The sequence below is a fragment of the Mustela nigripes genome, chromosome 5 (assembly GCF_022355385.1).
Source record: "Mustela nigripes isolate SB6536 chromosome 5, MUSNIG.SB6536, whole genome shotgun sequence".
NCBI classification, from domain to species: Eukaryota; Metazoa; Chordata; class Mammalia; order Carnivora; family Mustelidae; genus Mustela; species Mustela nigripes.
The window spans coordinates 106,168,162-106,240,250 of record NC_081561.1 but is presented as its reverse complement, the minus strand read 5'-3'; the positions used below and the strand labels follow the sequence as shown (position 1 = coordinate 106,240,250).

The following is a 72,089-nucleotide window of genomic DNA, read 5'->3' as shown; positions in this document are numbered from 1 at the left end:
AATAATTAGAAGTACAGATCACAATTTATACATCCTTTCTGGAGGAGGTGGAAGAAAGAGTACTGAGAATAATCATTTAATAAAGAGTATCATGAATATTAGAACTGAAAATGGATCTTGAAAATAATCTGGTTGGAAGCTATCATTGTTATGGACTGAATGTCTGTGACCCCTCAAAATCCATATGTTGAAGTCTGAACTCTCAATGTGATGGTATTAGGAACTGTCGTCTTTGGAGGTACTTAGGTTTAGATGAGGTCATGAGAGTAGAACCCCCATGATGCGACTAGTGCCTTTATAAGAAAGAAAGAGACAATAGAGCTTTCCTCTCCAAAAGCTAAGAATATAGAGAAAGTAGACATCTGCTAGCCAGAAAAAGAGTCCTCATTAAGGACTGGATCTACCAGCAACTTGATCTTGAAATTCCCAGCCACCAGAACTGTGAGAATTAAATGTCTATTGTTTAAGCCATTCAAGCTATCGTATTTTGTTATAGCAGCCTAAGCCAACTAAGGCAATCCTAATGTCTCTCTTTTTTTTAATGTTTTATTTATTTATTTGAGAGAAGCGAGAGTTTTTTTATTTATTTGTGTTAGCATGAGCAGGCATGGGGGAGGGGACAGGGAGAAGCAGACTTCCCACAGAGCAGGTAGCCCTATGTGGGGCTAAATCCCAGGATCCCGAGATCATGACCTGAGCTGAAGGCAGACACTTAACCAACTAAGCCACCTAGGTACTGTAATTCTAATGTCCTTTAATAGAAGACTGGTTAAATAAATAAATTATGGTCAAACAAATAACCATATGATCAAGTACCATGTAACTGTTAAATAATGAAGAAGCTATATGGTGTTCTAGAAAGATCTCAAGATATACTATTAATAGAAAAAAGCAGAGTACAGAACAATAATACAAGTACTGCTTTATAAAAAGGGAGCACAGACAAGAATGTATATTTGTATATGCTTGTAAAAACATAAAGAAATGTTTGAGTATACATAAGAATCTAAGAGAGGAGAAAGTAATGTGGGAACTAGACAGACAGACAGACACAGGACAAGAAAGAAAGAAAGAATTTGTACTTCATAACATTTTACACTTAGATTTTTGAACTATGTGAACAAACTGGCTTTTCAAAAAAAAAAAAATTTTTTTTTAATTTAAACCCCGGACCTCTCTCTGAAACTCAAGACTCCTTACCCAACATCTCTGAAATTCTAACAGGCTTCTCAGATATGATACATTCACAACAATGTCTGATTTTCCCCCATGAAATCTGCTCCTCTCCTACTCTTCTCTAACTCAGTAAATAATACTACCATCCACCCTCTTAATCAAGCTCCAAATCTGAGAGTTATTCTGCATTCCTCTTTCTCCCACTCCAATAAAACTGATCAAGTTCCAACATTTCTGCCACCATGACAGAGCCCTAATGCACCCCCTTCTTACCATCTCTACCATTATCATTCTAGTCCCAGCAATTGTTATCTCTAACCTGGCCTACTGCAATAGCCTTGAAGATATGACTCAAAGTGAGACCCACAGAGAAGAAATGCTTGTTTCTAACTGACAATAACATAAGAAAACTTGCACCAGCGTGAAAGTCAACTACTTCACTAAGCATATGTTTAGTGCAGCTAACAATTATTTTTTCCATAGCAAGAATTTCTTGATAGAAGGGATTCTTAGATGCATGCTCTTTATCTCTTTGCCGACTAGCACTTTGAGTAGCACTGTTGCTGGTCTCACTGCTGCCACTCTTGCCCGTTTGTACATATATCCAGTCTTTCATAGCCAATTGTTACTTTTAAAACATGAATTATATCATGTTGCCCCCCAGCTTAAAACTTTGCAAAGCCTTCCCATGCCAACTAGAACAAAATCTAAAATCCCTCACCAAATTTTCCTGACCTGGTCCATCTTTCCTTCATTATACTCAAGCCAAATTCTTTCCCATCTCTGGGCCTTTGGGCCCTCTGCCTGGAATTCTCAGCCCATGTTATCAGTGTCATCATTAGGTCTTAGGTCAAATGAATGGTGATAAGGTGAAGATTATAAGTGATTTTATCCCCCCAGCTTTTTATTTCTTTTTGCTTTTAGGATAATAGAACCAAATGTGTATCTCTCTTCTCACAACTGGACAGAATCTTATGCTATAGAGAACTGTGTGTTATGGGCTGAATGTGTCTCCACAAAATTCATCTATTAAAGTCCTAATCCCAATACCTCAGAATGTTAACATATTTGAGACAGGATCTCTCAATAGATAATTAAGTTAAAATGAGGTCATCAAGGGGTCTTAATCTAATCTAATCTGACTGGTCTCCTTAAAAGAAGAAAAGATTAAGACACATACATACAGAGAGAACATGTGAAGACACAAAATGGTGACCCTATACAAGACAAGGAAAGAGGTCTCAGGAGAAACCAACCCTGCTGGCATCTTGATCTCAGATTTCTAGTCTATAAGAAATCTATAAGAAGGGGCACCTGGGTGGCTCAGTGGGTTGAAGCCTCTGCCTTCGGCTCAGGTCATGATTCCAGGGTCCTGGGATCAAGCCCCACATTGAGCTCTCTGCTCGGCAGGGAGCCTGCTTCCCCCTTTCTCTGCCTGCCTCTCTGCCTATTTGTGATCTCTATCTGTCAAATGGATAAATAAAATGTTAAAAAAGAAAAAAGAAATCTATAAGAAAATAGATTACTGTTGTTTAAACCACCCAGTCAGTGATATGTTGGAATATGTAGGAAGCCCTAGCAACTAATACATCATGTATTAACTAACATCTCCCCTTACTTCGAGTATTCCATCCTAATTTTTCTTTCCCTCTGATATTTTATTCTTTTCTGTGTGTGTTTAAATAACTACCTCAAATCCTTTTGGAATCTATCAATCTCCTAAGGTGTGAGTCCAATAATCCTCTCCAAAAAAGTAGAATTAAGATTAATTTGCCATCACTAGATCTTAATGAATCTTCCTCAGTCTTGATTAGCACTGCTTCCTTTTCTAAGTGATTGTATGCCAAATGAGTAATGATCCACTCAAGAACGTTGCCAGGGATCAACATCAGGTTGGTGGGGAGAAGTGGGTAAGAAGCATCTAAAGAGTCCAGAACAAGGAATCTGGAGTTGGCATTAATACCAAGGACTTGAATGACTTCTGGACTCTGGGCACTGCTTTTAATAAAACTGATCAAAGAAAATATTTGATATTGCCAGCTGTATACTTAAATGAGTATATACTATGTGATAAACACATATGGTTATTTCATTTCTCACTGCAATCCTATTAGTAAATACTAATATCTCTAGTTTAGACATAAAGAAATGGAGGCACTGAAGAGATTCAGTAGCTTCTCCAAGTTCAAACAACTAATAAGTGATAGAGCACACCTTAATAACTACCAGTCTGATTGCAAAGCCCATGCCTTTGTCTGCTGGATTATACTATAGACGACAAATAGAGCCAAAGTCAGTTGAACTGAACATTCATCGAGCAACTACTATGTCTGAAACACTGCCCTGGAGATACTGAATAAGACATAATTCTGCCCTCAAAATGTTCTTAGTTTTTCTGGGCAAAGCCAATAGGTATGCAAATAAATGAATTACAAAATTGTAAGATTGAATGGTGAAAAAAAAGAAGTTCACATTTCAAAGTGTTAGAGTAGGAGTAATGATGTGGTTCTAGGGACAGACTTTCAGAGAAGTTAACCTGTAGTCTGGGTTTTGAGGGAAGAGTCGGCACTCACTATAAAACTAAAATAAATGAAGATGTCCTTAGCAGAAAGCATGGCATGTAAAAATAGTATAATCTAATATCGCTGGAGTTAAAGTGAGAGGAAAGAGACAGGAAAGGCAGCTGGTTATATTGATGTTATGCTCCCCCCTGGGTGTCTTTCACATTTCACCTACACCCAATTTTCATAACTTCTTTCCACTTTTTTAATCATCTCATTTGGGCAGATGGTATGCTTTTCCCCACCTGGGGCTACAGCTGATCTCCTCCATTCGTTGACTGGACTCAATGAATCGCCTTAATGCCTGACCAAATTCTGTATTTTTTTATATTTTCTTTGCCTGGCATCAATTCTATAACTACTTAGCTGACAGGCTAGGAGAGACAGATATGAACAGGTAATTATTATTCAGTGAAATAGGGTGATGTAGAGCTATATACCTGACACTGCAATAGCAAGAATCAAAGTGTGTTCTACTCCATTTGAGTAGGAGGCAAGAAAACGGAGTTTTAAAGGATAAGCAGGTATTCCAAGCAAAGGAAATAGCATGTAGAAAGGCATGACAAACAGCTCATATGAGAAACATGAACTACAGTAACCAGAGGGAAGTGATGAAAAGTGAGCGTGGCCAAATAAGCAAATACCCAAAAAGTAGGGTTAGAGTTTCCATACCAAGGAGTTTGGGTTTTTCTGGTAAGTAACTGGGAATCAATAATGACTTTTAAGAAGCACAGGAATATGGGGCACCTGAGTGGCTCAGTGGGTTAAGCCTCTGCCTTCAGCTCAGGTCGTGATCTCAGGATCCTAAGATCGAGTCCCACACTGGGCTGTCTGCTCAGCAGGGAGCCTGCTCCCCCTCCCTCTCTGCCTGCCTCTCTGCCTACTTGTGATCTCTCTGTCAAATAAATAAATAAAATCTTAAAAAAAAAAAAAAAGAAGCAGCACAGGAACACAACTAGAGTTTCATTTTAGCAATTGCCTCTGGCAACATCACAGAAGGTGAATTCAAAGCAGAGAGATTAGTCAAAAGGACAACTACAAAAGACAAATTGAAGAGCAATTTGACAACATTGGTCAGCATTTAAAATCTACCTACATTTGACTCAGCAATTCCACTTGGAGGAATTTATCCTATGGGTACATTTGCACATGTGTAGAAGGTTATATACAAGGTTATTCTTGGCACCTACATGTTCAATAGTCATCCAGAAAATAAAATAACTTAAAGCTATAAAAAATATTTTATGTACTGATATAAAATGATCTCCAAAAGTTATTATTAAACTACAAAAAAAAATTACAAAACAACATATAGTGTGTGCCATCACTTAAGTAAAAAAGGCAAAAGTATTTTATGATTTTAATATATACTCAGTACATGAAAAAAACCACATATGCATAAAATATCTTTGGAAAGAAACCCTAGAAACCAATAACATTAATTGCTTCTGGAGAAGTGAATCAGGTGGATAAGAAATAGGGGTGGGAACAGATATTTCACTAGAACTTTTGAATCTCAAACCATTTGAGTTTATTGCCATTTCCTAAATGAATAAATTCAAAGTTAATTTAAAGAGGAGGTGATTCTAGTAAGAGATAAAGAGGGGCTCTCAATCAAGACATTGGTCATCACAGGTGGAGCTAAAGAGATAGATAAGAAAAATGTTAAGGAAATAGAAACTAAAGAATTTCATGACTTTGGGGGCACCTGGGTGGCTCAGTCTGTTAAGTGGCAACTGGTTCTTGATTTCGGCTCAGGTCATGATCTCAGGGTCCTGGGATGGAGCCCCACATCAGGTCCATGGGGAGTTTGTTTCAGGATTCTCTCTCTCCCTCTGCCCCCCACCCTGCTTGCTCTCTCTCTCAAATAAATAAATAAATCTTTAAAAAATTCATGACTCTTTAAAGATAGCTTGTAAGAAAGAAAAATTTATAGTAACCCCAGATTTCTGAACTGGGAAACTAAGTGACCGTACTGATGTCACTTATCAAGATAATGAAGGCAAAAGTAATAATAAGTTGAAGGAAAAGAAAATGAGTAAAATTGTAGACAGGTTATGTCTAAAGTGTTGCAGGACCACATAACCAACTGCCTAGTAGGTGAGTTATTCATCCAATCAGATATGCTAAACACTGAGAGCATACACAGTGGACCTGTCCAAGAGGTATTGGGCTATACAGTCTGAAGACCAAAACAAGGAGTCTAGACAAGAGAAATGGTTACAGATCTTTGAGTCATTAAGATATACATAATTGGCATAGACAAATTGTGTTCCCAAAAATTTATACATTGAAATCCTAACGTCTAATACCTCAGAATGTGATTGCATTTGGAGATAAAGTTTTCTAAGAGGTATTAAGTTTAAATAAGGTCATTAGAGTGGGTCATAATCCATTATGATTGGTGTCCTTGTAAGAGGAGGAAATTGGAAGGGGAGGTGAACCATGAGAGACTATGGACTCTGAAAAACAATCTGAGGGTTTTGAACAGGCGGGGGGGGAGGTTGGGGGAACCAGGTGGTGGGTATTAGAAAGGGCACGGATTGCATGGAGCACTGGGTGTGGTGCAAAAACAATGAATACTGTTACACTGAAAAGAAATAAAAAATTAAAAAAAAAAAGAGGAGGAAATTTGGACACAGACACAAATGAACAGGAGCCAAAACATAGACATAGGGAGAAGATAGCCATCCATACCTAGAACAGAATCCTCTTTCACACCCCCACATAAGATGTCAATGCTGCAAACACCTTGATGTTGGACTTCTCACAATGAGAAAATAAATTTCTGTTGTTTAAGCCATCCAGTCTGTGGTACTTTGTGATAGAAGCTCTAACAAACTAGTATAATAACTGTAGGCAATAAAAGCCATAAGCATGGCTTTTATTATTTTTCTTTAATACAAATCATAGAGGATTCTGGGAAATGCCAACAGAAGCAATATAGTTTTAGGATCTTCCTAAATCTCAACATAAAAACAGATAAAGTGGGGTGCCTGGATTGCTCAGTTGGTTAATCAACTGCCTTCAGCTCAGGTCATGATCCTGCAGTCCCAGAATTGAGTCCCACATCAAGTTCCCAGCTCTGCAGGAAGCCTGCTTCTCCCTCTGAACTTCTCTCCTCTCATGCTCTTGCTCTCTCGTGTGCTCCCTCTCTCTCAAATAAGTAAATAATGTCTTTTTTTTAAAAAAAGATAAAGCAATTAATAAATTAATTAAAATTTTAAAAAAGATAAGCAATTAAGATAGCAATATAAAAATTAAAATTAAATTAAAATTTTAAAAAAGATAAGCAATTAAGATAGCAATACAAAAAGCCCACAAACAAAACTAGCCCTACAAAACATAAAATGTGGGCATAAAAACCAACAACTACAAGAGCTGCAAAGTACGGAGGGAAATAAAGAGAGGCAAAATGCAGCTGATTGACCTGAGAATCCCAAAAAAGCCAAGAGGTATTCACTGAAAAGTTCAAGGGGTCAATTTAAGAATAGCAGCTGAAACAAGGAAGGGTTTTATACACTCTAACATCAGGGGTCCATATTAAGGTCTGAAGAGGATGGAACAGTCTTGACCATTATCTCTCAAATCTAACCAGCTAAAGGACCTCTCTAGTATAACCCCACACTGAGGAAAATATCTGAGATAAGAACCAAATTGAGCAGCATAATGACAGTAGTGGCAAAGAAAAGAGAGGATTCAGGTAAAAATTGGGGAGGAGAATAGAATACAGAGAGCTCAAAAAAATAAGCCATCATATTTTTTTAATGCTTCACAAGCATAATAGAGAAGGGAACTCTAGAACAAAGAAGTTAGAAAACCCATCTTGCAACAACCTACTTTATTTTTTTTTAAAGATTTTATTTATTTATTCGACAGAGAGAGATCACAAGTAGGCAGAGAGGCAGGCAGAGAGAGAGAGAGAGGAGGAAGCAGGCTCCCCGCTGAGCACAGAGCCCGATGCAGGACTCGATCCCAGGACCCCAAGATCATGACCTGAGCCGAAGGCAGCGGCTTAACCCACTGAGCCACCCAGGCGTCCCGCAACAACCTACTTTAAAAGGTCAGCTAGATGAATTTGCCTCTCCCCCCATGCTTTCATGGTGTCTCTCTCTAAAGTAAATAAATAAATCTTCAAAAAATAAAGAAATTAAGAAGGAAATAAATATGATTAGTAAATGAACAAATATAGAAATACCAAAGACTCTTATAACATACCTATTACAGGCATCACCAAAGAACAAAACCAAAGCAAGAGTTAAAACAAATATTAAAATAAGTAATTTTAAAAATTTTTCCTGAAATTATCATATGGTTTCACTTATTTGTGGAGCATAACAAAAAGCATGGAGAACATGGGGAGTTAGAGAGAAGGGGGTTGGGGTAAATTGGAAGGGGAGGTGAATCATGAGAGACTATGGACTCTGAAAAACAATCTGAGGGGTTTGAAGTGGCGGGAGGGTGGGAGGTTGGGGTACCAGGTGGTGGGTATTATAGAGGGCACGGATTGCATGGAGCACTGGGTGTGGTGAAAAAATAATGATACTGTTATGCTGAAAATAAATAAATGAAAGAAAAAAAAAAGAAATAACCTGAAAAAAAATTTTTTTCCTGAAATTAAAGAAAAAAATTTGAAATACATAATGAGAGGGCTTAATATTTGAGAAAAATTGACCCAGTGTGTCCCATATCAAGAAATACTGGGAGGATGGTCTTTAAAATGATGACATAGAAGGCTCCTGAAGTCCCCTCCTCCCAAGGATACACCAAATGCACAGCTAATGTGGAGAAATTCCCTCTGAAAGAAATCCAGAAACTAGCTGAGGGACTCTTACACATTGGGTGAAAAGGAGACTATACCCTCAACAAAATGGGTAGGAAAGGCTGAGAAACACTCTCACCATAAAACACATAGCAAGCAAGGCACTCACTATCCCATCAACACCCCACTCACCCCTGGGGAGCAAAGGGTTTGGACCTTATATCTAGCAACACAATATTTAAGACTCCCTCCAAAAGAACAGACCCCAAAAACACCTCGCTCTGAAAGCCAATAGGCTTGCATATGGGAGGCCCATAAGACTGTAGCAAACAAAAAAAGCAATTCTTAATGGGCACGCAGCACTCACTATAGCTCAGCAAGAGGTAAGAATCAAAATCACCCATCTCCTAGTCTTTTCCTGAAAGGGTTTTATGTACATACTTTAAAAGATGATGCCTAAGGATCAGGCTTCTAATTTAGCTTACATCTAGTGGTTGACTAAAATCCTCCATGGACACCAAGGAAGCCAGTGGACACCTCCCCTGCTCTTTTCCTCTAACCTACTCCAACTGGTCATTATTCCTAGAGAAAGCTTGACACATATCCAGCACCCCAGCTTTTGCAGCTGCCACCTGAAGGGCAAGCCACCAGACCACCTGGTTTTTAGGCAACAGGGCTTCTATTCAGCTTTGCCACAAAACTTAAGCAAACAAAGTAGTTCTTAACAGGCCCAGGAACACCTTTCATAACTATACACCCAAGTCTAGTGAGTGCAAAGGGAACAGGAAAATGCCCACTTCCTGGTTTCTCCCTGGAAGGACCCATCTACATACATTCCCAGCTGTTGCTTGATATTCCAGCTTCTCATTAACCTGCAACTAGTTGCTGATGTAATCCTCCCCTTTGGGACTCTGACAGCTCTTGGTACACCCTCAACTACTGGGAGACACCAAAAATAAAGAAGGTATCTTGGACAATCAAAGGTTTGAAAGACAACCAGGAACATGGGCCAGGCTGAATGACAAAGTTCATCTCCTACACGAGACCACTCTGTTAAGACTGTGAGTGGTGGCTGTTTTATACTGTAAACAAAAACCACACACACAGAGAATTAGGGAAAGTAAAGAAACAGAGGGATATGTTCCAAACCAAAAAAAAAAAAAAAAAAAAGATATAACTTCTGCAACAGATCTTACTAAAACAGAGGTAAGTGTTTTATTGATAGTTCAAAATAATGTTCATAAAGATGCTCACCAAGTTCAAGAGAAAAAAGCATGAAAAAAGTGAAAATTTCAACAAAGAAAAAGAAAATACTGAAAAGAACAAAACACCCAAAGCTAGTATCATCCTCAATGGGGAAAACCTGAGAGCTTTCCTACTATGGTCAGTGACAAGACAGAGATATCTACTCTCACCTTTGTTATTTAACATAGTACTGAAAGTCCTAGCCTCAGCAATCCGCCAACAAAAAGAAAGAAAAGGCATCTAAATCGAAAAGGAAGATCTCAAACTTCCACTATTTCAGATGACATAATACTCTTTGTAGAAAACCTGAAAGCCTCCACCAAAAAATTGCTAGAACTGATACATGAATTCAGTAAAGTCACAGGATACAAAATCGACATACAGAAATCTGTTTCATTTCTATATACCAATAATAAAGCAGCAGAAAGAGAGATCCAGGAATCAATCCCATGTATAATTGTACCAAAACCCTTAAAATACCTAGGAATAAACCTAACTGAAGAGGTTAAAATATCTGTACTCTGAAAACTATAGAACACTTATGAAAGAAATTGAAGTTGATGCAAAGAAATGAAAAAATATTCCATGCTCATGAATTGGAAGAACAAATGTTAAAATGTCCATACTACCCAAAACAATCTACATATTTAATGCAATCTCTATCAAAATACCAATAGCATTTTCACAGAGCTAGAATAAACAAATACAAAAATTTGTATGGAACCACAAAAGACCCCCAATAGCCAAAGCAACCTTGAAAAAGAAAAAGCTGGAGGCATCACAATTCCAGACTTTCAGTTATATTACAAACCTATAGTCATCAAGACAGTATGGTACTAGCACAAAAACAGATACATATCAATAGAACAGACTAGAAAACCCAGAAATGAACCCATAGCTACATGGTCAACTAAACTTCAACTAAGCAAGAAAGAATACCCAGTAGAATAAAAACAGTCTCTTCAACAAATGGTGTTAGGAAAATTAGAGAGCAACATGCAAAAGAATGGAACTGGACCACTCTCTTAAACCATACACAAAAATAAATTCAAAATGGATGAAAGACATAAATATGAATGTTCTTTTTTTTTTTAAGATTTTATTTGACAGAGAGAAAGCGATCACAAGTAGGCAGAGAGGCAGGCAGAGAGAGGGGGGAACCAGGCTCCCTGCTGAGCAGAGAGCCTGATGCAGGGCTCCATCCCAGGACTCTGAGATCATGACCTGAGCTGTAGGCAGAGGCATAACCCACTGAGCCAACCAGATGCCCCAAAAGATCTAAATATGAGACAGAAAACCATCTCCTAGAGGAGAACACAGGTAGTAACCTCTTTGATATCACATGGCAACTTCTTACTAGACACATCTCCTGCAGTAAGGGAAACAAAAGCAAAAATAAACCATTGGTGGGCAGGGGCACCTGGGTGGCTCAATTAGTCAAGTGTTGCCTTTCGCTTGGGTCATGATTCCAGGGTCCTGGGATCCAAGCTAAAGGATCTTGGGATACAGCCCCATGTGGGGTTCCCTGCTCAGTGGGGAGCCTGCTTCTCCCTCTCTCTCTCTGCAGCTGCCCCCCCCAACATGTGCTCTCTCTCTCTCTGTCAAATAAATAAATTTTTTAAAAGACTTTTATTTATTTATTTATTTGACAGGGAGAGAAAGCACAAGCACAAGCTTTAAAAATCTTTAAAATCTTTAAAAAAATAAACTAGGGACTTTATCAAGATAAAATTTCTGCACAGCAAAGGAAACAATCAACAAAACTGAAAGGCAAACTTTGTAATGAGAGAAGATATTTGCAGATGACATATCTGACAAAGAGTTAGTATCCAATCTCTATAAAAAAATTTATTAAACTCAACACCCAAAAAACAAATAATCCAGTTAAGAAATGGGCAGGACATGAACAGACATTTCTCCAAAGAAGACATATAAATAGGCAACAGACACATGAAAAAATGCTCCACATCACTTGGCATCAGAGAACTACAGATCAAAACCACAATGAGATACCACCTCACACCTGTCAGAATGGTTAAAATGAACAACACAGGAAGCAACAGATGTTGGCGAGAATGTGGAGAAAGGGGGACACTCTTACACTGATGGTGGGAATGCAAACTCGTGTAACCACTCTGGAAAACAATATGCAGTTTCCTCAGAAAGTTAAAACTAGAACTACCTTATGATCCAGCAATTGCACTACTAATGTATTTACCCAAAGGATACAAAAACACTGACCCAAAGGGATATATGCACTCCAATGTGTATAGCAGCATTATCAACAATGGCTAAATTATCAACAATAGCCCGATGTTTATCGCTGCATCATCAACAATAGCCATCAACTGACAAAAGGATAAACATGTGGGATACACATACACACACACACACACAGAGTGGAATATTACTCCACCATCAAAAAGAATGAAATCTTGTCATTTGCAATTATATGGGTGGAGTTAAAGACCATTATGCTCTGTTATGGGTAACTGATGAATTATTGAACATTATATCAAAAACTAATGATATACTATATGTTGGTTAATTGAATTAAAATTTTAAAAAGACCATTATGCTAAGTGAAATAAGTCAGAGAAAGACAAATACCATATGATTTCATTCATATGCATGGAATTTAAGAAACAAAACAAATGAACATGGGGGAAAAATACATTTAATAAATGAATATTATAGGGGTGCCTGGGTGGCTCAGTGAGTTAAAGCCTCTGCCTTCGGCTCAAGTCATGATCCCAGGGTCAAGCCCCGCATTGGGCTCTCTGCTCGGCAGGGAGCCTGCTTCCTCCCCCCTCTTTCTCTGCCTGTCTCTCTGCCTACTTGTGATCTTTGCCTGTCAAATAAATAAATTTTTTAAAAATGAATATTATAAATCATGTGATTATCTCAATAGATGCAGAAAATCTTTTGGCAAAATTAAACATGCTTTCATAATTTAAATTTTTTTTAAAAAAGGAAAAAATCTCAACACACTGTGTAAGAGGGGATGTACCTCAAAATAATAAAGGCCATCTATGACAAGTCCACAGCAATATCACACTCACTGGTGAAAAGCTAAAGGCTTGGAGGAAGCAAGATGGTGGAAGAGTAGCAGAACGAACTATCATTAGGTCCCAGGACTTCAGCCAGATAGTCATCAAGCCATTCCTAACACCCACAGACTGAACAAGAGATCGAAGAGAAGAGCAGTGATACTAGGAACAGAAAATCGACCACTTTCTGGAAGGTAGGGCATGCAGAGAAGTGAATCTAAAGCAAGGGGAAGACAGACCACAGGGGGAGGGGCCAGCTTCCGGCAAGCAGTGGAGCTGCAGAGCACAAAATTGGAACTTTTAGAATTCTGCTCCACCAACAGATGTTGCTCCAGAGGCTAAGTGGGGATGAAGCCCTCACAGGGACAGTGTGGTCTCAGGTCCTGTGGGGTCACAAAAAGACCTGGGCTAAGTGTGGCAGAGCTCCCAGGTATCAGAGCGGGGAAGCTGGCTACAGAGACAGAGCCGGGGAGTGAGCTCTTGCCTCAGGGTTACCTTAAACCATGATCCAAGGCACAGTTGGGCCTCTGCTCTTTGAGCAGGGACCCCATAAGTGGCAGATCCAGGGAGACCCCTACCTTCCTCCTCCAGGAGGCGAGGCATAGGAGCACACAGCAGGAATCTGCTGAGTTTGGAGACTCCAAACAGGGCCACATGTCTGTGATAGAAACGTGCTCGGTCACAGGTTGGGTGAGCAAGGAGTGTAGTGGGAGACCAAAGAGAGGGGAGGAATCGACTGCTTCTCACTGAGGGCACACTGAGGAGCGGGGTCCTGGGCTCTCAGCTCCTATGGCCAGAAATTGGGAGGCTGCCATTCTCAATCCTGTCCGTCAAAGCTATAGAGAAAGAATTCAGGGACCAAAAACTCCTAAGAGGGAATTAGCCTAGCCCCTGGGAAGGGTGGTACAAATCTGCCTCAGGGAAAGACATTTGAGAATCACTGCAACAGGCTCCTCCCCCAAAAGATCAGCAAGAACATCCATCCAAGACCAAGTTCAAAGATCAATGAGAACTGTGGAACTCCAGAGCTAGGGGAAAGCAATACATAGAATTCATGGCTTCTTTCCCACGATTCTTTAGTCTTGCAAAGTTAAATTTTTTTTATTTTCTTTTTTTATTCTATTTCTTTATCTTTTCCTCTTTCATCTTTTAACACTTTTTAACTATTTTAGCTTAACAATACATTTTTTAAAATATTTTAAAATTTTTATTGTTATAGTCATATTTTATCCCTTCATTGTAATTAACCTTGTTTTTTGTACACGTATAGATTTTTAATCTAAAATTTTGGGATACAATTTCTTTTACTAGATCAAAATATACACTAAATCTAGCACATGACTTTGTTCTAGTCTCCAGGCTGATTACATTTCTCTTCTCTCTTTTTTTTTCTTTTTCCAACCAACTTATCTTATCAATTCCTTTTTTAGAATCTTTAATTTTCATCTTTACAGTCATTGTGTTTCATTGTGTTTACCCTTATTTTTGTGTGTGTGTGTGTGTGTGTGTATATATATATATATATATGTTTTTCTTTCTTTAAAATTTTGGGAGGTAGTTTCCTCTAAGAGAGAAAAATACACACAAAATCAAATGGGTGGCTCTGTTCTATTCCCCAGTCTAATGTGTATGTATATATATATATATATATATATTCCCCCTTTCTTCTCACTCTGATTTTGGGTTTCTTCTGATTTGGTTAGCATATATTGTCAGAGGGTTGTTGCCACCCTTTTAGCATTTTATTCTCTTGTTCATATATTCTTATATGGATAAAATTACAAGGCAGAAAAACTCACCACAAAGAAAAAAAAAAAAAAGAACAAGAGGCAGTACTGACAGCTAGGGACCTAATCAATATGGACATTGGTAATATGTGAAAACTAGAGTTCAGAATGAGGATTGCCAAGGTACGAGCTGGGCTCAAAAATGGCATGGAAGATATCAGGGAATCCCTCTCTGGAAAAATAAAATCCCTTTCTGGAGAAATAAAAGAACTAAAATCTAACCAAGCTGAAATCAAAAAAAGCTATTAATGAGGGACAATAAAAAATGGAGGCTTTTACTCTAGGATAAATGAGGCAAAAGAGAATTAGTGATACAGGAGAGCAAATGATGGAGAATAAAGAAGCTGAGCAAAAGAGAGACAAGGAACTACTAGAGATAAGAGATACCATAAGATGAAACAATATTAGAATAATTAGGATCCCAGAATAATAAGAAAGAGAGGGGCAGAAGGTATATTGGAGCAAATTATAGTAGATAATTTCCCTAATATAGCAAAGGGAACAAGCATCAAAATCCAGGAAGCACAGAGAACCCCCGTTGAAATCAATAAAAATAGGTCCATACCCCATCATCTAATACTAAAATCTACAAGTATTAGTGACAAACAGAAAAATCTTGAAAGCAGCTCGGGACAAGAGCTGTAACATTGTAACATACAATGGCAGAAATATTAGATTGGCAGAAGACTTATCCACAGAGATGTGGCAGGCCAGAAAGAACTGGCAGGATATATTCAGAGCACTAAACAAGAAAAGTATGCAACCAAGAATACTATATCCAGCTAGGCTGTCATTGAAAAATAAAAGGAAAGATAAAAAAAAAAAAAAAAAAACTTCCAGGAAAAACTAAAATTAAAAGAATTTGCAAACACCAAACCAGCCTTACAGGAAATATTGAAAAGGGGTCCTCTAACCAAAGAGAGAGCCCAAAAGTAGTAGACCAGAAAGGAACAGAGACAATATACAGTAATAGTCACTTTATAGGCAATACAATGGCACTAAATTCATATCTTTCAATAGTTACCCTGAATGTAAATGGGCTAAATGCTCCAATCAAAAGATACAGGGTATCACAATGGATAAAAAACAAGACACATCAATATGCTGTCTGCAAGAAACCCATTTTAGACCCAATGACACCTCCAGATTTAAAGTGAGGGGGTGGAAAACAGTTTACCATGCTAATGGACATCAAAAGAAAGCTGGGGTGGTAATCCTTATAACAGATAAATTGGATTTTAAACCAAAGACTATAATAAGAGATGAGGAAGGACACTATATTATACTCAAAGGATCTGTCCAACAAGAAGCTCTAACAATTTTAAGTATCTATGCCCTAATCCTTGGAGCAGCCAAGGATAAACCAGTTAATAACAATTATATAAACCAGTTAATAACAAAATCAAAGAAACAAATCAAAAATAATACAATAATAGTAGGGGACTTTAACACCCCCCTCACTGAAATGGACAGATCATCCAAAAGATCAACAAGAACATGAAAGCTTAAAATGACACAGTGAAACAGATGGACATCATAGATATATTCAGAACATTCCATCCCAAAGCAACAGAATACACATTCTTCCCTAGTGCACATGGAATATTCTCCAGAATACATCACATCCCGGGTCACAAATCAGGTCTCAACCAGTACCAAAAGACTAGGATCATTCCCTGCATGTTTTCATGCTCTGAAGCTAGAGCTCAATCACAAGAGGAAAGCTAGAAAGAACTCAAATGGAGGCTAAAGAGCATCCTACTAAAGAATGAATGGGTCAAACAGGAAATTAAATAAGAATGAAAAAAATTCATGTAAAAAAATGAAAATAAAAGCACAACTGTTCAAAGTCATCATTACACAGCAAAGGTGGTCCTGACAGGAAGGTATATAGCCTTTCTCAAGAAACAAGTATAAGGCCTTTCTCAAGAAACAAGAAAGCTCTCAAGTACACAACCTAACCCTACACCTAAAGGAGCTGGAGAAAGAACAGTAATGAAAGCCTAAACCCAGCAGGAGAAGAGAAATAATAAAGATCAGAGCAGAAATCACTGAAATAGAAACCAAAAAAACAATAGAACAAATCAATGAAGCTAGGAGCTGGTTCTTTGAAAGAATTAATAGGATTGATAAACCCCTGGCCAGACTTATCCAAAGAGAAAGGACCCAAATTAATAAAATCATGAATGAAAGAGGAGAGATCACAACCAACACCAAGGAAATGCAAACAATTATAAGAAGATATTATAAGCAACTATATGCCAGCAAATTTGACAATCTGAAAGAAATGGGTGCATTCCTAGAGAACTATAATCTACCAAAACTGAACCAGGGAGAAATAGAAAAACTGAACAGACCCATAAACAGTAAGGAGATTGAAGCTGTCATCAAAAATCTCCCAATAAACAAGAAGAGCCCAGGGCCAGATGGCTTCCCAGGGGAATTCTACCAAACATTTAAAGAACAACTAATACCTATTCCCCTGAAACTGTTCCAAAACATAGAAATGGAAGGAGAACTTCCAAACTCATTTTATGAGACCAGTATTACCATGATCCCAAAACCAGACAAAGACCCCATCAAAAAGGAGAATTACAGAGCAATATCCTTCATGAACATGGATGCGAAAATTCTTGACAAAATACTAGCCAATAGGACCCAACAGTACATTAAAAGGATTATACACCACGACCAAGTGGGATTTATTCCTGGACTGCAAGGTTGGTTCAACATCTGCAAGTCAATGTGATACAATACATTGATAAAAGAAAGAACAAGAACCATATGATACTCTCAACAGATGCTGAAAAAGCATTTGACAAAGTACAGCATCCTTTCTTGATCAAAACTCTTCAAAGTGTAGGGATAGAAGGTACATAGCTCAATATCATCAAAGCCATCTATAAAAACCCACAGCGAGTATCATTCTCAATGGGGAAAAACTGAGAGCTTTTCACCTAAGGTCAAGAACATGGCAAGGATGTCCACTATCACCACTGCTATTCAACATAGTACTAGAAGTCCTATCTCAGCAATCAGACAACAAAAAGAAATTAAAGGCATCTGAATCAGCAAAGAAGTCAAACTCTCACATATCTCACATATCTTTGCAGATGATATGATACTTTATGTGGAAAACCCAAAAGACTCCACTCCAAAACTGCTAGAACTCAGACAGGAATTCAGTAAAGTGTCAGGATAGAAAAATCCATCCACAGAAATCAGTTGCATTTCTCTACACCAACAGCAAGACAGAAGAAAGAGAAATTCAGGAGTTGATCCCATTTACATTGCACCCAAAACCACAAGATACATAGGAATAAACCTAACCAAAAGGCTAAGAATCTGCACTCAGAAAACTATAAAGTACTCATGAAAGAAATTGAGGAAGACACAAAGAAATGGAAAAACATTCCATGCTCATGGATTGAAAGAACAAATATTGTGAAGATGTCCATGCTACCTAAAGCAATCTATACATTTAATACAATCCCTATCAAAATACCATCAATGTTTTTCAAGGAAATGGAACAAATAATCCTAAAATTTATATGGAACCAGAAAAGACCTCGAATAGCCAGAGGAATGTTGAAAAAGAAAGCCAAATTTGGTGGCATCACAATTCCAGACTTCAAGCTCTATTACAAAGCTGTAATTATCAAGATAGTATGGTACTGGCACAAAAACAGACATATAGATCAATGGAACAGAATAGAGAGCCCAGAAGTAGACCCTCAACTCTATGTCAACTGATCTTTGACAAAGCAGGAAAGAATATCCAATGGAAAAAAAGACAGTCTCTTCAACAAATGGTGTTGGGAAAATTGGACAGCCACATGCAGAAGAATGAAACTGGATCATTTCCTTACACCACACAAAAACATAGACTCAAAATTAATGAAAGACCTCAACATGAGACAGGAATCCATCAAAATCCTTGTGGAGAACAGAGGCAGCAACCTCTTCACCCTCAACGGCAGCAACTTCTTCCTAGAAACATTGCCAAAGGCAAGGGAAGCAAGGGCAAAAATTAACTCTTGGGCCTTAAGATCAAAAGCTTCTGCACAGCAAAGGAAACAGTCAACAAAATAAGAAGACAATCAACAGAATGGGAGAAGATATTTGTAAATGACATACCAGATAAAGGGTTAGTATCCAAAATCTAGAAAGAACTTTTCAAACTCAACACCCAAAGAACAAATAGTCCAATCAGGAAATGGGCAGAAGACATGAACAGATATTTCCTCAAAGACATCCAGATGGCCAACAGACACATGAAAAAGTACTCAAAATCACTCACCATCAGGGAAATACAAATCAAAACCACAATGAGATACCACCTCACACCAGTCAGAATGACTAAAGTTAACAAGTCAGGAAATGACAGATGTTGAGAGGATCAGAGAAAGGGGAACCCTCCTACACTATGGGAATGCAAGCTGGTGCAGCCACTCTGTAAAACAGTAGGGAGATTCCTCAAAAGGTTGAAAAATGAGCTACCCTACAACCCAGCAATTGCACTAATGGGTATTTACCCTAAAGATATAAATGTAGTGACCCGAAGGGGCACCTGCACCCAAATGTTTATAGCAGCAATATCCACAATAGCCAGACTTGGAAAGAACCTAGATATCCATCAACAGATGAATGGATAAAGAAGATGTGGTATGTATACAATGGAATACTATGCAGCCATCAAAAGAAATGAAATCTTACCATTTGCAACGACATGGATGGAACTAGGGGATATCGTGCTTAGCAAAATAAGTCGATCAGAGAAAGACAATTATCACATGATTTCTCTGATATGAGGAATTTGAGAGGCAGGGTGAGGAGTTTTTTGGGGGGCAGGGAAGGAAAAAATGACACAAGATGGGATCGGGAGGGAGACAAACCATAAGAGAATCTTAATCTCACAAAACAAACTGAGGGTTTCTGGGATGTGGGGAGGGTAGGGAGTAGGTGGTTGAGTTATGGACATTGGGGAGGGTATGTGCTATGGTGAGTGCTGTGAAATGTGTAAGCCTCATGATTCACATACCTGGACCCCTGGGGCAAATAACACACTATATGTTAATAAAAATAATTTTTTTTTTTAAAGCTAAAGGCTTTTCCTCTAGAATCAAGAAACAGACAAAGATGCCCCCACTCTTGCCACTTCTGTCTTAGCTACAGAAATTAGAACAATAAATAAAACTCATCCAAATCAGACAAGAAAAAGTAAAATTATCTCTCTTTGCTTATGATATTATATATAAAAAAACCCTAAAGTCTCTACAAAAAAACTGTTAGAAAAGTTGCAAGATATAAAATAAATATGCAAAAATCAGTTGCATTTCTATACACTAACAACAAAATATCAGAAAGAGAAATGAACAGCTTCATTTATAACTGCATCAAAAGTAGTAAAATGCTTAGGAATAAATTTAACCAAGGAAGTAAAAGATCTATACACTGAAAACTATAATATGTTAACGAAAGAAATTGAAGAAGACACAAATAAATTGAAAGATACTCTATCCTCATGGATTTGAAGAATTAATATTAAAATGTCTGCACTATCCAGATACAATGCCTATCAAAATTCTGATAACATTACTCACAAAAATAGAAAAATGATCCTAAAATTTCCATAGAACCAAAAGACCCTGAATAGCCAAAGAAATCTTGAAAAATAAGAACAAAGCTGGAGGTATCATACACCCTGTTTTCAAATTATATAACAAAACTACAATAATCAAAACAGTACAGTACTGTCATAAAAACAGACACATAGATAAATGGAAGAGAAGAGAGGATCCCCAAAAAACCCACATATATATGGTCAATTAATTTATAACAAAGAAAATATGAATATACAATGGTGAAAGATAGTCCATTAATGATGCTGTGAAAACTGGATAAACGCAAGTAAAAAAATGAAACTGGACCATTATCTCACACTATATACACAAATCAGTTCAAACTGGTTTAAGACATTAAAACTCCTAGAAGAAATCATAGTGGGTACACTCCTTGACATTGACTTTTTGGATCTGACACCCAAAGCAAAAGTTAAAAAAAAAAGCAAACATAAAGTGGAACTACATCAAACTAAAAAGCTTTTGTATAACAAAGGAAACCACCAACAAAATGAAAAGGCAGCTTAATGGGAGAAAATATTTGCTAATCATATATCTGAAATGGAGTTAATGACCAAAATATATAAAGAAAAACAACAGAAAAATCTGATGGGAAAAATGGGCAGAGGATCTGCAATAGACATTTTTCCAAAGGAGACATACCTATGGCCAACAGCTCAACATCACTAATCATCAGGGAGATGTAAATCAAAACCATAGTAAGATATTACTTCCCATTTGTTAGAATGGCTATGACTAAAAGACAAGATATAACAAGTGTTGGTAAGGAAGTGGAGAAAAGGTAACCATTATACATTGTTGGTGGGAATGTAAATTGGTACAGCTACTAGGAGAAACAATATAGAAATGCCTCAAAAATTAGAAATAGAACTTCTTTATGATCCTACAATACTTATATACATCTTGGTATATAGTCAAAGGAAATGAAAACAGGATATCAAAGAGATATTCTACACTTCCACGTTCACTGCAGTATTATCCACAATAGCCAACACATGGAAACAACATAAGTGTTCATCAACAGATGAATGGATAAAGATACGGTATCTATATAAACTATTACTCAGCAATGAGAAAGAAGGAAATCCTGCTATTTAGGATAACATAAATGGACCTTGAGGAAACAAGGCAGAGAAAGACAAACACTATACGATAGCACTTGTATGTGGAATCTAAGAAAGCTGAACTCCTAAGACAAAGTCTAGAATAGTGGTTACCAGGATCTGAGGAGTGGGGAAAATGGGGAGATGATGGTCAAAGAGTACAAATTTCCAGTTACGAGATGAATAAGTTCTGGGGATATAATGCACAGCACGATGACTATAATTAACAATACTGTATTACATAGTTGGAAGTTGCTAAGAGAGTAAACTTAAATGTTCTCACTGCAATAAAAGAAACAGTAATTATGTGATATGATGAAGGTGTTCACTAACAGGTACAGTGGTAATCATTTTTCAATATATAAGTATATTAAATCAACACCTTAAACTTACACAATGTTATGCATCAATAATATCTCAATAAAGTTGGGGAGATGGAGAAAAATACTTGAATAAAATCACTGGCTTTGAAGAAAAGGAGAAAAAATTCTTTGGGGCATAGCCATAGGGCAAAGTTAATTAAATGGGAAAGAAATTCAAATTGTCAGTACACTTTTCAACAGAATAAAATGGCATAACTTATATAAGGTACTTAAGAAAAGAAGCATGTCTCAATGATTTTTATATTTGAAAGCCAACAAAACTTTCTTACAAAATTAAATAACACAGTTAACTGTTATCAATATGCAAGAACTCATATTGTTCACATGAACCTTTCCTACCAAATCTAGGGAATTAACTTCAGATAGCATAATGACTAGAGAAACATTGACATAAGAACTAGTGGTGAATATTAAATATTCATTTAGTTGTAGAATTAAGATTAGATGAAGGTTATGAGAGAATACATAAGAACTAGTGGTGAATATTAAATATTCATTTAGTTGTAGAATTAAGATTAGATGAAGGTTATGAGAGAATATAGTATACAATGGTTACACAAGTTTAGAGTGTTGATACACTGCAGCTATACTATACATCTTTTAAGTGGGGAAATGAGGTGAGGAAAGCATACACAAAAATAATGTAATTGTTAGCAACAATCATATAAGTGGTTGTTGTATTCACATTGTTTTTCTGAGACTACCCTATATATAATGCAGAATAAAACACAAATAATTATGTTATATTATAACATGCCAATATTCTTGAAAACCGGGATTATTCTTGATGAGGAAAAGAGATTAAGAAATTATGTTATAATTTCTAAAGCATTAATGAATTTAGGCATTGAGTTTCAAAGTTAACTAGCATCAAGAGAGACAATCTGCGTAAGACTGAGTAATATATTAAATACACTACGAGAATATAATCCACAAACCAAGACTGTAAGAAACTGTATAGGTCAAATGACTCAATTTTCTCAACAATAAAATATAAGGGAAAGATAAAAAGAGACAGAGGAGAACTCACGGATTAAGAGAGACTTAAAAGAAAGAACTAAACAATGATGTTTAGGGATGCATATATATAGCTGAAAAAACTTAATGAAAGCAAAGAATTCATTACTGTAAAATTTGTAATTATTACTTTTAGGTCGGTACAAAAGGGTTTGTGATTAAGATAAGGCATATATCAGGCATTTGGGGTAGCTGGCAAAATACTGTATCTTGACCTAGGTAGGAGTTACAAAGACATTCAACTTTTTGTAATTCATTAATGTATGTATTGGTTTTATACAGTTTCCAGTCTCTAACACGTTAGGCATAAAAAAGATTAAAAATAAACAAAAATATATATATACTTTTTTTTTGTACAGAGATCACAAGCAGGCAGAGAGAGAGCCTAGAGGAAGCAAGCTCCCCGCTGAGCAGAGAGCCCGATGTGGGGCTCCATTCCAGGACCCTGGGATCACGACCTGAGCTGAAGGCAGAGGCTTTAACCCACTGAGCCATCCAGGTGCCCCAACAAAAAAAAATATTTTAATGTAAATCATAGTATATTGCATTCCTACCTGTAACCCTCCAATAACATTCCATCACATTTATAATGAAACAAAAATTCTTTCCTTCCAATCTCAACTCCTGCCGTTCTCAGCCTTTAAAAAGCTTTCTAGTCAAGGCACCTGAGTGGCTCAGTCGGTTAAGCCCTTAAGTGTCTGCCTTCAGCTTAGGTCATGATCCCAGAGTCCTGGGATGGAAAACCCACAATGGGTTCACTGCTCTGCGGGGAGTCTGCTTCTCCCTCTCTTTCTGCCCCTCCCCCTGCTCGTGTTCTCTTTCGCTTTCTCTTTCAAATAAATAAAATCTTTAAAAAAAAAAAAAGCATTCAAGTCACTTTGCTTTTTTTTCTGTTTCTTGACTATGCCAATTTTATTTTACATTAACTCTTCTATCTTGGGACTTCATCATTACCTTTGTTTAAAGCAATATCCCCCTGCATTTTGCATGAAGGCCCCTCTGCTCTGTAGAATCCATTCTTTATTAAATTGAATCATCCTGCTTTTACTCTTTCTAGTACTTATCACCTGAAATTACCTTGCTTACTTTTTCTCACTGTGTCTTCCATTAGAACAAAAGCTCTTTGTAAGGACTTGTCTGACCTGGTCACTGTTGCAATCCCTGCTCCTAGAATAGTACCTGGCACATAGAAGATACTCAATGAATTAAATCACTCAGAAAGAATGAATATATGGAAAAGAACCAAGGACAAAACCATGGGGAAGGTTTAGGAGACAGGTAAAGGAAGAGAAAACAGTGAAAAAATCTTCTGAATCAAAGAAGGAATAGTCCCAGGAACTAGATAGTAAAGTGTCCTGATCAGTTTGGTTCTTGAATCCTTACATCATTTACTGGTTGTAGCTTAGAACTTGCTACTTGGATCTGATGCTTGATATTCTTCACCTGGTACCGACAGACTTCTGGTCTCCCCCTGCTCCAACTACCTCTTGAACTTAGAAGCTTCCAGCTGCTCCTGGAAGAGCTCATCTAAACCTTCACCCTGAGACTCACCCTTGGGACAGCCCTTGGCAGTTTGAATTCCTGCCAGATTCACCTCAGGAATGTGGACTAAATAGAACTAAATTAATTGTATGGTAAATGACAGAGCAACAGTTTCTCAAACATCTCCATAATCATTATCACTGAAAGAAATCACCAAGGGTAAAGATCAAAGATAAAAGTTAGAAAAAGAATTGCACACACAGAGAGAAGAACTCAAAGAAAAATCTGGAAGTGACATTTTAACAAAGAAATATTTGCTGAAGAATTAAAAATGCTAAGTATCAAACACAAACTGAAACGGGGAATAGGTAAGATCTGAAGCATCATCATGTCCACAAACTGTCACCGTTGTCAAATATCATATTTGCCAAAAAAATGTGCTTCAATAGGAAAGAACCAAGATTCTAAGAAAGAAATCATGGAAAATAATGACAAAGGGATCTGTACAAAATCAAAAACAGAAATGATGAGGAAACATAATATTGTAGAGACATACAACAGGATAATCCATTAGTACATTAATTTGCTCTCTCAGCTAGAAGTATTTTTCCCTCCTCTATTCTAGTGAAATAACCATAAAAACTTTGGAATTTGCTTCTAGGAAACAATCTCAACTCTGACTTCTCTAAAAATCTAAGTCTTCCCTGAGAGGGAGACGTGAGTCTAATGCTTTGAGTGAGACAGTGTTAGGCAAACCAGAGGACTGGAGGAGACTTTCTAAAACAAAGGGAAGGGACAAGAATTGGAAGTAGGATTAAACATGGAAGAGAGTTAGCCCCATATGGGACTGCATATGAATTCCAACGAGAGGCTTACAGAAGAAAACAAACAAGCACCACTAATAATAATAATAATAATAATGAAGTCCTTTTCAAGAAAATCTATGGTCACTGTGAGACGCAGCTGACTCATCTCAAAGAAACAATTGACTTAAACCAGAGGACCAGAATCTTCAGAAAAACTATATCAAATAGCAGAGAAATTTCAGTGACACTGCCAACAACCTTGGATTAATTAGTTCCTCCCCAGTGTGATAATAACACTAACACTCTTGTGTAAACTAACAGAATGGGGAAGGAGATTCCAGAGGTGAGTGCCATGCTGTAGGTGGAGGCTTAAAGCAGATCTGAGTCTTAGCGAAATTAAGGAATGTGACATTCTTGCAGGTCAATATTTTGGACTAAAATTCATAACAATCATCCCTCCTCTCGAGCTTCTGCCCGGGGCGGCCGCACAAGAAGGAGGCCGAGATGGCAGATGAGATCGCCAAGGCTCAGGCCGCGTGGCCTGGTGGCTACACAATCTTCGGGAAGATCATTCGCAAGGAAATCCCAGCCAAAATCATTTTTGAGGATGACCAGTGTCTTGCTTTCCATGACATTTCCCCTCAAGCACCAACTCATTTTCTGGTGATACCCAAGAAACATATATCCCAGATTTCTGTAGAAGAAGATGATGATGAAAGTCTTCTTGGACATTTAATGATTGTTGGCAAGAAATGTGCTGCTGATTTGGGCCTGAAGAAGGGTTATCGAACGGTGGTGAATGAAGGTTCAGATGGGGGACAGTCTATCATGTTCATCTCCATGTTCTTGGAGGTCGGCAGATGAATTAGCCTCCTGGTTAAGCTTGTTTTAGGGTTGATTTTCCCTCCTCTAGGCAGTGGTCAATATTTCCCAGTTCTGTAGGTTAAACAATATACTTCCTTCTGCCTATGTATGGAGAGATTGAGGAAATAATTTTTAAAAGCCATACATAATAAAAGACAATGTTGCATGGTTAAAACAACAACAAAAAATAAAATTCATAACCATCACAAACTTTTAGATAAAAGAAGCTAGAGTTCCTTAGCTTTGGGGCACCAACGAGAGTTGGGCATCCAGCTCTCGATTTTGACTTGGGTCTTCATCTTGGGGTTGTGAGATTGAGCCCCTCAGCAGTTTCCATGCTCGGTGTGGAGTCTGCTTACGATTCTCTCTCTCCTGGGGCTCCTGGGTGGCTCAGTGGGTTAAAGCCTCTGCCTTCGGCTCTGGTCATGATCCCAGGGTCCTGGGATCGAGCCCCGCATTGGGCTCTCTGCTCGGCAGGGAACCTACTTCCCTTCCTCTCTCTGCCTGCCTCTCTGCCTACTTGTGATCTTTGACTGCAAATAAATAAAATCTTTAAAAAAAAAAAAAAGATTCTCTCTCTCCCAAGGGGAACCCTCTTACACTGTTGGTGGGAATGCAAGTTGGTGCAGCCTCTTTGGAGAACAGTGTGGAGATTCCTCAAGAAATTAAAAATAGAACTTCCCTATGACCCTGCAATTGCACTCCTGGGTATCTACCTCAAAGATACAGATGTAGTGAAAAGAAGGGCCATCTGTACCCCAATGTTTATAGCAGCAATGGCCATGGTCGCCAAACTATGGAAAGAACCAAGATGCCCTTCAACAGACAAATGGATAAGGAAGATGTGGTCCATATACACTATGGAGTATTATGCCTCCATCAGAAAGGATGAATACCCAACTTTTGTAGCAACATGGACGGGACTGGAAGAGATTATGCTGAGTGAAATAAGTCAAGCAGAGAGAGTCAATTATCATATGATTTCACTTATTTGTGGAGCATAACAAATATCATGGAGGACAAGGGGAGTTAGAGAGGAGAAAGGAGTTGGGGTAAATTGGAAGGGGAGGTGAATCATGAAAGACTATGGACTCTGAAAAACAATCTGAGGGGTTTGAAGTGGTGGGGGGGGTAGGAGGTCGGGGTACCAGGTGGTGGGTATTATAGAGGGCACTGATTGCATGGAGCACTGGGTGTGGTGAAAAAATAATGAATACTGTTTTTCTGAAAATAAATAAATCAATTTAATAATAAAATAAAATAAAATAAAAAGATTCTTTCTCTCCCTCTCTGTCTGCCCCCCTCTCACGTGCTTTCTCTATCTCTCTCTCTCTAAAATAAGTAAATAAAATCTTTAAAAAAGAAGAGAGCAGAATTTTGAAAGAACTTAGAATAAAAGGCAAAAGACAAATGTCCCAGTACAATGAGAAAGAAAGAATAGCAAATAGAAATAAATCATATGCATTTTCATATGAATTAGGGTTCTCCAGAGAAGCATAACCAATAGGAAATACAGGGTATAAATATATCTAAGTATCTAAATATAGATATCTATATAAATATATATATGTATGTATACAACAATGGAATATTACTCAGACATCAGAAAGGATAAATACCTACCATTTACATCAATGTGGATGGAACTGGCAGGTATTATGCTCATACATAAGCCAATCAAAGAAAAATAATTATATGGAATAATATCATGTGGCATATGAGAAATAACAGAGGATCACAGAAGGGAGGGAAAATTGAATGGGAAGAAATCAGAGAGGGAGACAAACCATGAGAGACTCTTGACCCTGGGAAACAAACTGAGGGTTGTAGAAGACAGGGTGGATGGGGAGATGGGATAACTGGGTGATGGGCATTAAGGAGGGCACGTGATGTGATGAGCCCTGGGTATTATGCACAACTGACAAATCAATGAACACTACATCTGAAATTAATGATGTAGTATACTTTGGCTAATTAAATTTAAATTGAAAAATAAAAATAAATTTACTTATATATACACAGAGAGAGAGAGAGAGACCGTGCTCTATAGCCAGTAGGCTGAAGACCCAGAATAGTTTCAGTTCTAGCCCAAAGCAGTTCTGCTGGCAGAATTCATTCTTGTTCTGGAGAGGTCAGTTTTTGTTCAGTTAAAGCCTTCAACTGACTGGATATGACTTACCCATATTATGGAGGGTAATCTACTTTATTCAAACTCCACTGATTTAAATGTTAATCTTATCCAAAAAAATACTTTCACAGAAACATTCAGAAGAATGTCTTATGAAATATCTGGGCACCATGGCCCAGCCAAGTTAACACATAAAACTAACCACATATCATATGTCTCCTAATGCCAGGGCAATTTCCATTTACCTATGTAAGATACCTGCAGTTGTAAATACTTGAGAATCCACTTTAGAGATCACTTGATACGTAAAACAGAGGAACAGATGTTAGATTATTGCAAATATTTTGAAACAATAAGTACATCTATACTTAACGTTCCAGTGCAAAAATTTAAAGGATGAGGAATAAAAAACTGTCAAATAGTGTAAAAGTCTGAAAACTGATTTCTTCCCATTTCTTTTTTTATCATTTTATTTCTTCTCAGTGTTCCAGAATTCATTGTTTATGCACCACACCCAGTGTTCCATGCAATATATGCCCTCCTTCATACTACCACCAGGCTCACCCAACCCCTCACCCTCCTCCCCCAAAACCCTCAGTTTGTTTCTCAGAGTCCACAGTCTCTCATGGTTTGTCTCCCCCACCAATTTCCCCCAACTCACTTCTCCTCTCCATCTCCCAGTGTCCTCCATCGAAAACTGATTTTAAAAGGATGTATCTTATAGTTTGTGAGAAGTCATTCTATTTTTCCTAAAACAGGGGGAAAGGGGCAAGAAAATAGTCAAGAGACCATTGACTGGCACAATAGATATAATTCTCTCCCACCTCACTCTTTTTATTTTTTTTGAGGTAGGCTCCATGCCCAGCGTGGAGCTCAAACTCACAAACTCACAACCCTGAGAGCAAGACCTGAACTGAGACCAAGGGCTGGATGCTCAATGGACTGGGCTACTCAGTCACTCTTCCCACCTCTCTTTTACCAGAAACTAATTTGACCCTCTCTTCTCCTTCTCAACATCTAGGATCTAAGAGTCAGACGGAATGAAACTAACCCATTGTACTTCACCAACGTGGCCCCCAGCTGATATTTGACCAGGGCCTAGAAACATTCTCTGCTAGGTATAATGAGCCAAAGTAGCCTCAGCTAAATCCCTAACAACTTCAAGCCTTGAAACATGGCAAAAAATTGACGCATTAAAAAAATACAGTGTGACTTTCATTGGCATTATCCTCCATCTGTGTTCTACTGAATAAAAATTGGTAGACTGGCCCTTATTGTGTTAAATACCGTAGGAAATATCTCCATCAGATTTGCTTCCACAGGGCTTCCTTGAACTGCCAAAAAGTTACACCTTATAATATTGTTCTTTAGTTTTTCTTTACTTTTTCAAAAAAGATTTTATTTATTTATTTATTTACTTGTTTACTTGAGAGAGAGAGAACACGAATGGAGGGGAGGGAAGAGGGAGAGGGAGAAGCTGACTCCCCACTAAACAGGGAGCCTAATGCAGGGCTCATCCCAGGACCCTGAGGTCATGACCTAAGCTGTAGGTAGACACTTAAACTGAGCCACCCAGGCATCCATATTGTTCTTTAGTTTTTCAACACAGATTTTAGATTTGCTCAAGCAGATCTCCTAATTCTCATAATGATATGTATGTGTTGATCTTTACCTTCAGAGCATGCAATATATATACATAAGTTCTCTTCATAATGTTTATCATGGTTAGTGAATCTCTGAATTTAATCAACCTCTTTCCAAATAAGTTGATTTCCAATGTGTCTTTCTTAACAGGTTATCTTTCATTTTCTATCCTTATACATAAGTATCTCCCAGAAATAAATTCTAAGTTTCTTTTCATTCCAGTATCCTCACTGTATAATCATTTTACAAAGTTCACAAGCTCTAATTACCTACATAATATGAGGTAGAAAAATTCTTTCTATGACACCCCAATAAATAATTTTTCTGAGAGAAAAACTTCTGATCCATGGCCTTGCCCTGCAATGGTACATGCATTTCAGGTTCCTCCATATACCTGAAACAGACTGTTGAGAACATCATGGAGCAGCACTAGTGTGAGGAGAGCAAAGTAAACATGTACACTGAGGAAGCCTCACACTGTAGCCAATTCCCAACTCCACTTTAATTCCCATCACCACCCCCCAAGAAACTGCTCAACCATTCATGATACTTGATACTTAATACCTGAAGTACTTACAAGATATAGCAATCATTATACTGGTTGAATGATAAAAGAGAACTGGCAAAACTTAGTAGTATGCTGGAAAATTACTTTAACAAATACAACAGCCATGATTTCCATCCTTTCGAAATATCTAAGAAATCTGTACTATCTGTTTGCCATCTAGCTGTCATTTAGAGAATTACTAAATTCTCTAAAACCAGAGTTTAAAATATGTAACACATGATTGTGTATTATAAAGCAAAAGGGAGAAAGTGTTGATATGGCACCTGCCTACAAACCTTACTTTTGAAAATTTAGGATTCTAGGATTTATGTCCCTGAAGTTATCATAAAATGAGAGCTAACAGCAATTATATAAAATTTACTGACAAGATATGGGATTCCATTATTATAAAAGCTCCCAATCCATTTCTAGGCAAGCCTTTGCCCACAGCCATTCTAAATAGTGCTTAAGAATTATCTAAACATCTTATTTAATACTCACTATAATTTATTTGTAAAGAGTTACAGTAGAATGGGCAGTTGTAATATGCTTCTCACAGATGCACTTAAAGCCAGCTCTCATTTAGACAATGTTACACAATCTTGGAGAATGGGGTAAAAAAAAATAGATACTAGCCACCAGGTAAATCTGGTGCACAGAAACCAAAATATTAATTCACTTTCACAAGGTTGACAAGACTAGACTATCCTTTATTTACATACATAAGTAGTATGTGTATTTTTAAGTGTACTTAACTGTAGCTCATCAAAGTAGTATTTTATAGGTAAATTTTATTTGGGGTCCCAACAAAAAAAATATATAGATAACTTGAGAAAAGCTCAATAAATAAACTTTACATAGTAGGCAAGATGTAGGAAAACCAAAAAGAATAGTATCCTGGGCATCTGAGTTTTATTACCCTTTGGTCTGAAGGGCAAGGGAAGAAAGAGAGGGGTGAAGTGGGCCAGGTTTAAAGAAGTTATCCCTTTAGCAGAGGCCAACAGCAACTCCATATTCCCTCTGGCGTCCTGCTGGGATTCCCTACTGGCCCAAACCATTGGGAAACCAGAGGACAAGGGATTCATTGATGCAATCCATTTAGGTTAGCTTCTCAGAACAAAAAGCAGGGGAAAAGGGCTAATGAATGGATCTAAAGTGGGAAATGTAAGAGAGTTAGCATAGCAGATTTTTTTTTAAGATTTATTTATTCATTTGAGAGAAAGAGAGAGAGAGAGAAAGTGAGCAGGAGGGGCAGAGGAAGAGAGAATCTCAAGGAGACTCCACACTCAGTGTGGAGCCTGATGCAGGGCTCAATCCCAGGAACCTGAGATCATGACCTGAGCCAAAATCAAGAGTTCAATGCTTAACCAACTGAGGTGCCCCCATAGCTGATCTTTTTTTAATAAGGTAAAGTGAGGCCAATGTATCCCTTTGGTCCATGAAGGAGCTTCAAGAGGTTTAAGAATTAGTAGAAGTAGGGGGCACCTGGTTAAGCAACCAACTCTTGATTTCAGCTCAGCTTATATGATCTCAGGGTTATGAGATTGAGCCCTGTGTCAGGCTCCACGCTGAGCATGGAGCCTGCTTGTGATTCTCTTTATCACTCTCCCTCTGGCCCTTCCCTTTCCCCTACATTCTCTTTCTCTCTTTCTCTCTCTTTAAATAAAAAAAAGAAGAATTAGGAGAAGCAGATTGTCACAGATTACAGTAATGACTGACCCTGGCAAATCACACCTCTGAGTACCCACATCCCTGTTCACCACCCTCTCATATTGACCCTGGCCTTGGCCATATGACTTGATATGAACAATGGAACATCTGCATACACGATACAAGCAAAAGTTTAATAAATGACCTCTTGGAATACTACCCTGATATGTCTATGCCATGAAGACATCCAGAATGAAATTCCATGTGGACAGAGATGACCAGCTGTCCTGTTGTCCAAGCTCAGCCTCACCCTCAGCAGATCTGTTAACTAAACACCTCAGCATGAATAAGCCCAATCAGAAAAACTACCCAGTCAACCCACAGAATCATGAGAAATAACGATTGTTTTTATTGTAAGCACTGAGTTTGGGATGGTTTATTAAGCAGCAATAGATAACTGAACACAACCTCATTTGACTGAGGAAGGGCTAAATTCCAGTGCCTTAAGAATCAATCTTGTTCAAATGATATCCCTACAACCCAGTTCTCTCTGCCTCTCAACTCAGCTCTACTCTCTCCCCACCGTGTGTTAACTTAATTCTCAGAGAGGTTCTCCTCTTGTGGTCAAAAGATGGTTGTAGCAGGATTTAGAGAAAAAGGAATCCTCATGCACCATTAGTGAGAATGTAAATTGGTACAGCCACTCTGGAAAACAGTGTGATAGTTCCTCAAGAAATTAAAAATAGAAATTCCATATAGTCCTGTAATTCCACTAATAGGTATTTACCCAAAGGAAAAAAACATTAATTCAAATATAGGAAAAAAACAAAAACAATAAATACACACACACATACACACACACAATTTATTGTAGCATTATTTAACATAGCCAAGATATGGAAGACATCTATTTATCCGTAGATGAACAGATAAAGAAGATGTGGTACATATACACAATGGAATATTAGCCATAAAAAATACAATGAGATCTTGCCGTTTGTAACAACATGGTTGGACCTAGAGGGTATTAAGCTAAGTGAAATAAGTCAGATGGAGAAAGACAAACACCCCATAATTTCACTTATATGTGGCATCTAAAAAACAAAATAAATGAAAAAACAAAATGCAGAAACAGACCCATAAATACAGAGAATAAACATGGTTGCCAGAGGGAGGGGGTTGGGATAGGCTGAACAGGTGGAGTGGGAAGTACGGGCTTCCAGTTATGGAATGAAGAAGTCATAGGGATGAATGGTACAGCACAGGGAATATAGTCAATTGTACTAGTAATGGTAATGTGACAGAGAGTAGTTACAGTTGTTATGAGCATAGCATAACATATAGACTAGTTGAATTACTATGCTATACACCTGAAACCAGTGGAACACTGTGTGTCAGCTATACTTCAACTTTTTAAAAAAGAGATGGTTGTAGCACTTCCAGATTTCACATCCTGAATATGCAATATGGACTTTTACTCAAAGTTAGACAAAAAAGTTAAATCTGACTCTCACTAGCTCAAACTGGGATATTTCTACCTGCAGACCAATCACTATAGCCAGGTGGGTAGGACTGGAGTGGTTAAGACTATCTGGTCCTACCCTACAGCTAAGAATAAGTAGCTGCATCCAAATAATATGAGCTGAGAGTAAATGAAGGTTGAATCCACAAAAAAAAAAAAAAACTAAGAGAATTGAAAAACAATCCTGTGGATGCCAGGTAGCCAAAACTGATGAATTTGTAGTACAAATCCCAAATGCATACCTCCACCCTTCACCTTTCTTCCAAATTCTAGGCTTGTTTACTCAATTGCATGCTTGGTATTTTGTGCGGCATGTCTCCAAACATATCAAACTTTAAATGTTCCAAACAGAGCCACTTATGTAGAACAGGCCTAGAGGTGGAGTGCCCCCCTTGTTCTTTGTTCTTTGTTGTAGCTCCCAAATCTTATCTCCACTCTTCTCCTGCCAAAGCCCCATAATCTTGGAAGTAGTCCAATAGATGTCATTTTCAAACCCTGCATCACACCCTCTCATTCACTGATGACTCCAGCACCTATTTCACAGTCCCTATTCCCACCACTACTCTTAGTTATAGTGCTATCAACATCCACAGTGATGATTCACCTAATACCTTACATTCTCAGTTTCTTATCCTCCTTCCCCCCAATGACCATTTCATTCTTCCAGCTCAACTACCCCATCCTATGGCAATACCTTCTACTCTTATCTTTACCAACAATTATAGTACCTCTAAAATCTCAAATTCTAGAACCCTAATTGCTAATGCTCCCATTTCCTATCATTTCTAGTCTTCCCACTGCAGCTCTTCCTGGGACTTAATGAAATCTCCAGTCCACAGATACCATCACTTCCTCACTGCAAATCATCCCCCTACCCAGTTTATATTCCCTTGTTTATTGTTCAAACCATTTCCTTGCAAACACTCTTAACTCCTTTAGTCTTTTCTTCCTTCATTATCTTGCCTGGCAAAACTTTAACCCTAATTAATCCCACCTACTCCATACCTGCACCTAAGTATCTGAATATTTCTAGAAAAGGAAAGCTTAAAACCTTATTCCTAATACATTTATGGCCATAAATGTCATACACACAAAACTCTGGCAACAAATCCTACTTCACTTCCTTGGTCTGCATTTTTTGACTCTGCATATTGACAGAGTACCCTTTCTCCTAAGCCTCTTGTACCTCATTATTTTCCGTTCTTGCTTGATGACCTTGTCTCATGATTATTTGAGAAAATATGAACAATGAGTCAGGACCTGCATCATCTGTACCTCTACTTCCTGCAATGGAGCAAGATACTGCTTACTACCAGAAACTGCAACCCCAGGATGTCAACCACTGCATGATTTGCAGGTATTAGGGTCACCAAGAAATATGACTCACATAAACACTGGATATAACAATTTACTCACACAAGAAGCAGAGTACAATCAGCCTCAATAGTGAGCATCAGTCCCCCACAGCCAGCACATCTCACCCAACAGTTGATGCACAGATGATCTACAATACCCTTCCTGTGCTGCAGATGAAGGATCCCCATCTCTCCCTGCCAGGAACAGATCCAGAAGTGGGGTGCCATATGATGCACACACTTTAAGCAGAACAAAGTATGTATCAAATCAGGAATAGGGAAAGATATTCCCAGACAACTTTATATGTCCAGCACAGGGTAAGAGGCCTCATCTCCACATACAGAAATGTTCCAGGTCCAAGGCACACTGTTATACAGTCACACAGGGGTCAACAGACTGCCTTTCCCAATGGTCCAACCCCCCCAACCACTGTTCAGCTACTTAAACAGCAGAGACAGTGCACATAATCTGGTAGGATCACTGTCTGCCCCTAATTTGGAGATAGAGCTGGATCTAATGGGCCTCTTGAACTATCTGTATCAATGCAGTTTGCCTGCAGACCCTACCTGTCATTTTGAGACAGCACTTCATCAAGGTCTCTAGAACAAGACCCAGGATGATGATCAAGCCTACCCTTGAGGATGGTCCCTAATTAGGAACCCCGAGTGCCTGGATTAAGCCAGTTAAGGAGTTTTAAAAAAAGAAAAATGAGTCGTGGGAGGTGGAGACTGCAGGTATATAGTCAGTAATCATCCCACCTGGGCATGGATGTTCTTTAGTTTTTACCTGAATTATTGATATATATACAAGAGTTGTTGGCAATAATACAAATGCCTCACTATTCTGCCAACAGATAATCAAAGCTGTTCAGTTATCCATCACTACCTTAGCTAGTGAGTTCAGTGAATCTTGCTGGTTTGGGATAGCTTGGTGGTCTGAGTCATTCTGTAGCCACCAAGCCATCACAATGGGAATATGGGATTAGGGCCTTAACCTCTAATTTAGAGGGCTTTTCTCTACCACATAGCATGTTACCAACAAAAACCATTCTGCTCTGTGGACCAACCCTGTGCTCTCCTTTTTTCCCCCATTTATAATCTCTTGAATTTCCCTTTTGGCCCTCTGGGCATGGATTCACCTTGTTTGTTTTCAATCTGTTTCGCCCAAGTTGTGGGAAACCATTGAAATCAGTTTATTGTTTTCTATCGCAAGCAAGACTTTTCAGTAGAACTTTTCCATTGCTTCCCCCACAGTCAGAGACAACCAGTAGTGATAGCAGGGTCTTACACTGGGAAGAGCCCTATTGCATGAAGGCCTCCAGTGCATCATCCATGTTCCCAGAGGCAGGGTCATATAATCAGGAATCTATGGCTTTTACCTGAAATGCAGGCTTTATGAATGATTTTCCAGGGAGTCTTAGTGTTAGGGAAGTCCTCATAGTCAAGATCTCATTCTCTTTGCAATCTACATCAAGAGTGACACAGACTTAATCTCTCTGTCCTGTTTGTTGCCCTATTCAATGTAGGCAAAAAAAAAAAAAAAAAAAAAAAAAAAAAAGCATTGCAGCAAGGGATCAGTGGTTAGCTTCTACTGCACTACTCAGCCTGAGACATTTGGGTCTACAAGGCCTTCTCATCAAATAGGGGCACCAACCAAGCTGCACGAGACTCTCCTGGCCTCTGCCCATATCTTTCAATTTTTGTATTTCACTCTCTGAAAAGGACCTCATTTCAACAGTTTCATTTTCAGCAATGTCATTTCTGGTTTGCATTTAATGAAAACAAGTCCTACATGGAGCTTTCAAGTGACTTGGATCCAGCAAAGCTTTCCACACGGGGGCCTTTGATTCCCCTTGAGTGTCATCTGCAGCTTCTGGCATGTGGGAATTAGAGGACAGTGGGGGTGTATGAAGGTGGCCAGAAGCCAGGTTAATTTTCCAGTTTTTAGGGCCCACCTCTTGCTTTTCTGCCCTTAGCCATCATAATAGTTTATCCTTGTTGACAGGGAAATTGTCTACATCTTACCTACATTCCCATTAGGCCAGAGAGAGCCCAGTACTCAGCCAGCCGATAATCACCCCCCTGGGAGCTGACATCACCCTGGGATGGCTGGACTAATGAACGCTGTTCGTCTGCATCATGTACTAACATTTCTGGTGACCTTGCTCACTGCCCTAAACTGTTGAGCAACTAACACCTGTTGTCAACCACCAGGAAAAGCAATAGCAAGATGTCTGTAGGGCTTGCATTGCCAAGAAAGACATGACTCACACAGACACTGGATGGAACAGCACTTTATTCACAGAGAAGAAATCAAGCAAGATCAGCTTCAACAGTGACTGCCAGTCCATCATGGCCAGTGCATCTTGCCCCGAAGATGACATAAGGAGGTGATCTGTACTCAATCAATCTTTTTATGCAGCAGGTGAAAAATGTCCTTCCCTTCCCACCAAGAACAGATAAAGCAATGGGGTTGCCCAGGTGCCAAATGATGCACACGCTTTAAGCGGAAAAAAGAGGTACGTATTAAATCCTGAGTAGGGAAAGATAATGCCAGACAAGTCCATATGCCCAGCACAGGCTGTTAGGACTCTTTATCTCCATGAAAGAAAATGTTCCAGGCCCAAGGTACACTCTTATACAGTTCTGCAAGGGTCAGTGGGCTGTGCATGACTGCCTTTCCCAACACCTGCCTTATCTTTTAACAAATGAAACAAATGAAGTGTTCTTGGTCCAGTCAAAGACCTCCATCTTTATTCTGGAAAGGATCTCCTCTTCTTAAGGATTTTGCACCTACAACTTTTTTTTTTTTTTTTTTTTTGCCTTAAAAAGGAGTCCTGTGACATATGACCCTCTCTAGCTACTGACCCACTTCTGACTTCTCATCCATTTTCTCCTCAGTCCTCTTTAACTGAGCTTCCATCATCACTATTTTGCTGGGACTGTGTTCTTCGTGTTGCCAAACCCAATGGTCATTTCTGTTATCATACTCGACCTTTCAGGAGCATTCCAAATGATGTATCTCTCTCCCTCTTCATTTCATTTCGAGATATCATACTCTCCAGTTTTACACCTAAGAGGTCTCCTTTGCTGGCACTTCTTCTCTACTAGAACTCTAAACTAAGCAGTGCACCAAGGTTCTGCTCTGTCCTGGGCTTTCTCCTCTTTATTTATACTCTTTCCCTGATGATCTCAGTGTCATGCTTTAAATATCTTATTCATGCCAGTGACACTCGAGCCCTGACCTCTCCTCTGAACTTCAGACTCATGTATCAAACTGCTCTTGACATTTCCACATATATGAGGCTTTCCCCCTAATGTAAGCTCTTTAACTTTATTTCATGAACTTAACATTTTACTATTTCATAGAGTATTCACAAGATTTTCTTCAATTCACATTTGTCTATTCTGCCATCAAACCTAGAGCTTACTGACTAGTTCAGTTTAGAAACTGGAAAAGAGACATTATTCTAAGATTCTTTCATCCTAATTTTTGAAGTTTGATTTTTTTCTGTTTTGGAATAATTATGCTTACCCTACTTAATGTGGCATATATAGTTCTACCATGATTTTAGCAAAAGTTGTAATAGTGAACTTTATTCTCATGCATTATATGCCCAGACCTTTATGTATATTGAAATGTTTTCAAAAGTTGTCTACTGTAGGGTATCTTTACACCCTATGGTACTGGCGCTAGGCTACTGCATTTGGCACTTTTCTCTTTTCTCTGCACACTTGTCTGTGCACAAAACTTCAGTCATCCTCTCTATATTTATTTGTCCTTCTCTAGCTCTGACTTTTCTTTTTTTTTTTTAAGATTTTATTTATTTGACAGACAGAGATCACAAGTAGGCAGAGAGGCAGGCAGGGGGGGTGGGGGCCGGGAAGCAGGCTCCCTGCTGAGCAGAGAGCCCAATGCGGGGCTCGATCCCAGGACCTTGAGATCATGACCTGAGCTGAAGGCAGAGGCTTTAACCCACTTAGCCACCCAGGCACCCCAGCTCTAACTTTTCTCTGGGCTTCATTTCTTCTTTTTTAATTTTTTTTTTTTTAAGATTTTATTTATTTGAGGGGCGCCTGGGTGGCTCAGTGGGTTAAGCCGCTGCCTTCGGCTCAGGTCATGATCTCAGGGTCCTGGGATCAAGTCCCGCATCGGGCTTTCTGCTCGGCGGGGAGCCTGCTTCCTCCTCTCTCTCTCTCTGCCTGCCTCTCCATCTACTTGTGATTTCTCTCTGTCAAATAAATAAATAAAATCTTTAAAAAAAAAAAAGATTTTATTTATTTGAGAGAGAGCGAGCGAGTAAGAAAGAGCACGAGAGGGAGAAGCAGACTCCCTGCGGAGCTGGGAGTCTGAAACGGGACTCAATCCCCAGACACTGGGATCATGACCTGAGCTGAAGGCAGTCACTTAACTGAGCCACCCAGTGCCCTTGGACTTCATTTCTAAATTTCTGATGATCCACTGGATATGTAACTCAGTGTTCCACTCCATATTTAACACAAGCGAAATGAATCTTTTCCATTCTCCCAAATCAGTAACTGACTTCCCTCTTCCACCCAATGGGGTTGCTGTTCTCTTGGCTGCCCAGGCTCCATGCTACTCCCACATCACATCACATCCTCCTATTTCTTCCTTCAACACACCAATATCATGTCTTCATGACAGTATGAATTTGGAGAGAGATTTGGGAATGTTCGTTAACTGAAATTTCTTTTCTTTTTTTAAAGCTCTTTTTTGTTTTGTTTTTAAAGATTTTATTTATTTGACAGAGAGAGAGAAAGACAGCACAAGGGCAGAGCAGCAGGTAGAGGGAGAGGGAGAAGCAGGCTCTCTGCTGAGGAGGGAGCCCAATGTGGGACTCGATCCCAGAACCCTGAGATTATGACCCTAGCCAAAGGCAGCCACTCAACCAACTCAGCCACACAGGCACCCCAGTTAACGAAATTTCTATGCCTTACTTTTTCCATGACTACTGTAAGGTTAAAAATATACACCAGGATTATTCTGAAGATTATGATCATGAACTAATGTGCAGAAGAACCTAACAGCACCTAGGTTCTGTGTGTTGCTTTCTTCCCTGCCTTCCATTACCATGGCAAAAATTATAGTGGCGTCCCTCATAATATCTCATCTAAATGACTACACTGATTTCTAAACTCTGCTTTTACTCTTTTTCCAAAACACTATTTGGTTCACATTATGATCTTATCCAAAAGTCTTTAATGGCTAATTTTTAAAACAGAGGTATCTAAAGTCAGATAAACATTTCTTATTAAACTATAAACTCTTTCAGGAAGGACAAGGTCTTCTGTGTATTCTTTTTTTTTTTTAATAGGAAGTGATTAAGGGCATCTTTCTTTTTTTTTTTTTTTTTTAAGATTTTATTTATTTATTTGACAGAAATCACAAGTAGTCATAAAGGCAGGCAGAGAGAGAAGAGGAAGCAGGCTCCCCGGTGATCAGAGAGCCCAATGCAGGGCTCGATTCCAGGACCCTGAGACCATGACTCGAGCCAAAGGCAGAGGCTTCAACCCACTGAGCCACCCAGGCACCCCTCTTCTGTGTATTATTAGCTTTCCCTGAAGAACATGGAATGCACCAGGGGCTCAGTGAACATTTTTTCCAAAAAATTATTAAAATGATGATTGTATCTAAAAGTGTATTAAGAGGGGATGCCTGAGTGGCTCAGTCGTTAAGCATCTGCCTTCGGCTCAGGGTCCTGGGATCAAGCCCCACATCAGTCTCCCTGCTAGTGGGGAGTATGCTCCTCCCTTTCTCACTCCTCCTGCTTGTGTCCCCTCTCTCGCTGTCTCTCTCTGTCAAATAAATAAATAAAATCTTTAAAATAAAAGTGTGTTAAGAATATGAAAACTTATTTTTAGCATACTAAAGCATACATGTTTAATTTCAGTTCTGACCTTCATATGGTCTTTCTTAAATCATTTCGAATATTTGGCAGCAATTTGCTTGACTGTTTTAGGTGTAAGAAGCAACGACAGGTGCCTTCATCTCCTGGTATGTTTCTACATTCTTTGATGAGATAAACTCCTTGAATGAGCTGTATACCGCTTCACAGTCATTGCACATGTTCACTGGAGGGGAGTGCTGTCAATAGGCAAGTTCTAGATTCAATTCATTCTGCATTTGTTACTCCTAGTTTGAGTCAAAAGTTAATATGGAAGGATTTTTCTTTTTTTAAGGCTGGAATATGTTTCAGTTATGCAGTACCACACTTACCCTAAAACAGCTGTTCTTGAATTTCTAAATGTATATGAATGACTGTAGACCTGTGCTATCCAATACAGTAGCCACTTGCCATACAATAATGGGACACTTGAAATGTGGACAGTCAAACCAAAATGTGCTGTGACTGTAAAATACACACTAGATTGCAAGGATTGAATACAAAAAAGGAATGTAAAATATCTCAATAACTTGTACTAATCGTGTATTGAAATGAAAATATTTTGGTTATATTGCATTAAATAAAATGTATTAGAAATAATTTCTGATTCTTTTATTTTTTAAAATGTGGCTACTACAGTATTTAAAATTACATATGCAACTCACATTTGGGGTTCATCTTATGCTCTTGTAGAACAGCTCTGGCTCATATGCTTGTTTGAAATATTTCCTGGCTCCCATTTTTGGAGATTCTGCTTTGGTAGTTGCAAGTTTAGGCACAGAAATCTGGTATTTTTTTTTAGCTCTCCAAGTAATTCAATTGATAATTCAGGGTAGGCAATCACTGTTTTCTACTGCTTTTGACCAGATGATTTCCGTAGTCTCCAACACAGAAGTGATTCAAAGATAACAGAGTAACAGCTTTCAATTTCATTGGGGTATAATGGCCATCCCATAAAGTCATATGTATGTTTTTCAGTTAGCAAAACACTCTTCAAAATATAAACACAACACAACCATTTTGTGGGAATGGAAGGATGGTAGGAACAATTAAGCAATATCTATCAGAAACTTAAGTGACTCACTTCTAGAAACCGATCTTGCAGATCTTCTCACAAGCTCACTATATCTGAAATTCACTTCAGCACTATTTGAAATTGAAAAATGGGAAACTGAGGAAATAAATTACCATACATCCAACTGAATATTACACAGCTGGAAACAAGAACAAGTTTGTCTAGGGGTGCCTGGGTGGCTCAGTGGGTTAAAGCCTTTGCCTTCAGCTCTGGTCATGAGGAAGCCTGCTTCCTCCTCTGTCTCTGCCTGCTTCTCTGCCTACTTGTGATCTCTGGCTGTCAAATAAGTAAATAAAATCTTAAAAAAAAAAAAAAAGGAATAAGTTCGTCTATATGTATTGATACAGAGAGGAATCTAGATTTATTGGGGGGCAAGGCAAGCAGAAAAGCATACAGATCTTATCTGCAGATATGAAATATGAAAAAATATGTACCTATATTTGTATATGCATAGAAATTTTAAAAATATTAACAGTGGTTACTGTTAACAGTGGGGAGAGTCCCAGTGATATGGAAAGGAACTTTTTGCTTTTTATACCCTTTTGTACTGTTTTAGTTTCTTCACTATGAGCAACATGTAAATATACATTTACATTACAAAATACTTTTTAAAAAATCTACATAATGTCTAGCTAGGCAAGTAATCACTTCATCACTTAGGTTCCTGTTACAGAAATTTGCTTTTCACTATTACCTTTTAATCTGCAGTCTGGTCTTTAATTTTCTAAGTTTTCTAAATTTATTTCTAAATTAATTTTCTAAAAGGCCATCATATATACTTTCATTTTTCAACCAGTCGTTACCAACAACCTACTTTATGCCAGACCGTACACTGTTCTAAAGATGAAAATAAAGAACGGACACAAAACGGTATGTTCCTTACACATGGGTAGGACAATAAAAAAAACCCATACGTAAATAATCATTAGTCATGAGTGCCATGAAGACCTGAATTTTCAGATTCTAGAATGTTCAAATATCATGTGTGCTTGCGTGTGCATATACACGTATTCGCTCACACATACTAATTAATACAATCATTGCTACTGAATTTTTTTGAGCCATTTGTATATAGTATTCGGGGTATTTCTCAAATTTAACTTTCTCCTGCACTCATTTTAGCGAACTTAGCACAAAGAAATTAAAAACTGCAAAATTGTTCAGTTGTACGATTTTAAGCAAATTAGCTGCTTTAGGGCCTCAGTTTTCTCCGCTGCCAAATGGGGTATTTACCTCTCAGGTTGGCTGTCTCGGGAATTCTAGGTGCTGATCGCGTAACTGCAGTGCCTGGCACAAGGAAACGCGGGGGTGGGGTAGGTCCGGCAGCGCAGGGAGCACTGGGGCGCCCGCACTGGGGCGCAGCTGGGCCGCGTGCAGCGTCGCCGGCCGGCTCTCTGGGGAGGCGCGGTATTCTCGCCGTGGACTGCAGAAATGCTACGTTTTCAGGTGCTTTTTTCACCCGAGCACTTCCGCACGGCAATTTCTCTCTCCGGGCGTGCGGAGGCCAGTGCCCGCCCGCTCTTGCGGCGCCCGCTAACCAGTCCGATTTCTCGAGAGGGTGGTACGCTGAGGCCGCCCGGCACTGCAAAACCCCGGGCCCCGAGCCGGCCAATCTGTTCTAGGCAGACTTGGCCCGGAGCGGGCGGCAGTCTCGCCTCCCACTGCAGCAGTTAGTTTGAATTCTGGCGCCACTCCCGCGCCACGTAGAGCCAGGCTCGACAGCGACCGCACGCCGCGCGCAGCGGGCGCGCACCGGGGACTGGGCGAGCGTGCGGCGAGCGGGCGACGCTCGCACCACGCCCCGGAACGAGCCTCCGAAAGAAAAGAGGCGCCGCGCGCGCTCCCGCTCTCCTCCTTCAGGAAACGGCCACGCCCCGTCCTCTCCCATGTCCAATAGATGCGAGGGGGCGTGGCGACCTCTGCCTGACTCAGGAGAGGCTATAAAGGGAACTGCTGGAGACGCCGCTCGGTCTTTTACGTCTGGACTTGGGAAGTGTGGTCTAGGTTGTGGGTGAGTGGGCCTCGCGGGCGAGTACCTGGCGGGCGAAGTTGGCGCGGGATGAGGTTAGCTGCAGCTCTTTGAGATTTTAGACCTTTGATCTTGGGGTGCTCTGGGTTCGAAAGTTGCACGTGGGAAACACGCAGCCAGACCGCCACGTGTCCTGCGTGATGGTGGCGGCGGCGGCGGCGGCAGGCTTCGAGTTCAGGCGTGCGGAGGCTGGTGCTGATAGCCACGAGCGCTGCGCGCGGCCTTCTTAAGGGCGGACGCCCGGCTGGTGGAACCTGGGCGGCGGCGGCGGAAGAACAACCCTATTCCCAGGATTTGGGGCAGAGACTTAGTTTTACTTTGGGAATATGAAGCCTTTACTACTAAGACGATTGTTTTTCTTTCTCGTCGCAGATCAGAAAGATCGTTTGAAAATGGGCGGTCCCCGACCTTGTCTGAGATTGAGCTGTACTGTGCCCAGATGGCGCTGTGTGCAAACCAGATTAGTAAAAGAGGCAGGGATCTGGCATTCTGTGAAAACGCTTAATCTTCAAAATAATTGGTCCGCTGCGGGAACGGTGGGCTCTCTGTGGTGTAAAGGAGCTGTTACCGGGAGATAATGAGGTAAGGACGATTTGAGAGCTTAGTTTTTAAACTGAAGAAGTAAACCTGTTGATACACAGGAAAAGATGTATCCTTGAAGTTTTCTTAATTTCTTGATAGGTGCAGGGGGAAATTCCAAAACAAATATCCAAGAGAATATTTGCTAGGAAATGACCTGATTGGAACCTGACGATCTTAACCCAGGTATGTGTTGGGCTAGTCCTTGAATTCAGTATGTTTAATCCATAATGTAGATAAAGTGAAGAAATTTTTTTGTTCTCGAACAGCATCCTGGAGATTGATGAACAATAATGGAGCTGTAAATGTCACAGAGGAGCAACCTTGCTTGTAAGGTGTGTGGTTTACAAAATCTGCTACACTACTTCTAGTACAGTACTTCCCATTTAACATTTCCTATGGATTATGGTCTAATCAGTGATGAAACCTATCCCGAAGCTGACTACCTGAAGAGAAGCATGTACGGATTCGGCTTCTGAGATAAGACCAATAAGTTTTGTTGTCTGGGTTTTATAAATGAGAAGGTTCTGTTAGGTCATAAAACTTGTAGGGAGAAAACTGCTACCTCACAATGATGGACAGTGTGTTTTATTGTGGGTTTTTTTTTTTTTTTCTTTGCCAACAGTGAGGTGTCGCTGTCTGCTCATGGAAAGATGCCAGTTTGCAGTAACCTTCCTAAGGCATAACTCATTTCTGTGAGTGGAGATTTTTTATTTAATAGTTGGTCAGTATTTTGTCCTTGGTCTTAATCTGTGATGATCTTATCCCGAACCTGAATATCTGTTGAGAAAACTTAATACGGATCTGGCTTCTGAGATAGACCATTATGAGGACAAAGTTTTTTTTGTTTTTTGTTTTTTTGTGTTTTTTATTTTAAGAATTCTTATGCTCTTCTGATGTTAATAGTCTTGTAAATCTCAAATGTTTTTCCTTTTCTAGGGCAAATGCCACCAGATTTACTTGTATGAAAAACATAAGGAAAGGCTCTTCATTTTTACTGGCATGGAAAGAAAACCTACAAATCAAGACCATATATTCATTTTTATTTCTGTAAACAAATAATCAAATCGAATGTATCCATAAGAATTAAGCCTCTTACTTTTGTCACACTGCCCTAGCCACAACCTGTTAGTCAGATTGCTTTGTAGATCTAGTTCTATTTTAAATACAGGAATGTGTAGAGAACTAATTTTTATGGTGAAGTCTTTTTTTTTTTTCTCCAGTTAACCAGACTTGTAATCAGATCACTCTGAATGCTTTGCCTTTGGTCACCTGTTGAATTTAAAGTATGTGGATGTAATTAAAGTGGAGTGAAAATCGGAGTATTGTGGGAAAATCCTTGGGGTTTTTTTTGGCGAAATGACTTGGTTTGGCAGTATCACTGAATAAGTACAAATCATATTGGCTTTTTGTGTGGTACTAAGTATTCCTGGGCTAATGGTGAGCAAAATGGAGAGACTGCCTGTTAGGGGAGAGAAAAATACCAAGTATCAAAATGATCAGTGATTACTGGTCCTAATGCAATTGTATTTTGAAAGGATGCTCAAGATGGGAAATGTAGAATGCTGAAAATGAAGAGAGCACAGTGTAACAATTATGGGTAATGGAGGAAGATAAGGGAGTTTAAAGTAGTCAAACATTGCACAGAATGTAGACTGTAATAGCATCTGATCTAACCAAGATGGGCCCCATGCATGATCATTTTCCATAAATAGCTGTATACGTAAGTTGTTCTTTTTTTTATTTATTATTTTTTTTTAAGATTTTATTTATCAGAGAGAGAGGGAAGAGAGTGAGCACAGGCAGACAGAATGGCAGGCAGAGGGAGAAGCAGGCTCCCTGCTGAGCAAGGAGCCCGATGTGGGACTCGATCCCAGGATGCTGGGATCATGACCTGAGCCAAAGGCAGCTACTTAACCAACTGAGCCACCCAGGCGTCCCAGTAAGTTGTTCTTAAGCCCATACTTCTGTGTCAATCAAAATAATAGAATTTTTGTCAGCTTATAATGAGCTGTATTTTTTCCCAAAATATTTTCCTGGCTTTTAGTGAAAATTCAGTTTTGGACCCATGTAGCTCAGAAGAGGCTCATGAGATTTGACAAGCATGTTGGGTTATTGGTCAGGCACAGAGTGGATTTGCTCGCGTATTAAAATGGTGTACAGAATACACATAGGAAATAGTTTATTGCAGCCAAACTAGAATAGAAGGTATTTATGCCACCACATAGAGATCAAGTATTCTGAGTCCCTACACACTATTAAATTATAGGTTCAATGAATTACAAGTTGTCTGCAGAAAATACGAACCAGTCTTTTTGATAGGAAGTGTGAGGTGTCTAAACTGAGAGTAGGGTGTGGTCCCTTTAATGAGGCCTTAAGACTTGAAATCCAGCAATGGGAAAAGCCATTTGGCATAATGGATTACACATGGTATCTTGATGTTACCAGAAGGAATTGGGAAAGCTGTGTGGCTTTAAGACTACTTAGAAACTTTTGAAGATCAGTGGTATAATGTATATGATGTGGAGTGATTTGGCAAAATACTAACTACTGAAATTGTAATTTCTCAATGCTATTCCTAAATTAAAGAGGCTTTGGATTAGTGACCTTGTTGCCTTTTTTCAAAAAACAAATGTGCCTACATTTGGTTTTAATCATCCAAGATCTCAAGTACCTGGATACCTTAGCTACCTAGTTGGCACTGGTTTGCATGCTAAATGTTAGGTGTACATATCATTCATTATTGAAGTAGATGATAGAAGTGAGGTCTGCACAAAATTTTCAGGGACGTGTCTGCCCTTTTGTCAAAGCTGGCACACAGGACTTGAAAACAAGTTGTGAAATTTGCCTTAGGAGCACTCTGACCTCTTTTCCTGCAGTTATTGCTCCCTTCTCAGTTTTTTCTGGTAATGTCACATTTCTTCAGTTGGTAGACTTCGAATCAAGTTAATGTGTTTATGTATTGTACTGTACTGGGCTCTAATGAGGTCAGAAGTAAAACACTTGCTGTGTCCTCTGTTAATAGTGGTACAAAGTGACAAAAGGCACTGTGAGAGAGATATTTAATATCTGAGGCAAGTGAACAGTGGATTTGAATCAAAACCAACCCAGAGGAATATAAATCTTTACATATAAACACTTGATGTAAAGATTGTATGCCCCAGGACCTGAGAGTGATGAATTGGGAATTTGGGTATCAATTGGGTGGTCAGATATGGAACAAATAATGTGGAAGATAAGGCTGAAGTGTTTGGAGGCAACTGTAATGCTATGGTCATTTGATTTACCTAAAACTTGACTTTTTTTTTCAGCGGGAAGACATAGAGTAGAAAATCACATAATTTAGTCCATTTGATTCTGCAGAGTCCACACTTGAACAAATAAGGACCAAAAAGGTACAATTTAGTGAAATTAAGCTTGGAACTTTAACATATAATTAATATCAGCTTCCATTAAAATGGAAAACAACTACTAGATTTGGATGATGTTTTTCATTCACACAATGGAGGTTTTGACTGTTAGAGTCTACTAGCCTTATCCTTTGGGAATGTTAACACACCAGGTAATACCTTTATATTAACAAATAGGTAAATACTAGTTACAAACAGGGTCCTTAAGTTACCTGGATAAGGGACTTAACCTTTCTGAGCATATGTGCAACTTAATAGAGAACTTAATGGAGACTTAAAGACCTCAGGAATAAAGGAATATGGCTATAATAGACTGAGATCTGCATGGTTAGTACTGATTTCAGATTTTGAATGAGCAGTCTACGTGTGTGGCTTTAGCCAGTAGGAATTATTTTCTATGCTTTCCATCATGCTTCCAGGTTATCTTCAAATATGGTAGGCTCAGACCTGCCATTTGGTGCTTTCTAAAACTAGTTCTGTTGCCAGAAATATAATATCCAGTACACCTGACTGCCCAATCAAGTATCCTCTGAAATGATTATGCACCTTATAAATCCATATTGTTTGCTTAACCCGTAGGAAATCTCGTGCTCGGGCTCAGATTTTTAACACCACTTGGCCAGTTAGAATCTTTAGTTGAATTCTACCCTGCTAGGATAGTCTGCCTATCTTTTGCTAGTGCTTCCTCCCTGGGGATGAGACCCTCTTTCCCATGTTTCCTCCCAAAAGCTTGATTCAGGATACTCAGAGCATGGTATTTAGTATTCATAATTGCCTAACTGAATATTGCCACTGCCTCTAGTCTCACTCCACCTCACTGAATCTATGTATTTGGATATGTACAGAGATCAGATCAAAGCACAAGTTTGCCATGCAGTTCTGGAAGCTTTGTGGACCATCTTAGGGTGGAGGAGAGGGTGTCTTTACAAAATGAAAACCAGACTAATCTGTCTCATTCTCACAAATCCTGACCTATTCCCTTTACTAGTAACACATCACTAAAGTCCTGGCATGCCATGTGGCTGAGTTATAACAGGAAATAAGGATTTAATCACAAAATCCCAAATTGAGTATAGTATAATCTAACCTATTTGGGAACTTTTTCTTAGTTTATGCTTACTCGGTTGGTTCTAGTTCTTTTCAAGAGTGTTAATAATTGAAAAAGCATTTAAGAATACTCAATATTTATCATTTGAATAAAATAAGAGTTAAAATACAGTGCATTACTTTAATGAGGTCAGTTAACTTTTGACCTACCTACCATTGCCTCCTAACTATTGATACAACAAATTGTACAGTTTTAAATACACAGTTTGGCAAGTTTTTCCATTGATATACATCCATGAAATAATTACCACAATCAAAATAATGACCATCCATTTCTCAAAAGTATTATCTTGCAGAGGCTTGATTTTGAACATGTTAGATTTGAGATGGAATCTAATATCCAAATGAAATTTTGAGTTAGGTAGAGAAGTTTGGAGCTCAAGGAAGAGATCTGAGCTGGAGAAATAAAATTGGAGTCATCAGCATGTGGATGGTATATTTAAAGCCGTAAGATTAGATGAGATCACCAAGGAGTGAATATAAAGAGAAACGAAGTGGTCCAAGAGTTGAGTCCTGGAGCATTCCAAGAGTAGGGAATTGCAGGATTAGTTAAAATTTTGGAGGTTATTCTGTGCCAAGGGATAAAAATTGGGAAATAGGAATCTGTTAAGTGCAACTGCCATATCCGGAACAGAAACGAGATGAAAAGTAAAGGAGTTCTGAATGGAAAGCAAGGATGAAAACTAGCAAATAATTGCTTGGGCTATAGGGCTGGAGATAGCCTTGATTTAATGCAGAGCCTTAGCATGGAAATTGAATGAGTTAGTATCTGAGAACAGCTTGGTAAAGTTCCAGGAAAGAATGAGATAAGGAATCTAGGAAGTATGCTAGGGTGTTCATCAGACAGTATCTATTTAGAGACGTGGAGTTAGCTACAGACAGGTTTTATGTGCGAAAGTGCCTGCTGAGGCTGAAAACTACCAATTTTAATAGCGTAATTCTTACTATTCTATGGGGCTTATCTGCCTGGGAGAAGAAAGCAGATCAGTGAATTAATCCAAAATTAGGAGTAAACTGGCCAGGAGGAGCAAAACAATGACAAGCTAAGGGCACTGAGGATATAGATAAAACTTAAAATTATTAACCTTGAGATCCAGGCTGAATAGGGGGAAAAAAGTGAGGGTCCTATGTAAGACAAAGATCAGACATACCATGGAAAGATGCCGATGAAAACTAGGTAAAATAAGGTCCTCTCCACTAAAACTACAAAATGACCCATAGCATGTTGTATTCTGATAATTGGTTTATCGCTTTCTGGCCCTAGAATGTGAAGTTCTTTACAAGAAGAATCTGTACCCTTTAATCTCTTAAATTCTAAGACAATGTAATGGCTCCTATAAAAAATAATCTAAGTAGAATTCAGTTTGTATATTTAGGGCAATTATGATGTGATTTAACTTCTCCAAAAGGGCTAAAAGAAAATGAGAAAAGTTAGATGATGTTAAGGACAAATATATGTATCCCCCAAAATTAATATGTTGAAGCCCTAACCACCTAGGGTAGCTATATTTGGAGAAAGAGCCTCTAAAGAAGTAAGAGAGTTTAAATAAGCTCGTAAGGGGAAGGCTCTGATCCAGGAGGAATACTGTCCTTATTAAAAAACAAAAATAAGAAAAAAAAAAAACACCAGAGAGCTCATTCTCTCCCTCTCCCCAGCACATCCACAAAGAGGTCACATGAGCACATAATGCGATAGTGACCACCCACAAGCCAAGATGGAGGCCTCAGAATGTTGGACCTACAGCCTCCAGAACTGTGAGAAAACTTCAGTTCTATTGTTTAAGCCATCCAGTCTGTGGTATTTTGTTATGGTAACTCTAACAGACTAAGAAGCAAAGGATAAATGGCCACTGCTATAATTTTGGGAGTTTATATTTAGCTAAAGAATTATGAGTAATAGCTATGAAAAAAGCCCATGCAATATAATCTCTCTGGTTTTATACATTTTCCCTTTAGGTTTCTATTTACTAAATCTACAATACGCTTTTTTTATTGAATATTAACAAACAAAGCTGTTTCTCCACTTGGTTCATCAAGTTCAGTTTTTTGAGAAATAGATACTTTTTCAATAAAAATTATCACTAAAGAGGGATGCCTGGCTGGCTCGGTTGGTAGAGCTTGCAACTCTTAATCTTGGGGTCATGAGTTCAAGCTCATGGGCATAGAGCTCCCTTAAAAAATAAATACTATCAGAAAAACCAGAGATTGAACAGAAACACTTTCAGATAGAAAGTGAATGTTGTCTGAAGTCCTGTGTTTCACAGGAAAAACTTTTTGACATAAGTGAGATTACTTATTTCATAATCACTTCATGTAACAAAAAATGGTTTGGGATTACTAAATATTTCACAGTCTAAAATTTTGTTTTTTCAAAATATTGTTAAAATGTCTCTGCTGTGTAGAACAATCTATACATTCAGTGCAATCCCTATCAAAATACCATCTTTTTTCACAGAACTGGAACAGATAATCCTAAAATTTGTATGGAACTGAAAAAACCCCAAATAGCCAAAGAAATGTTGAAAAAGAAAACCAAATCTGGTGAGATCACAAACCTGGACTTCAAGCTCTGTTACAAAGCTGTGATCATCAAAACAGTATGGTACTGGCACAAAAACAGACACATACATCATTGGAACAGAATAGAGTACCCAGAAATGGACCGTCAACTCTATGGTCAACTAATCTTTGACAAAACAAAAGAATATCCAATAGATAAAAAGGCAGTCTCTTCAAAAAATGGTGTTGGGAAAATTGGACAGCCACATGCAGGAGAATGAAACTGGATAATTTCCTTATACCATACACAAAAAAATAGACTCAAAATGGATGAAAGACCTAAATGTGAGAGAGGAATCCATCAAAATCCTAGAGGAGAACACAGGCAGCAATCTCTTGTAACTTTGGCCACAGCAACTTCTTGCTAGACACGTTTTCAAAGGCAAGGGAAACAAAGGCAAACATGAACTATTGGGACGTAAATAAAGCTTTTTGCACAGAAAAGGAAACAGTCAACAAAACCAAAAGACAACAGAAAAGAATGGGAGAAGATAATTTGCAAATGTCTTACCAGATAAAGGCTAGTATCCAAAATCTATAAAGGACTTACCAAACTCAACACCCAGAGAACAAATAGTTCAATCAAGAAATGGGCAGAAGACACGAACAGATATTTCTCCAATGAAGACATACATACAGCCAACAGACACATGAAAAAATGTTCCACATCTCTTGGCATCAGGGAAATACAAATCAAAACCACAATGAGATATCACCTCATACCAGTCAGAATGGCTAAAATTAACAAGTCAGGAAATGACAGATGTTGGCAAGGATGCGAAGAAAGGGGAACCCTCCTACACTGTTGGCGGGAATGCAAGCTGGTGCAGCCACTCTGGAAAACAGCATAAAGTTTCCTCAGAAAGTTAAAAATGGAACTACTCTATGACCCAGCAATTGCACTATTGGGTGTTTACCCCAATACAAAGGTAGTGATCAAAGGGGCACCTGCAATTGCTATTTATAGCAGCAATGTCCACAATAGCCAAATTATGGCAAGAGCCCAGATGTACATTGATAGATGAATGGATAAGAAGATACTATTTGTATGTGTGTATGGAACATACATATATATGGAACACTACTCAGCCATCAAAAAAATGAAATCTTGGCGATTTGCAGTAACATTGGTAGAACTAGAGGGTATTATGCTAAATGAAATAAGTCAGAGAAAGAGAATTAACATGATCTCAGTGATGTGTGGTATTTAAGAAATGAAACATGGGCGCCTGGGTGGCTCAGTGAGTTAAAGCCTCTGCCTTCGGCTCAGGTCATGATCCCAGGGTCCTGGGATCAAGCCCCACATTGGGCTCTTTGCTCGGCAGGGAGCCTGCTTCCTCCTCTCTCTCTCTGCCTGCTTCTCTGCCTACTTGTGATCTCAGGCTGTCAAATAAATAAAGTCTAAAAAAAAAAAAAAAAGAAAAAACAGAGGATCATCGGGGAGAAGAAAAAATAAAATAAGATGAATTCAGAGAGGGAGACAAACCATGGGAGAGTCTTAATCATAGAAAACAAACAGGGTTGCTGGGGTGCGGGGATGGGGTCACTGGGTGATGGGCATTAAGGAAGGTACGTGATGTAATGATCACTGCGTATTACAAGACTCGTGAATCACTGACCTCTACCTCTGAAACTAATAATACATTAAATGTTTATTAATTGAATTGACATTTAAGCTTAAAATCTTTAAAAATAACCCCCCCAAAAATAAAATCTCTTTTTTCTCTATGAACATTAGGATTGCAGTAAGTTTTAAAACTTATTTTTTGTAACTGACAGGTCATACCTATCATAATTTTGTTCCCTATTTAATGGAAAACCGTATAAAACAATGACACTTTCACTTCTTTTAATTTTTCATAGTACTTTGACATATATCATCTAGGTTTCTCTTAGAGAAACCCTGGAAGGTAGATAAAAGAGGCATTATTTGGTATTCATATGTTTTATATGTGATAAACTAAGATTGAAATATTTAAAATATAGGCTGTTTAAGGTCTAGATCACTAGAAGGAATGATTTCATCATCTGTATTTTGCACATAAAAATACTGTTGTTGTTTGTTTTTTTTTTTATTTTAGGTGGGACATTTAAGGAAAACACTGACAGACTAGGAGGCATCCAAAGAAAGAAGACCAAGGCTCTGTAAACAATTCATTCGGGACAGCATTTTAAGGACTTGGAAATATTTAACCTGAAGAAATGAATTTCAAGGAAAAATATGGCGAATTTTAGATATTTGAAAGTACATCAGGTGGAATAATAGTATATTAATAATAATCCCATGTGGTAGGTACTGTTATTAAGCCATTTTACAGATGAGGTAGTTGAACCTTAGAAAAGTAACCTAGTGAAAATCACAAAGGAAGTGGAGGAATTGGCATTTAAAATCTGGTAATCTAAGTCCAAAGATGCTGTTCTTACCCTGCTAAATACCTCCCCCAAAGGAGTAGTTAACTTAAGTGTTTCTCTAGAAAGCACAAAGGAGATTAATGAAATAAATAAAAAGAGGCAAAGTGAACCTAAAAATGAAGTTCCTTATATGAGAATATACAGCCTCCAAATCATAGTCTATCCATATGAGTTGGAGAAAGGAAGCTGGCCCTAATCAGCTTTAAAGACTCTTTCAAGTCTAAGTCCAGATTCTTCACTTGCCCAAGGTAACCCAACTAGTTAATGACCAAAATGACAACCAACATCCTCTGTCCCTTTCTCAGTCCAGTGTTCAGTCCACTAAATACAGTGCCCCAGTTTTTCCCCCCAGAGGTAATGTAAATTTCCTCAAAATTCACTAATCTGTGAAAATGGGTAAAATCACATTAAATTATACCTGTTCACTGCCCTTCTGTTGACACACAACCTCTAGCCCCTACAAAATTCCTTCAGAGAGGTTCTGGAGTCCCCATTAGAGTATCTCACATATATTCACAAATAGGCCTCCTGATGCCCTTTCTGATATTCTGCCTATTACTATGACCCTTCCATTGGGTACCCCCACATAACCAGTGCTTCCCACAAAGCATCAAGGTCTCCTTTCTTGCTAATATTCATAGTTCAGAGGGGTATTGTGCTCTCATATCCTCCTCTTGGTACTATGCCTCATAAAAGAGAAATCTGTGCAGTTCCTATTGTCAGCCTTTTGTCATAGACATTTTTCCATGAAGGGAACCTGGCTGGCTCGGTCTGTAGAGCATGCAACTCTTGATCTCCTTGGGGCCATGAACTTAAGCCCCATGTTCAGAGTAGAGTATAGTTAATAAAATAAAAAATAAAAATGTATCATACATGTTTTCCCATAGCACTGAGACCTGGTACCTGTAGTCAGACTTGGGTTTAGTACTTTCTTATCCTTCTCCTCTGCCCAATGTCGGATCTCTTCCTAGCAGACTCCTACCTTGCAATTCAACCTAAGATCCAGGAAGGCTTAGCCTCATTAGTCCAGACAAATCTGAATCTCAGATTAGGCTTATCCTTGCTATGTCAACAGTAGCCTGAAATCCACTTTTTTTTTTAAGGTTTTTATTTATTATTTTTTTAAAGTAAACTCTCTACTCAACGTGGGACTCGGATTTACAGTCCTGAGATCAAGAGTCACACACTCCACCAACTGAGCCAGCCAGATGCCCCAAGTAACTTTAATCAACTACGTTTATACAAAAATGTTGCTAATAGTTAATAATTTACCTACATTTGAAGAACATGGATATTAAGCATATTAAACTTCTCTGGAGCAATAGTGAGGTGTATTCTTTAGGGCACATCTCAATTCTCATCTTGTAGTTATATTACTGTTGGAGACTATCAGCTTATATTGCATTTCTTTTTCAAAAATGAATGCACAGGGAGCCTGGGTGGCTTCGTAGGTTAAGCATCTAACTCAACTTCAGCTCCGGTCATGATCTCAGGGTTGTGAGATCAAGCCTGTGTCAGGCTAGCATGGAGCCTGCTTAGGAGTCTCTCTTTCCTTCTTACTCTGCCCCTTCTCCCACCTTGCTTCTCTTTCAATATCTCTCTCAAAAAAAAAAAAAAAAAAAGAATACACAAACATTGCTCAAAGCCAGAAATGTCATGCTGGTGTTGAGATTCATGCACTTGTCGCTACATTCTACATACCTGGATATAGCTCAGTTTCTTGAGGGATGTTGTTTGCTTTAAATTGTATCTGTTCCTCTGAGATTGAACTTGATAGGTTAGGCATGTGATGATTCAGAAACATGCTAAAATTTATCCATTTGTTCATTGAGTAAGTAAGTAGGGAATAGCTAACATGTACAGGTACTGTTTGTCCTAAGCACTAAAAATATAGCAGTAAACCAAACAACCAAAATCCCTGCCCTTGTGGAGCTTGTATTTTAGGAGGAGGGGAGGAATACTAAATAAATAGATACATTATAAAGTATATGAGAAAATGAGAAACGATATGAAAAAAATAGAACACAAGACATTGGGAGTGGGTTTGGGGAGGGAAATAGTGTTGTGATTTTTAATATAGTTGACAGAATAGGCTTCCATGAGATTAAGCAAAGACATATAGGAGATGAGGGATTGAGCTATGCACATACCTGGGAAAAGCACATTCCCATGGCAGCAGCCCAAAGACTGAAACAAGCGTGGTAAAGAATAGAAGAAACAGGCCATGCAAATCATGTAGGGCCTTATGGGTCATTAAAAGGATTTTGTTCTGAGTAAAATGGGAAGCACTGCAAAAAACAACAACAAAAACCACACACAGAGAAAACTAGAAGTGTGATTCATATGCATCAAAACTTGTGAACCCTGCCCCCTAGGGCCCCGATTGTGGTCTCTGCCATCTACCATTGAAAGAAAACAGGGCTTATTGAATACATGACTGATTACAGATCTTAAGGCAAGAAATATACAAGATGCATCTTGTGCACCTTGTTAGAGCAGAGAGCAAGAAAGCTACCAAAGACTGCTAGGATTGTGTTAAAAGAACTCAGTAGCCAACCTGGAGCATCTCCTACCACACAAAGATGTAAATTTAGACTATTACCAAGGATAAGAACTACAATAGTTTGACATACATAAAATTTGTTCAAATCTGTGAATACAAAATGATACCTAAACAAAACAAAACTGATTTTGATGCTCTTTGAGGATGCTGGTGAACCAACTCATCAGTTTCAGAACTGGCAAATACACCAATTGTAGTAACAGATAATCAAATAAAAGATAAGTTTCTCTTTATTGCTGTATCCTATTTAATAACTGAAAAGATTAACATAATTAGAATGCCATCATTTTGCAAACACCTAACAAATTAATGTATTTAAGCAATGATCATTAATGTCCGCTACCATTAAGAAAAAGAGTGTAAGTAGTTGATTGGAAGTTCTGGGATCATGTCAACAACATACAGATACTTTACGATCCACTCTCCACAGGAAGTATGCTTTAAATAATTTTTCCATTAAATGTGATATATTTATCCTAAGATATTAGCACTCTCCATTCTTTGCAATAATGTCACACATCAGCAAGATGTCTGATCAGTCTCCCCAGAAAGAGTTCCTTGAATGAGTCTACAGTTGTTATTTTTTTTTTAAGATTTTTTTTTATTTGACAGACAGGAAGAGAGGGAACATAAGCAAGGCTAGTGGGAGAAAGAAAAGCAGGTTGCCTGCTGAGCAGGGAGCCCAATGCTGGCTCCATCCCAGGATCCTGGGATCATGACCTGAGCCGAAGGCAGATGCTTAAGGACTGAGCCAACCAGGTCCCCCTCCTAGAATAAATCGAACAAAATTCTAGAAAACTAATTATTAACATGAATAGCATAGCATGAGATTTATCACTTCAGCTTCAGCTACATCTTGGAGAGATGTGTTATTGTTTTTGTTATTGTTTTGTTATTATTGTTTTATTATTATTATTTGTTATTAGTTAGCAATTAATACTTAATGTTATTAATTATTGTTTTATTATTGTTGTTATTAATTAACAATTAATTAATAATTGTTATTGTTTTGTTATTATTGTTTTATTATTGTTTGTTGCCCATGTTATTATTGTCTACCTTAATAAACAGCCATATCTCACATGTATCTCAGAAGGTAAAATATGCTCAATACCATATTAATGTTTATTCTAGATTTATAGTTCACAGATGATTCATATTTCAGTGCCCCAAATTTCTTCATTCTTCTTAATATAGAATACATACAACCTCTTAATCCAATGATATCCAAATATAAGAAACTGTCTCCTATGCAATTTCCTGTTTGCCATTTATTGGGAATTTAAATTATTTATCAATTTTTCACTCACATAAAGAATGATCTGCAGTGGGGCGCCTGGGTGGCTAAGTGGGTTAAGCCTCTGCCTTCGGCTCGGGTCATGATCCCAGGGTCCTAGGATCGAGCCTCGAATCTGGCTCTCTGCTCAGCAGGGAGCATGCTTCCCCCTCTCTCTCTGCCTGCCTCTCTGCCTACTTGTGATCTCTCTCTGTCAAATAAATAAATAAAAATTAAAAAAAAAAAAAAGAATGATCTGCAGAGCATAAACTTCCAAAGTAAGTAAAATATACATTTTCAACTTTAGGCATGTAAATATATCTCTTTTTCTAAAGGCTATATTTTCATTTTTCTTATTCAACTATTAAAACTTATAAAAAGAAAAAAATTATAAAAAGATATCTTATAAAAATGTAAAAAGAAGGAAGATATTAAAAGTAAAATTAAAATAACTCATAATTCCACAAGTTAAAAATAACCACTATAAAAAATGTTTTATTTCTGTATGCAGATATAAATTTTAGTAAAAATTTGAATATACTGTCCATGGTTTATTATCCCAATTTTTTTACTTAATATTCTTTTTTTTTAAGATTTTATTTATTTATTTGACAGAAAGATCACAAGTAGGCACAGAGGCAGGCTGAGAGAGAGGAGGAAGCTCTCTGCTCAGCACCTGATGCAGGGCTCCATCCCAGGATCCTGAGATCATGACCTGAGCCTAAGGCAGAGCTTAATGCACTGAGCCACCCAGGGGCTGCTTTGCTTAATATTCTATGATGACAATCTTCAATGCCTATAGAAATTCTTCTACGTGTTCTCATCAACATCCAGAACATTTCATTTTTTTAAAGATTTTTATTGATTTAAAATCCAATGCTCTCTGAAATTTTCAAAGAAGCAAGATTTTAAGAGAGAAGAGCAGGAGGTTCTCAATCTAACTTCCAAAGACAAGAACCACCTTGATAATCTTAGGTATCCATTTTATCCCAACAACAACAGTTACATGGGGTGTCTGGGTGGCTCAGTCGTTGGGTGTCTACCTTCAGTTTAGGTCATGATTCCAGGGTCCTGGGAGGAGCCTTCCTCAGAGGGAGCCTGCATATCCCTCTCCCTGTGCCCCTCCCCCCCTGCTTGGGCACACTCTCTCTCCCAAATAAATAGAAATCTAAAAAAAAAAGAAAAAAAGATTTTATTAATTTATTTGAAAGAGGGAGAGCGAGAGAGAACACAAGCCAGGGGAAATGCAGAGGGAGAAACAGAGTCCCACTGAGCAGTGAGCATGATGTGGGCCTCTATCCCAGGACCCTGGGATCATGACCTGCTCCAGGAAGACGCTTAACCAACTGAACCATCCAGGCACTCCAGAATATTTCATTTTTACGGATATTCAATAACTAACCAATTCCCTAGGTAAGACTGAAAGTTTTTATTGCTCTGAATTTTGTCATGATGACCAATTTTATAGCAATAAATATTCCAAATGATAATGCTACACTGGTTATCCTTGGGTGGTGGGTTTATATTACCGTCCATGAATTTTTAAAAAGAATTTATTTATTTATTTGACAGCGAGCACAAGGGGAAGGAGCAGCAAATGGAGAGGGAGAAGTAGCCTCTCCCCTGAGTAGGGAGTCAGATGTGGGGCTCAGTCCTGAGGCTCCAGGATCATGACCTGAGCTGAAGGCAGACACTTAACCAACTGAGCCACCCAGGCATCGTCTGGGTGAATTAAAATGCTTCTGGTAATGTATCTTCTCACATCCATTTGCCTTTCTAGTCCATACTGCATCCCAACTGGTACCCTCTCTCCCAGTCTTTTCCCCTGCCCAGTCTATAGGAGTAAGAAACCACCTAACACACTTAACCATGTACATCCTTCCAGCTCCTTGCCTTAAGTAAAATCTACTCCTTCCTTGAGGACACCACTTCCTTTTGCATCCTCTTTTTTTTTTTTTTTTTTTTTTTTTTTTTTAAGGAATCTCCACACCCAACATGGGGCTCAAATTCAGGACCGCAAAATTAAAGGCCAAATGCTTTACCACCTGAGCCAGCTAGGTGCCTCCCTTTGCAGGCTTCTTAAGCTATTTCCCTCAGATGAGAAAGTCGAGGTCAGTATCTTCCTTGCATCCTACTGCCACTTCTTGACAATTATTCTTTCATCTTTATGTACAACCCTTGATTTAAAAAAAAAAGAAAGATTTTACTGATTTCGGCGGTGCCAGGGGTGGTGGGGGAGAGGGAGAAAGAGTCCTAAGCAAACTCTGCACTAAGCAAGAAGCCCAAGGCGGGGATGGACCCCAGGACCATGAGATCACGACCTGAGCCCAAACCAAGTCGGTTGCTCAACCAACTGTGCCACCCTGGCGCCCCTCCTTCCCTGATTTTTTCATGTTCATTCCACCTGACTTGCCACCCTTTGAACTGCCTTAAGGCAGTTCTTTTCCAACTGTCTAATTAATGCCTTTTTACTAATTTTGAAGAGTTCAGGACCAGGTTTCCTGTGCTATTCTTCATCATCCATTTCCAGTGTCCACACATCAATGTCCAAACAATTTGGCTTCTCAGTTCATTGACTTCTTCCATTTTCTGACCTGACACCAAGCATTCATACCTGGGATCCACTGGCCTTCAAGTAGCCGTGATGATTCAAGGGATCTATGAACTTGGGCAGGGAAAAATCTGTATCTTTATTTTCACTAAGCATTTACTGAAATGTAGCATTTCCTTCAGTCATAATGGTAGACAATATACCACTGAATTACGTAGTAGCTATGGCTTTATCACCATAGAAAACACAGCTATTTTTATATACATTGCATTACTGTTACTTTCACATACAGTTACTTAAGAATTTTAGGTATGCTTATTTCTACCTAGAAATTATGGTTCTTTTTAAGCCTGCCACTAGATCTTGTTGTTTAATGCAAAGAAGCACATTATCTTAGTCCATTCAGGCTGCTATAACAAAATACCACATACTAGATAGCTTATTAACAACAAAAATTTATTTCTCACAGATACAGAAGCTGGAAGTCCAAGATCAGGATGCCACCATGGTTGGGTGAGAGCTCTCTTCTGGGTCACAGCTTCTCGATGTATCCTCCCATGGTAGGAGAGAGGGAGCTCTTTGGGGTCTCTTAGAAGAGCACTCATTGCATTCATGGGGGCTCCACCTTCATGACCTCTTCATCTCCCAAATTCTCAACCTCCTAACACTATCATGTTGTTGTTGGGATTATGACATGTGGGTTCTGGGGGAACACAAACATTCAGGTCATGGCACACATACATTGTGGTAGCATATGTTTAATTTATTTAAAGATTTTTATCACGGGGTACCTGGGTGGCTTGGTCATTAAGTGTCTGCCTTCGGCTCAGGTCATGATCCCAGGATTCCGGGATCATGACCTGAGCCAAAGGCAGTTGATCAACCAACTGAGCCTCCCAGGGGCTCAGTTGAATGAATGAATGTGATTTGTGGAACTAGAGGAGGAATTTGCCTTAGACCAGAAGAGAGATACCATTCGACTGTAGTGAGAGGGAAGGAAAAACTGTGGCTGCATGTGATGCCTGGCACAAGGAAATTGTGTCAGCTGAAATCTTTAAAATTCTCCATGAAGGAGGAGGTGAAATCTCTCCTGAGGTGAAGGGAAAGTTGAGTTAGGGGGAGGGAGGCATTAAGAGGTGTGGAACAGGGGCACCTGGGTGGCTCCGTTGGTTAAGCGTCTACCTTCTGTTCGGGTCATGATCCCAGCATCCTGAGATCAAGCCCCACATCTGGTTCCTTGCTCAGTGGGGGGCCTGCTTCTCTCTCTCCTTCTGCCTGCAGCTCCCCCTGCTTGTGCTCACCCTTGCTCTCTCTCGCTCTCTCTCTAATAAATAAATAAAATCTTAAAAAAAAAAAAAAGGTGTGGAACAGAAAGGAAGTCTGTAATGGGGAAGAAAACTAACAGGGGAAAGGAGGACTGCCTAGAAGGATTGAGGGGCTGCTTCAACAGACGAATGGATAAAGAAGGTGTGGTCCATATACCATATATATAATGGAATATTACTCAGCTACCAGAAAGGATGAGTACCTACCATTTGCATCAACATGGACGGAACTGGAGGGGATTATGTTAAGTGAAATAAGTCAAGCAGAGAAAGACAATTACTATATGGTTTCACTCATATGTGGAACATAGGAATAGCACAGAAGACATTAGGGAAAGGAAGGGAAAACTGAAGGGGGGAAAATCAGAGGAGGAGTGGGGATGAACCTTGAGAGACTATGGATTCTGAAAAACAGTCTGAGGGTTTCAGAAGGGAGGGGGAGGGGGAGGGATAACCAGGTGACGGGTATTAAGGAGGGCACACCTGTTGTAATGAGCACTGGGTTTTATATGCAAATAGTCAACCATAGAACACTATATATTAAAAAAAGATGAATATAACACATTAAAATAATGAAGTGGGAAAAAAACAATGAGAAAGGAAAACAGTATATCCATAATAACTCAGAAATAAAATTCTATGAAGCATGATTTGGTATAATTAAAAAAAAGACTTTTGTCATTTTTCCGCTTACTTCAAGGCAATTTCAGATAAGAATCTGAATTTAAGTATGATTTATGGGTATTGTTACTCATATCTGGAAAAATATGCAAACCTGGAAGTGTTTTGACAGGGCTCATGATTTATAAAAAAAATCTAGACCCTTCTAATTTGTCAAAAAGAGGACCATGGAAAGTGTTTATTTAATGGTTTTGTTAAAGATTTAATGGTTTTGTTAAAAAAATATTGTCATAATAAAGTCAAAATCCTTAATCATTAAAAAAACAAAAAAAAAAACAGCATTGAGGGACTGGTTGAGGGTAGAGCCCATGAATGTATAGTGGCATAAATCTGCCCTGCTGTGTGACTTCTGTACCAAGGCAAATGGCTGGGGCAAATAGCTGGGGTTTTGCCAGGAAGTAGCCAAGGAAAGACAATAGGGGTGAGGCAATTGGGAACACTGGCACAAGAGGACCACTGAAAAGTCTTGCAATTAGGCTAGAAGGGAAGGGAAGTTAAACACAAGTACCGTATATTTGATATACAGTATTTCCCCCTTATCCACAGTGTCACTTTCTGTAGGTTCAGTTACAGCACCTACATCATTCGCTTTACTTCATCTCATCACGTAGGCACTGTACCATCTCATGTCATAATGAGAAAGGTAAGTACGGTACAATAGATATCTTACGAAAGAGAACATGTTCACATAACTTTTATTACAGTATTGTTAAAACTGTCCTATTTTATTATTGTTGTTTTTATTTTATTTTATTTTTAAAAAAGACTTCCTATGTTTGTTGTAAGTTATATCCCTCCCCCCCAAAAAAGACCTGTTGAAGTCCTAAATCTCAGTGCCTCAGAATATGACCTCATTCGGAAATAGGGTCACTGCAGATGTAATTAGTTTAGATGGGGTGGACCCCCAATCTAATATGACTGGTGTCCTCATAAGATGGTCACATAAAAGCAGAGACACAGAGGGAATGTCACGTTGCAATGAAGGCAGAGATTAGAGTTCTGCAGCTGCAAGCCGAGGAAAACCAAAGATTGTCTGTGTGCTACCAGTAGCTACGAAGAGGCAAGGAAGGTTCCAGAGGGAGCATAACTCTGCCAACACGTTGATTTCAGAGTTGTAGCCTCCAGAGCTGTGAGACAATAAATCTCTATAGTTTTGAGCCACCCAGCTTGTGGTACTTTGTTACATCAGCCCTAGGAGATAAATATACTGTTGTAGGCACAAAACAGTAAACACAACAATGATCCCTGGCCTGTTTGTGGAGCTTACCTGCCCTCTTTAGAAACTGGATATAAACAATATTCAACTATATTCAACTTCTTCCTCTCTCCTGGCTCCTCCCAACTTTAGGTATTCAGTATCTCTCTCTCTTTTTTAAAGATTTATTTATTTGAGAGAAAGGGAGGGAAAGAGCAGGGAGAGGGGCGGAAGGAGAGGGAGAGAATCTTCAGCAGACTATGGGCTGAGCGCAGAGCCCACTGCAAGGCTGAATCTCAAGACCCTGAGCCAAAATCAAGAGTCAGATGCTTAACCAACTGAGCCACCCAGGTGCCCCAAAATATCCAGCATTTCTTTACATAGAAATTAAAATATATTCCTTTCTAACTAGCAGGTTATCTCTTATTCCTTTTTTATAGCCACAATTCTTGAAATAGTTATCTCCACTTGTCTTTATATACTGATCTCCTACTTGCGCTTAAGCCGTTTGTATTCTCACCTTTGTCCTCTACTGAATTTTCCTCTGCCAACGTCCTCAGATGAACTTGTCCCTAAAGCCAATGGAACCTTGCATTCCCTCCTTGCTTGATCTCTTAGCAGCATCTGACCATGCTGACTACTTCTTCCTGCAATGCTCTTTTCATTTGGTGTCTGTAAAGCTATTCTCTCCTATAGTTGCTCCTTCTCAGACTGTTTTGAAGACATTTCTTCCCCATATATGTTGGTGTTTTTTAAGATAGTAGGCTGGGTCCTTTTCTTACTTTGCACACTCTTTCTAAGCGATCTCTTTTATTTCCCTGGCTTTAGTCACAATCTGTATGTGGAGGATTTCCAAATCAAGAGCTCTAGTTTGTATCTCTTTCCGGAGATTCAGATCTGAATATTCTATTGTCTATAGACCTCACTACCATGGGATACAGGTACCTCAAATGGAACACTTTTAACTTCCTTCCCATCCCTCCATTTCAGTTCTTCCTCTAACTTGCCCAGAAAATGACTTTTCCATTCTTTCCATTGCCAAAGCCATCCTTGGACTTGTTCCTAACTCCTCTCTCCCTTATCCCTCTACAACCCAGAAACCTACACATTCTACTGGCCTGGAAGTCCAAATATTTCTTGAAACCACCTGCTTTTCCCCAATTTCAAGGGCACTCCTTTAGTACCAACCACTGTTCTCTCTCATCTCAATGATTATACCACCCTCTTTATTGCTCTCTGGGCCAGTGGCAGGGGCAGATGACTTGTGCAATCATGCAGAGCCCTCACTCGAAAGAGCCCCTCACTTGGTTTTATGTTCTGAGGTTGCCATCTTGGAGTACTTAATATTTTTATTTCTGAACTTATATTCTGTAGGGAGGTCCAATAGGAGTCCAATAGAGCATATGTGTGAGCAGAGGAGATAAAGGCAATATGCATGTCAGTCATTTCTTGCCATTCTATTTCTTTTTTTAAAGAAGATTTTATTTATTTATTTGATAGAGAGAGACACGGCGAGAGAGGGAACACAAGCAGGGGGCATGGGAGAAGGAGAAGGAAGCTTCCCGCTGAGCAGGGAGCCTGATGTGGGGCTCGATCCCAGGACCCTGGGATCATGACCTGAGTTGAAGGCAGACACTCATTGACTGAGCATCCAGGAACCCCCCCCCCCATTCTATTTCTATTTATTGGCCACAGTGCCTCATGAGCACAGAATTCCAGTGGACCCACCATGTGTGCTAGTTCAATGAGGCTTACTTGAGTACAAGGCAAGAGTGTTAGGTCTGTGTCAGCAAAAGAAAACCACGGTTTCCACTGGGAAATCAGAACTTGTCTTGAAGGCAAAAAGAAGGCAATTGCATTCTAAGGAACATCAATGACCAAGTACCCTATGATGCCCTTTTAAAAAATTCATGTTTATGTCCTGGTGTTAAACAAAAACTTATGCTGCAAATGGAATAGAAAGAAAGGGAAGGGGAGAACCCATATTTACTTTTCCTTTCAGACCCTCCTTACTCAAGAGTATTCCAAAGACAAAGTATTGATAGAATATGCACCTATCAAAAAGGAAAAGGGAAAAGTTGAGATGATTTGTACAGTGTTTCCACTGTTCTGAAAGAACAAAATACATACACATGTACCAGTTATGAAATACATATTGTATAATTTCTATGATTCTTCATATGATTTAATGGTTCTTATATTTGCAATTAGAGCTGCCTTTGCACAATATAAAGATGAATGGTAAAATTTATGTTAATTTAAATTTTTAAATTTTTTTATATTTAGAATGTTAGGTAACAAATAGAAAACATTATGACAAGTGAGGGGAAAGACTGCAGAAGAATGAAAAAGCTTTATATTTTAATACCTTTAAGGCCACATTTTTCCCATTTTTTTTTTCAACAAGAAACTCTACATATGTATTTTGCACTAGACAGCAAATTATGTAGCCAGCTCAGGTTTCCGCTCACCAATCCATCCTACAGCAAGACTGAACTAAATTGTAAATATTAAGTCATTTTCCTTTTTTTTCAAAGATTTTATTTATTTATTTGACAGAGATCACAAGTAGGCAAAGAGGAAAGCAGAAAGAGAGAGGAGGAGGCAGGCTCCCTGCTGAGCAGAGTCCAAAACATGGCTCTGTCCCAGGACCCTGGGATCTCAACCCGAGCCAAAGGCAGATGCTTAATGACTGAGCTATGAGGGCACCCCCACATTTTACTTCTTTAAGTAATCTCTATACCCAAAATGGGGCTTCAACTCATAACCCAAGATCAAAAGTCACATGCTGTACCCACGAAGCCAGCCAGGTACCCTCTTTGAGATTCTTCATTTTAGCAAGCTTTCATGTGATGCCCATGATGCTTGTCCGTGGACTACATTTTGAACAGCAAGTCTTTAGAGAACACTGCTCGTGGGGTCCTCAGGCAATGCCACTTTCATACAAAAACCCCATTTGGGTTCAGATACCCAGAACCATAGAATTCTCTGTCCAAACAGTTCTGAATCCACTTTCTAATTGTTTGCTGGGAGAAAGGGAATGATGAATAGAAGTAACACAAGTGAGTCAAGATGTCAACATGTATATGAACAAGGCCCTTTTTGGTACAGGATGACTTGGAAGTAGAAATAGAAGGGGACTATGCTTGAAGTCATATCCCAACACTGAACTCTGAGTCCAAGAATTTTGAATTTGAACTTGGTCTTTTAAGTCATTATGAGATTATGTGTCAAGTTACAAGAATAGAACACACTTATTTAATAGTCAATTAGATTGATCTACAACGTTAAGATGTGGGCCTGTGTTTGTACTCTTACCCTAAGCTTTGCAAATGTTAGGGGCAAGTCTGTGGAACTTCATCCACTGTGAGGAAGGGGCATCTTATTTGGATGAAGACACTTTCTACTGCCCTTTTTACTCTCCAAGGCTGGGCCTAGAGTCTCTAAGTTGCAATTGCCCAGAGAGGATGCTTATTTCTAATTCACTCAAGGTCTCAGAGGAGGCAGACAGCATTTTTTTTTTTAAGTAAAATTTAACATGAAATAGGAAATATAGGAGTGCTTTGCACATAGTAAAAATATTGTCATTAAATATGGTTCATATATACATATCTATGAAATTTATAAATTGGTGGCATTATGAACTCTATCATTTTCTTTGAGTCATGGTCAAAAAAGTGTGAATGCTTCAGTTCCAGACGATAAAGGCCTTCATAATCTGGTTGTAGATTATCTCTCCACAATGACATCTTGCAATTAATTTTCCTTCCCCAGACCTGTCTTCTGCCTATCTAAGCACTTTGCATTCCAACTACAATGAACTTTTCTCCACTTCTAGAAGGCATGTTTCTTACCCCAGCACTTGCATGTTTTCGTCCAGCCTGGAACCTTCTTTCTCTAGGTCTTCACTTAGATAACACCCCCTCAGCCTTGAGGATTCAGTACAGACATCACCTCCTTGGGAAGCCTTCTCTGACCCCTATGTTCAGGTAAGTCTCTCTTCCTAAGGACTGTAACAGCATTCTTTCCCAAGCATTGAATTTATCACCTTTTTGTAAAATCACTCAGGTGACTTTTGGTCTTATGTGGGAAGGGTCAATGACTGTTTTGTTTATCTCTACCTCTGTTGTTGAGCACAGAATCTGGCAAATAGGAAGTGCTCAGCAAGTAATGTTGCCCTGAGTTAAAAACACATTTTCTTTTTTCTTTCTTTTTTTAAAGTAATCTCTACACCCAACATGGGGCTCAAACTCATGTCTCCGAGCCAAGAGTCAGATTACCAACTGAGCCAGCCAGATGCCCCACATATTTTCTATTTTCTATGTAAAACATATTATACCATTATATGTGCATCACATTGTACTTAAATGTTTTCAAGGTCTATGATTATTTTCTAAGGATAAAGCCCGAGAAGCAAAACTATTACTGGCTCAAGGAATATTATCATTTTAAAATCCTTGACATATATTGGTAACTTCATTTCTAGAGGGTTATTCCAAATCTATTTAGGGACTATTGACAATTTCTGCAATATTCAGTCAATCTCATTTAGAGTATATATCTCTTTTTCTCTCCATTTATACAAGTCTTATTTTTATAATCACTGAATATAATTTTATAATTTTCCTGATATATGATCTTCATAATTTTTTTTCTTTTCTTTCTTCCTTTTTTTTTTTTTCCTTTTTTAGAGAGAGAGAGGGGCATGGGGAGAGGGACAGAGGAAGAGGGAGAGAGAGAGAGAATCTTAAGCAGGCTTCACAGTCAGCACCAAGCCTGACATGGGGCTTGATCTCACCATCCTAAGATCATGATCTGAGCCGAAATCAAAAGTCGGACTCTTAACCACCTGAACCACCCAGGCCCCCCTGATCTTCTTATTCTTTTAAAGGTGACTAAGCATTGAAATATAATGTGTATGTATATGTGTGTGAATATGCACACACACATATGTGTAAAACCATCATTATTGTGAATCCAAAGTCTTTTCCACCATATTTTTATTACCAGGAATTGCTGGCATACAGTCAATCTAATAAAGCTAGTGATTGCTTTCTTATCTGGCTACTGTATTGATCTTTCAATTATAAATGTACATAATCTTATCATATGTAAATAATAATATAAATATTTTTCTCTTTTCTGTAGTTATGCTTCTTACTTGTTTACGTTAATTGCTAGAATTTCCAGGGGCGCCTGGGTGGCTTACTCATCTGGGTGTGTTCCTTTGGCTCAGGTTGTGATCCCAGGGTCCTGGAATGGAGCCCTATGTCAGGCTTCCTGCTCAGCAGGGAGCCTGTTTCTCCCTCTCCTCCCCGTTGGTACTCTCTGTCATTATCTCTGTCTTGCTCTTTCTCTCTCTCAAATAAACAAACAAATAAATAAATAAATAAAATCTTTTTAAAAAATTGCTATAATTTTCAGAACTTGTTAGGTAATAAGGTAATGATGGCAGTTCCCCTTTGTATTCTTCACTTTAATGGAAACACTAGTATTTCTGTATTAAGTGTGATATTACCTGTATTTCATGAAAATATTCTTTATTATTTTAAGGAAGTTTTATTTACTTTCTAGTTTACTGTAATTAAGACTCAAAAATAGAGGCACCTGGCTGGCTCAGTTGATAGAGCAAGTAACTATTGATCTTGGGGTTGTGAGTTTGAGCCCCACATTGTGTATAGAGATTATTTTTTTAAGATTTTATTTTCAATTTTATCAGTATTTCCAAATATATGGCCAGTCATTAAAAAGTAGTACGTAAAATATTCATGATTTTTAAAAAGACTTTTAATTTTAAAAAAAAAAAATTTTATTTATGTATTTGACAGAGAAAGAGAGAGGCAGCGAGAGAAGGAACACAAGCATGGGAGGGGATAGTGGGAGAAGAAGCAGGCTTTCCGCAGAGCAGGGAGCCTGACACGGGGCTGGATGCCAGGACCCTGGTTCTCAATCCAAGGACCTTAGGATCATGACCTGAGCCAAAGGCAGATGCTTAACGTCTGAGCCACCCAGGCGCCCCTAAAGATTTTTTTTTTTTTAAATAATCTCTATACCCATTTGGGGGCTTGATCTTACAACCAACCCCAAGATCAAGAGTCACAACAGCCACCAGCTGAGCCAGCCAGGCACTCCAAAATAGACATGATTTTTAAAAAAATCTTGTTCCAGTCATTGTATTATTATTCTTAATTTTCTGAATTGTGTTTTTACCCTCTTTCCTCAATTAAACTGCTGCCTTTTGTCTGCATTACTGGTTCTTTAGGAGGAAAAATAATTTGGAGGTATATAAATCAATTACATTCTTTTCTTACTTTTCAATTAATTTTTTTCTGTTTTTCCTCATTTTTCCTTTTAAAATTTTACCTTATGTTATTTCATAGTTCTGAATTTCTGATTGGAATGGTATGTGTAGTATTTATTTTCATTCTAATTTTTCCAAAGTGAAAAATATTTGAAATCATAAATTTGCCTGTAATTGCAGCTTTGGCTGCAAGTCTATACCTTTTGCTATACATACTACACTGAAATTTGGCTTTAGCTTTGGGACTAGGCTAAAATCTGCTATTAGATTATTACATTTCAGCTTTAGCCTGTGGAAGACTGACTTGTCAAATGCTGACTTCAAAAGAATTCAAGGTGTCTCTGAACTTGTGTGTAACCAATGACCGGCAGTCATATACATTACGATGATCTTTAATCAGATTAAGTACATTAGTAATGTGAACAAGGCTTGTCATTTTGATATTTTTAAATTTCTTAATATAAGGCAAGGATTTTAGATGTTCCTTTAGTAAAATACCATATGCTTTATATGTTGAAATTCTATCAGTCAGTTGAAGGAAGTATAACAGTATGTTTATTATTGTAAGAGTATAACAATACAATGATTAATGATGATTGTGAAAAGTCAGTAAAGGTGTCCAAAATATACATATTAAGTGAAAAAGTATATTGTATTAGTAAGATTATATATCATATGAAACTATTATTGTCAAATATATAAATACAATATTAGTATCTGGAGAGATAAAAGTCATCGCTTCTCTGCCTTTTGGCTAAGATAAAGTGTGGAGAGATAAAAATCAGAAGATTGTATTTTTGTATAGTAATCATCCCTGGCAATGAAGTTCTAGGACTTATTTCTACTTTATATATTTATATGATGGTTGAAGTTTAATTAAAAGCATACATTATTTTTTATAAGAAAAGACAATAAATATATTTAAAATATATACAAAGCTGAAGATATACAAGTTACCTCTCTGATAAACTATAGGATGATCTTTCTTTTCTTGGAAGATTCTGTGACCAGTTACCTAGGACATTTATTTATTTATTATTTTTTTTAATGATTTTATTTATTTGTCAGAGAGAGGGAAAGAGAGCGAGCACAGGCAGACAGAATGGCAGTCAGAGGCAGAGGGAGAAGCAGGCTCCCTGCCGAGCAAGGAGCCCGATGTGGGACTCAATCCCAAGATGCTGGGATCATTACCTGAGCCGAAGGCAGCTGCTTAACCAACTGAGTCACCCAGGCGTCCCTACCTAGGACATTTAAATCCCTACACTTTTCTTGCTGGTCTTTCAACCACTTCACAAATCATTATGCATATACAAGGAAAGAAAAACTAGTCAATTAGGTCACATTTTATCAGCTATGATGAAGAAATAGACAAAGTGATGCAATTGATTCATGTAAATTGTTCAGTTTTATTTATTTATTTTTTTTATTTACTTGAGAGAGAGAGAGTGAGAAGGTGAGAGAGGAGAAGGTCAGAGAGAGAAGCAGACTCCCCATGGAGCTGGGAGTCCGATGCGGGACTCGATCCCGGGACTCCAGGATCATGACCTGAGCCGAAGGCAGTCGTCCAACCAACTGAGCCACCCAGGCGTCCCAATTGTTCAGTTTTAAATGGTATGTTCAAGTTGGGTCCTTTTGTCTTTGATTAAGGAACTCAATTTAGCCAAATAGATTGTTATTTTAATACGTGGGAGAGGGGTGAGCATTGGGGAGGGGACTGAGGAATCTGAGACTCAGTGATGGAATGATTGTCCAGTTAGGAGTCACAGGAATTGGACCTAGAGGGACAATAGAACCCAGGAGGCTAAAGGGACTCTGTGTCTCTTCTCTTGCTGTGTGTGGCCTTTCTTTTTCAGAATATCTTTCCCTATGTCTGAATTTTTGCTCTATTTTTCTCCTGCTTCCCATTGGCCTAGTCTCTCTCTCTACAATTTACATCCATTCTCTTCACACTTATCTTCTCAGAAGCCTTACTCCTTTGTTCAGCTCCTCTCTCTCCTGCAACTTCAACCTTTTTGTTGTTGTTGTTGTTGTATTTTATCCACAGGTATATAAATATGCTTCTCCCATCCTAAAAACCAAAACAAGCAAACCAAACAAGGCAAACAACAACAACAACAAGCCCTGTGTTGAACTCAAATCTTCCTTAAGCAACCATGTATCTTTCTGGCCCCTTTCTCAAAGGTCTTGAAAAAGCGGTCCAGATACTCTGCCTCCACCTCCCTCCCACTAGCTCCTTGCTGGCTCTCACCCTTACGTTGTTAATGAAACTGCTCTGCTTAAGATCCCGTTTCTGTTCCAGTCTTACCCTAAGCTCTTAACCACATTGATTCAACATAATTGATTCTTTCCACTTCCTTAAATACCCTCCTCTCTTACTGAAACCTCACACTCTTGTT

General features: G+C 38.7%; 1 protein-coding gene, 1 long non-coding RNA gene and 2 other non-coding genes across 6 annotated transcripts; all 4 read left to right on the top strand.

Moving 5' to 3' along the window:
• Positions 1 to 25,503: 25,503 nt before the first annotated feature.
• On the top strand, positions 25,504 to 26,050 carry LOC132017443 (adenosine 5'-monophosphoramidase HINT1-like). Its single transcript, XM_059399232.1, has one exon. The coding sequence runs from the start codon at positions 25,519 to 25,521 to the stop codon at positions 25,876 to 25,878; it is 360 nt and encodes a 119-aa protein (XP_059255215.1). The 5' UTR covers positions 25,504 to 25,518; the 3' UTR covers positions 25,879 to 26,050.
• A 17,583-nt stretch (positions 26,051 to 43,633) lies between these two features.
• Positions 43,634 to 46,919, top strand: LOC132017442 (uncharacterized). 3 transcript variants are annotated; one of them, XR_009404283.1, is made up of 6 exons: positions 43,634 to 43,716; positions 44,107 to 44,316; positions 44,416 to 44,499; positions 44,583 to 44,648; positions 44,939 to 45,008; positions 45,253 to 46,919. It is a non-coding gene; the product is annotated as an uncharacterized LOC132017442 (long non-coding RNA). The 3 variants fall into 3 exon arrangements; XR_009404282.1 differs by having other exon boundaries at positions 43,675 to 43,769; XR_009404284.1 differs by having other exon boundaries at positions 43,675 to 43,769; positions 44,396 to 44,499.
• LOC132018888 (small nucleolar RNA SNORD50) lies at positions 44,726 to 44,795 on the top strand. Its single transcript, XR_009404659.1, has one exon. It is a non-coding gene; the product is annotated as a small nucleolar RNA SNORD50 (small nucleolar RNA).
• LOC132018887 (small nucleolar RNA SNORD50) lies at positions 45,061 to 45,131 on the top strand. The gene has a single exon (XR_009404658.1). It is a non-coding gene; the product is annotated as a small nucleolar RNA SNORD50 (small nucleolar RNA).
• Positions 46,920 to 72,089: the final 25,170 nt, after the last annotated feature.

What these genes read in the sequence shown, in the direction of transcription:
- LOC132017443 (XM_059399232.1), top strand. Translation starts at nt 25,519, where the DNA reads ATGGCAGATGAGATCGCCAAGGCTCAGGCCGCGTGGCCTGGTGGCTAC.